Source organism: Garra rufa, chromosome 12 (genome assembly GCF_049309525.1).
Source record: "Garra rufa chromosome 12, GarRuf1.0, whole genome shotgun sequence".
NCBI lineage: Eukaryota > Metazoa > Chordata > Actinopteri > Cypriniformes > Cyprinidae > Garra > Garra rufa.
This window is the reverse complement of record NC_133372.1, coordinates 45,167,629-45,232,822: the sequence shown is the minus strand read 5'-3', so window position 1 is coordinate 45,232,822 and position 65,194 is coordinate 45,167,629. Positions and strand designations below refer to the sequence as shown.

Here is a 65,194-nt window from a genome sequence, read left to right as displayed (position 1 = left end):
TTCCATGGGAAAAAATTCTTAACTTCAGTTTTTCTTAAAAACAAACTGAGAATCATTCCTTGGCACAATTTGTATTCGAAAATGAAATAAAATAAAATAAAATGAAATAAAGTAAAGTAAAGTAAAGTAAAGTAAAAATATATTGTATTGTTTTTTTAAATAATTAGTTTTTGACTAAAAAACTACTTTTTGAGTTTTTAGATCATGAAAACATTAAATCAAGTGTGTCCAAACTTTTAACTGGTAATATATATATATATATATATATATATATATATATATATATATATATATATATATATATATATATATGAAAAATTAAAACAATATTATAAATAATTTTTATATTAAAAAATAAAAAAATATATAATATTCAAAATATAAAATATTGCAAATATATAATATTATATTATAATATTAAAACACTTTTAATTATATATATAGGAAAAATTAAAATCATATTATAAATAAATTATATTAAAAATATTATAAAAAATATAATATTCAAAATTTAAAGTATTGCAAATATTTAATATTACATTATAATATTAAATCACTTTTAATAAGATTTTTTCATGACAAAACAAATTATTTTATTAGGAAATTGCCATTTATTTATTATTCTTGGTAAATCTTTTATACATAAATGCAAAGAATTCTCTATGGTAAATTTTTGTAGAGTGTAATTCATATGTTGTGTCTTTAACAGGAATAAAATTAAACACTTAAAAAAAATTAAAATTAAATTACAATTTTTGATTTTGTTAAATAATAAATATAAATTAATAATAATCATTATTGTTATTTTTGTTGTTGTTGTTATTTAATCAACGGTATTCATACATATTTAAAACCACATAAAACCAAGCACTTTATAGCACATAATTCTTTAGAGTACCATAGATAGATTTTATGAAACATATCAAAGTACCATGATCTTTCTCTTTGATACCATAACTGTGGTATTTAACTTTTATTTATAGAACATTTCTGTAAGGGTATTATTTTTATCTACAGACCTCAAACACAGACAGCTGAAACCATTTTTCAGTCGGCTGCTAATGTAGTGAAAGACTCTCATGTTTGCACTGACGGCACAGTGTGAAGCTATTCAACCTAATTACCAAACAGAGACTCTAATTAGTCTCTTTATATGTGGAAAGGTTTGGATGGCTCCTCAGCAAACGCTGATCCAGACATCATGCTCCTCACTGACCTACATACGAAAGAGCAAAAGAGCAAACCACTGCTTCTGCAGTCCATTCACAATGAGCTAGAAACTCATTTTCTTAGATCATTAATTCCTGTGTTGCAATATTTTGAACTCTAACATAATGACCTCAACTTGAAATTCATTTTTAAACAGGACGAATGTTTGCACAAACCTCACAAAACATCACAGAATTCAATAAATTATGTAACTTCCTATATGATGATGTCGTGAAAGAACTTTTGTTAGTTAAAGGGATTTTACAAAATACCAACAAAATAGAAAGTAATGCTGAGGATGCAGGATTTATTTATCATTTGTGTTCCCATCTGATTGAATTTGTCTCCCTCTAGTGGTGCAGTCAGTTCTTCAAATGCCCTGATATAAGCGAACATATGTGACCCTGGACCACAAAACCAGTCTTAAGTCGCTGGGGTATATTTGTAGCAATAGCCAAAAATACATTGCATGGGTCAAAATTTTTGATTTTTCTTTTATGCCAAAAATCATTAGGAAATTAAGTAAAGATCATGTTCCATGAAGATTTTTTGTAAAATTCCTACTGTAAATATATCAAAATGTAATTTTTGATTTGTAAAATGCATTGTTAAGAACCTAATTTGGACAAATTTAAAGGTGATTTTCTCAGCATTTAGATTTTTTTGCACCCTCAGATTCCTTATTTTCAAATAGATGTATCTCGGTCAAATATTGCTCTATCCTAACAAACTATGCATCAATAGAAAGCTTATTTATTGAGCTTTCATATGATGTATAAATCTCAGTTTTGTAAAATTTTACCTTAAGACTGGTTTTGTGGTCCAGGGTCACATATTATCATGATTAAATAATATAACATAATAATTCATGTTTATGGAACAAATACACATAATCAACTAGGACTTAATTTGTTATTAACCTAATGTCTAGTGAGAAGCTAAAACAAATGAATGGTTTGTGCTGAATCCTGAATAGACCCTGCTATCCAGATATTTGTCAAAGTCAACAGTAATATGTCAAATATATACATATTCAACAACAGTGTTGGGAGTAACGCATTACAAGTAACGCGAGTTACGTAATCAAATTACTTTTTGTCAAGTAACGCATTACTTTTTAATTTACAAGAAAATATTGGAGTTACTTTTTCAAATACGTAACACCAGTTACGTTTTTCCCATTCATTGATGGAAAAGAAATTGTGAATAAGATGTAACTTTAGGTCTAGAAGAAATGTGAACACGCATTAATTGATCTCATTCACAAAAAACAAAACAAAAAAAAAAACAGATTCAGTATTTCTCAAAACTCAGAACATGACGAAACCTGCAATAATTAAATATGTAAAATATTACAAATATCTTTTATGTATTTAATCCCATTTTATCAACCAATGTCTTTACTACTGGCCTTCCATGATCCAATTTAACAATACTAATAAGCAAAAATGCTCAAGATAAACTAACATTTGTTGTTCTTTTTTTATTGCTGAAGAGTTGACATTTTTTGTTCTGTGGTCTACTGTACAGACATGAATTTACTTTTCTCTAAGCCTGAGGCTTTTGGTGTGACGAGGCTTTTGCATTTGACAAAAATAGAACTTTTTATAAAAACAAACAAGCCCTGCCCAGATTTTAAAAGTAACGCAAAAGTAACGTAATGCATTACTTTCCATAAAAAGTAACTAAGTAACATAATGAGTTGCTATTTTAGGGGGTAACGCAATATTGTAACGCGTTAATTTTAAAAGTAACTTTTTACAAAACTGTTCAACAATGAACTGACCTGAACTGAAAAAATGACTGTTAACTATTGTCCTTTTTTAGAGCTTATTTACAGCTGAACTGACTTTTGTTTGCATTATTGAAAGATTATTTTCCTGTTTTTTTTGGCACAATCTGTATTGTTTAAATAAAGGTGCCTTATTTGACAAGATTCAGCGATTGAATTATTAAAGATTTTAAGTGTTTTTAAGTATTTTAACTTTACTCTAAGACATTTAAAAAAGTATTTGTAGTTTATCTTTTTTTTTTTTCCTTTGGAAAACTTTACTACACTCCAAAACATTCCATTTTTTACTGCACTATATTTCATAAATAAATGTTGTTGTTTGTTTTACTTATTACTTGTGAACATTAAAAATGTAGTACTTTCTTGCACTCAAGTAAATATTTGACTTACTTGAGTAAAAGTAAGAAAGTAATAGATTTCTAATGTAATTAAGTATTAAAAGATATTAAATATGAAACGTTGTGCCGTAAAAAGAACAATATTATGCTTTGGAATGTTGAGAAGTAAAGTTTTCTGAAGAAAAAACTCTGATGAAAAGGCAAACAAATAGTATTTATATGTAACAGTACTGTGACTTTTCCTCATTTGTTTTTGTGCAGTGTTTGTTTCAGACAGATCGTCAGTCTGTACAATTAGTGGTGGGGATTTTACAGTGAGTCTTTTTAGGAGTTACATAGTTAAACCAGTAGATGGCAGCATTCACAACACTGAATCATACATATAAGGATTTTACTATTTTATTATTTTTTCTGCAGTTGCATAGTTACAGCAGTAAATTTCGATAAGGGAATGTATTATAAGTGAATATTGAATCATTCATTTAAAAATTTCTTCAACAACACTGAATTATTCACAAACGAGAAAAGTCTTGATTGAGTGAGTCAACATTTATTCAAAAACCTGATTTGTGCTGCTCAAATCTTGCTTTGATTGAAAGAAGCTATTTCAATCTTACAGGCCATGAATTATTTATTTAGCTTTTTTCATTTAGAAATGTTTCCTTTCCTTTCCTTTCCTTTCCTTTCCTTTCCTTTCCTTTAAAATTGTTTCCCTATTGCTAGTGGAATAATTTCACAAAAAAAGATCATCAGAGAAAGGAACAGACTAAACAGATAAAGTCACTTCAGCTTGTCTCTGATTTGATTCACTTGCATTACATAAAAAACAGCAGATCAGACTTGTCCTTGCCATTTTAACTAATACAGTTACCAGCCTGTGTATGAATGTTTTTCATACATATAAAAAACCCATATAGATCATATATGACCCTGGACCACAAAACTAGTTATAAGGGTCATTTAAAAAAAAAAAAAAAAAAAAAAAAACTGAGATTGTATGGTTTGTTGGCATAGCTATTTGAAAATTTGGAATCTGAGGGTGCAAAAAAAATCTAAATATTGAAAAAAATACCTTTAAAGTTGTCTAAGTGAAGTTCTTAGCATTGCATATTACTCATGGAACTAACCATGTAATATTCTATTGATTTTCAGCATAAAAGAAAAATGACGCATACAATGTATTTATGGCTACATAGAGGGTCACATATAATGTACCACAGAATTTGTATTGATGTATATATATATTTTTTAAAACAGCTACAGTAGGACTATATGCGTGTTTGTGTGGTTGGGCGTGTTTGGGGGTATTATATGAATATTTGCATATTTTGGTTTGGGTGTTTTCTGCCATTTTACCATCTGCTCTCATAATCCTTCATGTCTGTCTGGGGTCTCAGACCTGTGCGTGTCTGTCTCTGTACCTTTGCTGTGTCTTTGTGTGTGTGATTAAATGCATGAGCGAGTCTGTTTACTTTGTTTTCATAGATGTTTTCTATTTTTGCATATACATATACATTATTTTGCAGCATGTCCTCATCCTAAATTATTTCAAATGTCATTACTTTAAGCCTTTTATAATTATATGGCCTCAGGTTCATAAGTATAATTGTTCATTGTTCAGAGAATATTAACTAAAATGACTATTCACTAATAGTAATACATGCTAGAACCAAAATCAAATATTACAAAAATGATTTACAGTATAATAAATAAATATTAGATGAAAACATAATGTAACCAAAATGAGCAATGTTCCTGAAATAAAAATAAACTGAAAAACTGAAATAAAAGCTAAATCAAAGACCTAGAATAAATAAAAATAATCCAGGTAATTAAAACAAAAACAGAAAAATTACAACAACAAAAAAATAAAATGAAGTTATAGAAGAAATATTAATTAAAACTATAATAGTGTATAAATAAAGCATTAAAATTTAATTTGTGCAAATCTCAAACCAGTCTGTGTGCGTTTGCCTGATAAAAATGAAATGTAAATGTATGTATTTAATAGTAATACATTCTAGAAGCAAAATCAAATATGGAAAAAATTATTTAGAATATATAAATATTAGATGAAAACATAAAATGAGCAATGTTCCTGAAATAAAAATAAACTGGAAAAACTAAACTAAAATAAAAGCAAAAACAAAGACCTAGAATAAATACAAATAATCCAGGTAATTAAGACAAAAACAGAAAAATTACAAAAAAAATTTAAATGAAGTTCAAAATATTAATTAAAACTATAACAGTGTATAAATAACACTTTTGCATGTGCATTAAAATTTAATTTAAAACTTTAACCACAAATTTATTTTCTATTTGTGCATATCTCAAACCAGTCTGTGTGCGTTTGCCTGATAAAAATGAAATGTATATGTATGTATTTAATAGTAATACATCCTAGAAGCAAAATCAAATATGGAAAAAATGATTTATAATATATAAATATTAGATGAAAACAACATAACATAATTAAGACAAAAACAGAAAAATTACAAAAAAAATTTAAATGAAGTTCAAAATATTAATTAAAACTATAACAGTGTATAAATAACACTTTTGCATGTGCATTAAAATTTAATTTAAAACTTTAACCACAACTTTATTTTCTATTAGTGCAAATCTCAACACAAGCAGCCCACCCCAAAGTCTGTGTGTTTTTGCCTGATAAAAAATGAAATGTAAATGTATGCATTTAATAGTAATACATGCTATAAGCAAAATCAAATACTGTATGACAAAAATGATTTATAATATATGAATATTAGATGAAAAAATAATGTAAACAAAATGAGCAATGTTCCTGAAATAAATATAAGCTGAAAAACTGAAATAAAAGCTAAAACAAAAACAAATAAACCAGATAATTAAAACAAAAACAGAAAAATGACAAAAAAGTTCAAAATATTCAAAACTCTAATAGTGTATAAATAACACTTGTGCATGTGCATTAAAATTTTATTTAAAATTTTAACCCCAACTTTATTTTCTATTTGTGCAAATCTCAGCACAATTAAGCAGCCCACCACAACCAGTCTGTGTGCGTTTGCCTGATAAAAATGAAATGTAAATGTATGTATTTAATTGTAATACATCCTAGAAGCAAAATCAAGGAAAAAATGATTTATAATATATAAATATTAGATGAAAACATAGTGTAAACAAAATGAGCAATGTTCCTGAAATAAATATAAGCAGAAAAACTGAAATAAAAGCTAAAACAAAAACAAATAAACCAGATAATTAAAACAAAAACAGAAAAATGACAAAAAAAGTTCAAAATATTCAAAACTCTAATAGTGTATTTATTTAAAATTTTAACCCCAACTTTATTTTCTATTTGTGCAAATCTCAGCACAAGCAGCCCACCACAACCAGTCTGTGTGCGTTTGCCTGATAAAAATGAAATGTAAATGTATGTATTTGTGCTGTATGTGAGCAGACGATAAGCCGTCACTGGTGTCCATCTGCTCACATATAATCTTACCGTCCTCAAGTGGTGCTCGCGTGTGTCTGTGATGTCTTTACCCCGGAGGGTTAACCAAGCGTCTGCCTGCTGACCTTTCTGACCCCGGCCTTTTACGTGGACCTCAGGAGAACAGCAGGTACACAATCACAAGCACAGGAGCCGAACAGCAGGAGAACAAGAGCTGAGGGGGCAGACGGACCCTGCATGTATGTGTGTGTGTGTGTGTGTGTGTGTGTGTTGCTTGGTCATTCTCAAGCTGTTGCATTGTGAAAGACCTGCTAATGCACTAAATAGACCAGTGACAAAGACACACAGACTCAAAGACACAAGCCCAGCTGTCAAACACACACACACACACACACACACACGCCGGCACGAGTCACATCAGCAGGGTGACTTCTGCCATTCGGACTAACGCATTTTCTGTCTTTGTTGACGTAATGCACGCTGTTTCATTTGCCCGTTACAAATTATCATCACAAAGGCCTGCTGAGTGACATATATGATGTATTCATAGGCGGCACGCTTATTAGTCCGTCTGTCTGCACCAACGGCTCCGTTTGAGTCTTTTCTCTTTACTAACAGTGTTGGAGGTTACGTAATAATATTACTTACTTACTAACTAAAGTAACGCATTACTTTTTAATTGACAAGAAAATAAAAAGTTGCTTTTTCAAATAAGTAACGCCAGTTACTTTTCCCCCTCATTTATTGATTAAAAGCTCTCTTGTCCCCATGTTGAGAGAAATTATGAGAAAAATGTTACTGTAGTTTTAGAATGTGAACATGCATTAATTCATCTCACTCACTAAAAAAAACAGTATTCCTCAAAAAGAATAAAAACAGTGAAATTCAACGCAAACCTGTAATTAAATATGTTAAATAATACAAATATCCTTCATGTATTTAATCCCATTTTATTAACCGATGTCTTTGCTGCCGACCTTCGATGATCCAATTCATCCATACTAATAAGCAAAAATTACTCAAGATAATCTAACATTTGTTTTCCTTTTTTTTTTTATTGCTGCAGAGTTGACATTTTTCTTCTGCGGTCTACTGTACAGACGTTAATTCTCTAAGCCTGAGGCTTTTGGTGTGAAAAGGCTTTTTATCTTAACGTTTTATATTAAAAAACAAACAAGCAAAGCTGCCCAGATTTAAAAAGTAATGCATTATTTTCCATAAAAAGTAACTAAGTGACATAATTAGTTACTTTTTTAGGGAGTAACTCAATATTGTAATTAGGGCCGGGACTTTAACGCGTTAATTTAGATTAATTAATTACACAAAAATAACGCGTTAATTTTTTTTAACGCATTTTAATCGCACTAAGTTTTGCACCGCGGAACGTTTCTCACTGGATTGGATTCGGCGGACCGATTATACTGGAGCACAAACTAGCGTTCAGACAAGCCAAAGAACTTATACAAAAGAAGCTGCGTCCGTCCTAAATAGTATTGTATGTCCCAAATCGTAGTATGTTTAAAAAGTATTCCAAAGATTCCCGGATGGTCTACTACTTAACGATCAATGCACTCTCTTAACTGCTAATATTTCCCGCAACACACTGCGCCGTGAACGAGGATTCGATTAGAACTACAAACACGCATAAAAAGTGTTAAAAAACTACAAACATGGAGGATATACGCGACCAACGGACAGGTAGAGAAAGGGGTTTGAGTGATAAATAATCAGTGTGTGACCTGATAAATACTATTTTTTAAATGTTATCCGCGTTATATTCCATGTGCAGCAACATTTATAATGATAGGTTTGGTCATTAACGTTTAAATGCATAATTAAGCAAACACAAGAGCAGAGTTCTCGGAATGAAAGACTCCTTAAAGAACGTGCCTCTTGCTACACTTAATGGCAATATTGCACTGGTCTGTTGGACTTGGTTGAACAAAAATAAACAATATTTTGTTGCTTAAGCTTATGTATTCAGTCATTATTCAATGGTATACTAAAAATCCATGTAAAAATCTTAATTCTCACTGTTCTCAGGTCAAATATTTACATGCGATTAAAATGCGATTAATTTCGATTAATTAATTACAAAGCCTCTAATTAATTAGATTAAATTTTTTAATCGAGTCCCGGCCCTAATTGTAATGCATTACTTTTTAAAGGTAACTTTCCCCAACACTTATCAGCTTGGTGATCATTTCTCCTAAAAATTCATACACGTTCAAGTCTTCAAGTTCAGTGTCTATTCTAGCATTTACAAACCAGTGTTCTCATCAAAATATAAACACTGTAACAAATGATTAGTCAAATATGTTATTTTTAAGTATCTTGCTTTTATATACTGCATCTAATGACATTTTAAATGTGGCTTGGGCAGGTTCAAGGATGAGCATCTTTTCGGTGCGCTTCAGTCAGGAGGAGGCGCAGCATGGCTCTCTCGCTGCAGGACGGACGGTGGGTGTTAATTTGTTGTTGTTGGTCAGCAGCTGTGCCGCACGCTCAGGAGCAGGTGGCGACTCGTGAGGGGACTGGGAAAGAATGAGCGGCATGTGTTCGTGTGGGAGGCAACAGGAGGAGGGGAGAGACTCTCATCCTGTTTAGAGACACGACCAGCATATGAGGACCTGGATGGACACAGCATCAACACAGATAGGGATGAAAAGCAATTTAGACCCTATAGATTTTATTCAGATGACCAAACTCATTCCCAGCCACTTTAGGAACCCTGTACATTAATCACACTCTATAGATGCAACCAGAACAAACAACCAAAACGTTACTATGAAAATATATAGCTGAGGTCAAAAGTTTACATCCCCCTTTCGGAATCTGCTAAATGTTAATTATTTTACCAAAGTAAAAGGGATCATAAAAAAATGCATGTTATTGTTAATTAGTACTGACCTGAATAAGATACATCACATAAAAGATGTTTACATAGTCCACAGAAAGTAATAGTTGAATTTATAAAAATGACCTGGTTCAAAAGTTTACATCCCCTTGATTCTTAATACTGTGTTGTTACCTGAATGATCCACAGCTGTGTGTGTTTTTTTGTTTATTTAGTGATAGTTGTTGAGTTCCTTGTTTGTCCTGAACAGTTAAACTGCCTGCTGTTCTTCAGAAAAATCTTTCAGTTTTTGTTTTTTATCATTGTTGTGTATTTGAACCCTTTCCAACAGTGACTGTATGATTTTGAGATCCATCTTTTCACACTGAGGACAACTGAGGGACTCATATGCAACTATTACAGAAGGTTCAAATACTCACTGATGCTCCGGAGGAAAAAAACAATGCGTTAAGACCCAAGGGGTGAAAACTTTTGGTGGGAATGAGTGTACATTTTCCCTATTTTGCCCTAATATCATACTTTCATTTTGTACTGCCTTTTAGAAGCTACGAAATATAGTTACATGTTTCCCAGAAGAAAAAAAAGTTAAATGTACACTGATCTTCAAATTCAAAAAGAATTCACCCCCAGCTCTTAATGCATGTTTTTTTTTTCCTTCTGAAGCATCAGTGAGCATTTGAACCTTCTGTAATAGTTGCATATGAGTCCCTCAGCTGTCCTCAGTGCGAAAAGATGGATCTCAAAATTATACAGTTATTGTTGGAAAGGGTTCAAATACACAAAAATGCAGTAAAAAAAAAAAACAAAGAATTAGAGGAACCTGAAGGATTTTTTTCTGAAGAACAGCAAGCAGTTTAGGTGTTCAGGACAAACAAGGGATTCATGAACAACTATCACTAAACAAAAAACACAGATGTGGATCATTCATGTAACAACACAGTTTTAAGAATCAAACGCATGCAAACTTTTAAACAGGGCCATTTTTATAAATTCAACTATTATTGTCTCTTGTGGACTATATGTAAACGTCTTTTATGTGAAATATCTAATTTTGGTCAGTACTAAATAATCAACATGCATTTTGTATGATAATTAACATTTGGTAAATTCTGAAAGGGGGGTGTGAACTTTTGACCTCAAATGTATGCTATAGTATAGCCTAAATCATGATTCAATTATAAATAACTAATTAATAATAAATATTAACAATATTTACTAAAATAAAAACTATTAAAATGTCTGTAGTCTATATGGAATATTTACATTTCATTTGTCAAGTGAACTTCAAGTAAAGGTACTGTCATGGTCTTAAAAATAATCAATAAACCACAAGTACAAGGCTTTATCTTGGTACCTTTGATTTGGAAACATGCAAATGCTATTTTTTTTTTGTCAGAAATATTCCAAGGTTATATCATGTTCTCTGAAAATGATACCTTTTGAACATGTATTATGGTTTCTGGCGATGTTTACATGCATCAAAGTAACATCTAGTATCATCACTATACCATGGTATCACCAAACTGTTTTGGTTTATTGTATAGCGGAGTCTCAGTGGCTCCACCTCCAGTAATGAAAATCTTAGAGAGGTTGTCAGTGTGTTCAGACCCCCTTCAGACAAACACACACAGGCACGCTGGAATCGAGGAATCCGTGGATCTATCATTTTACTGAAGAACTACAAAGCACAATACGCACAGCGAACGGCTCGAGTCTGTCAGCGAGAGGAGGATCAGAATGGTCGGGATTCCGGGCGCTTTTCAATGTAAGTGCCCTAATTTGACGTGATTATGCGTGTTTGCAGCATTTTGTGCAGTTCATATCTTACAGTAACACATATCGCGGCTTGTTACACTAAAAAAGAGCAACAGAACAGCAAGGATAGCACGTGTTGTGGTAGGCTACACGGTGAATCTTCTATTGTAAATAGCATAATTACATTCGTTATTGATACTATATGGAATAAAATGCGTTCTTGCTTTGCATTAGTATTGTATTGACTAAATTCTTGTAAGAAGGTAAGTGTGCGCATGCGGAACAGCGCATTGATGTTTTTCAGCATCTTCGGGTCACAAACGTTCCAAACTCTCGCGATTGTTTGAATGATTTTTTCTGTTTGATAATTAAACTAAATAAATGAAACGCAATACATTCATATGGAACCACCTTCAAACTGTTTATAAAGCTTTTGTGAGGTGTTAAATTGGGTATTTTAGTGCCAACTACCCATACCAAGGTAAATTGTTGGTAAGTTGTTTACTGTATCATTAAAATGTAGTACTCCTAATGGGAGACACTGCAGAAAAAAACATTTTTTCATGCATCTGTCAAGTTTGAGATTTTGAGACTAGTGGAAAGAAAACATGCCAAAAACACTTTTTTGGCACTAGATTTCAATTACAATACATCTTTTTAAAGGCTTTTTTCGCAAAATGAGTTTTTTCTCCTACACTGAGCAATACATCTTTACACACCACCCTTTACATTTTTATTCCTGTCTATACTCTGAAGGTTTTTACAGAGGGATTTGTTTATATATGATTTGCTTGATTTTATAAAATATTTTGTAAAAAATGTATTTTTTCTGTCTGTTCTGAGTATTTTCTGAATTATGGAGTGGCAAAATGAGATATCCAAAATTCTGTAAAAACATCTGACTCTAATACAGTGGTTCTCAATCCTGGTCCTGGGGGACCCCTGCTCTGCACATTTTGCATGTCTCACTTATTTAACACACCTGATTGAGATCAGCTCATTAGGAGAGAGATCCATGAACTGAACTAACAAGCTGAAGATCTCAATCAGGTGTGTTAAATAAGTGAGACATGCAAAATGTGCAGAGCAGGGGTCCCCCAGGACCAGGATTGAGAACCACTGCTCTAATATGTCAAAAAACCAAACAAGAATTTGGAAATTGACTTCATCCAGTTTTTAGATTTTTGTGCTAGAAATGTATGCAAATTAGCTCATATTTCATTAAATAATGACTCATTTGCATATTTAAACCTACCATTTTAGAAAACGCGTAATACAAAAATGTTTACAATTATCAATGTAATCAATCAACTGGAAGTAAGGTGATAACTATTAGTTCATTTTTTTTTTACCCTATTGACCTGCAGTGTCTTGTCTTAAAGGTGCCATAGAAAGCATTGAGAGAATATTTGAAATTGTTCTCTGATATCTACATAGAAGGTATATGGCATAGGAACAGGCAAAAAACCCTCCAGAAACGGTTTTACAGGTCCATTTACAACCCTAGGATTTGTCCCTAGAATGAAATGCTCTGTTATTGCCTTGTTTGGAAGCTTCATGAATATTAATGAGCTCTGCTCTGATTGGCTGTTTCACAGAGCTGCTCATCTCTATAGCTGGCACATTGATAAAAATATATATTTAATTAGGAAACTCAGTCATCTCTCTGTTTATGTGGTAAGTGAAATATTTTGTACTGCAATGTAACAGGCTAGCGCTAGCATTAAGCTAACCATGTCCCTTCAGTGGCTTGCCTTGTTTTACTGATGTACTGACGTTACCGATGATTGGGCGATGCAAATGTTGCGTAACAGTCTGTTATATTGGAACTGACCTATTTTTCGGTGGTCTTTTGCAAACACTATATTTATATAAGAAGTAGGAAACGATGTACTGAACTGTTATTATTCAACTATGCCAAGGTAAACACAGTTTTCCATTCTATGGCACCTTTAAAGTGTACCATTTGCCAGTGTTATGTTTGTTTCTAATGATGTCCGATAGCAATAACATAATAGTGATTTTGATTACTGTATTAATTTACCATGGTATTCAGAGCTGGGTAGATTACTTACAAATTGTAATCTGTTACTGATTCCAAACTGCATGATACAAATTGTAGTTAGTAACAAAATCCATTACATTACACATTTTAGAAAATGTAATCAGACTGCTTTTAGATTACTTTTGAGCTAAATCGTTAATCACATTGATTTAAATAGAATAATATAGTCATATATTGACATAAAAATACAAAGTGTAGGTAAATATATTCCATTTCTTGTTATTAATAACACAACTTTAATTAAACATTATATTACATCAACTGGTGTTTGTGAAGGAACTACAAGGGGTTATGAGTGTAATCAAAAGCTAATAATTAGGTAAATAATAAAAAATGTTAAATTAAAATAAATAATTTTAAAATCAATCAAAATAAATACATAAAAACGTACTAAAAATTAAATATTTGTTTACCAGCATGTCGTGACCATAACCAATGTCAGAGAACCAATGAACATGCAAATGTGATAATTATTAAAGTATTTATTTTAAAATCTCAGGGGTACTTCAAGTAAATAGACGGGGTAAAAGAGGATCAGATGATGTGTTTGAAAGACAAAAGCCTTCCAAAGACAGAAATACATGGTTAAATAACCTACAAAGTGATAAAAATCAATGTGTTTATATAAAAAGTCTGATTGCGAGTAATATACTCTAATTACAACCTAATTTTTGGAACCTGATTATGTTATCTAGATTACATTATACTATTTATATACTATATATATATATATATATATATATATATATATATATATATATATATCATATGTGAGCCTGGACCACAAAACCAGTCATAAGGTTAAATTTGACAAAACTGAGATTTATACATATGAAAGCTCAATAAATAAGCTTTCTATTGATGTATGGTTTGTTAGGATAGGACAATATTTGACTGAGATACATCTATTTGAAATCAGAAATCTGAGGATGCAAAAAAATCAAAAAGACTGAGAAAATCACCTTTAAAGTTGTCCAAATTAGGTTCTTAACAATGCATATTACTAATCAAAAATTACATTTTGATATGTTTACAGTAGGAATTTTACAAAACATCTTCATGGAACATGAACTTTACTTAATTTCTTAATGATTTTTGGCATAAAAGAAAAATCTAAAATTTTGACCCATGCAATGTATTTTTGGCTATTGCTACAAATATACCCCAGCGACTTAAGACTGGTTTTGTGGTCCAGGGTCACATATTGCATTATACATGCCATGGCACATTATTGTTTGATTTTCATTTCTATATCGCTAAAAGTGTCACTAAATTAATAAAAAAAAGTTATAAGGTACTTCAAAGAATATCATGGAGTTCAATGGCATATGTTCATGAAAAAACAACAACAACAACAATATGGTATTCCCATGTTTTGTTGTTTGTTTGGATATTATAAAAATGATGATCATTGTCTCTGAAGTGCCCTGAGGCATCATGTAAAAAAGTGGCAGTGGTTCCCATACAGTATCAAAGTATATTTTCATGCTAATGCCATGGTAGTGAGGGCAAGCTGTCTGTGTAGCGTGGTAAACCAGCTCTAATCTGTTTTGAGGGTCGGAGACGGACCTCTCTCTTGTGTCTCACTGGAGGATTTGGCGTTAATCCCTTCGGCAAAGTTTCACACCATCTGGACTTGAGTGGAGCTCTGTGGACTGATCTACAGGAGGCCCCTGTGTGTGTGTGTGTGTGTGTGTGTGTGTGTGTGTGTGTGTGTGTGTGTGTGTGTGTGTGTTTACAATGCTACAGCAGTGCTGTCATGGTCACTCGTGCTCGAGGATAACGCAGGGCATTGTTTTGTCCCTGGGGTTTGTTTCCTTGGCCTGAATACCTAATGCATGAAGCTGGAAGCTGGTGATGCTGAAGATCATGTGATGATCGGTTTGACCACATGAGGGCGTGATGGGCTTTGGATGGATGAGATTTGGCGTTTGACTAGTCATGAAAGTAACTAGTGCAGTGATATGTTTAAGGGGTTTGGATGCGACATATAAATGCTTAGAGAATGTATGTGTTAGCAATATACAGAACCATCTTTTCTTATTTTTTGATATACCCTTGTTGATAGAGTCTAAACATCAGGCCAGTATCAGTCTATGCATGAGTTTTCTATGTTAAAAAAGGGAAAAAATCGTACGTTATGGATGTGATAAAAAGAACACCATTTTTGAGAGACTGCATACTTTGTAGGATTTCTGCGAATTAAAATAGACAAACCAGACGTAATTATACCCAACAAATAGAGAGGTGATGACTTTTCAAAGAACATATAATTATTACTTTAATAATTATTTTAATTCTGATAATTCTGTACTGTTATGAATGTGACAAGCCTAAAAGTGCTATCAGTATAGTAGAAACCTTTGGTCAAAATATTGTTGAATGGAAAGTTTGATATTTGAATGGGATTAAAGTACCTTATTATGTAAATACCATGGCACATCATTTTAAGTACCATAGCATTATTACTGTAGATCTCTGTTATTTTGTTATTTTATATTATAATATAGTATTTATGTATATTTTGAATTAGCTTTTATTTTTGTAATTTAATTTTAATTCATGTTTTACCTATTTTATTTTGTGTTATTTTGTCATATTTATTCATTTAAAATATTTACATTTATCTTTAATTAGTTTTTATTTAAGTTTAGTAATTTTAGCTCATTTTAAAAACTCATTTTTTTTGGTTACTTGCCAAAGCAATATTTCTAATTTTGGTTTTTAACATTTTTAATGATTAAGATTTTATTTAATCTAATATTTATATTTTAAATTATTTTGGCACTATTTCAGTCAACAAAAATTAATAAGCTTTTATTTTTCTGTATGTTTTACCAATTTTATTTTGTGTTATTTTGTGAAATGTTTTTCATTTAAAATGTTTATATTTAGCTTTTTAGTTATTTTCAACTTTAACTCCTTTAATTTCTGTTACTTGCCAAAGCAATATTTCTAAAGTTTTTAATGTTTAATTTTACATGTTTTTAATCTAAAATTTATATTTAAATATTTATTATTTCAGTCAACAAAAATGACTTTAATTGTTTTTTGTTCTAGTTAATACTAACAACATTGGTAGTTATTGGTCAGAGTATCAAATGGTAATACTGTAGTACTTTGGTACTTTGAAAACATACCATGGTACTGAAACTCAAGCAGCATGATAGCTAAATGGTTTTCTAACGGTTTACTTCTCAAAGTACCATGCTACTATTATGATAAATATCTGGAAAACATGCTGATGCTATGGTACATGTCCTAAAAAACAAACTTTTTTAAGTGTTGTTTAAAAAACACAGAATTACCATCATAATACAAACGACAATTTCCAAAACAACCCATTTATGGTTCTGTCCAGCATCCTGGAGACTGTACATCCCTCTTTAGTGAGCCTCTCGGTATCCAATTATTGGTGCAGATCCAGTTGGAAACGTGAAGCTTTAGGACTTTGGTGTAATTTTCCCCTTCAGCTTTGGCTGGAGTTCTTGAAAGACGGGAAGTTTGTGTGTGTGTGTGTGTGTTGAGGGTGGTTAGATTCCGATCCTCTGACTTGAAGAAAGGAAACACAGGACAAAAGGGCCCTTCAGGTTTGAATTAGCGCTTTAATTGCTCTTGGCTCTCGCTGCCGGGGTCTCCAGCGCTGGCATCACGGCGCTCGGGTCGCGTGGGAGAGTTTGTGCACGTCAGAAAGAGAGAGTAAGTTGAGCGGGGAATGAAGTATGGGTCTCCGCTTGGGTTTTAGCAGCTGGTAGTGTTTAAACGAGGCAATCTTGGCCCGCTTCGGCTCCACGGTTCTCCTCTCAAACTGCTGAGAGCTGCGTCCAATTAGCAATTAACCAAACCCTTTGAGTCCCAGCCGTAATAAAACGGACGCTCGATGCACCCTAGATGGAACCCAAATGCTAGTTTATCAGACCTATAACGTGCACTGCGTTTTATTCATCTGTTTGGTGCTTGCAGTGCTGTGGAGTGTTAAAACATTGTCAAACATCCTCTGATAAAGTTAAATATGGCTCTTAGTGTGTGTATGTGGATGTCATTGACCCCGTTCTTGTGTTTAGGCCGTTTGAGTGCGAGCGTGTACGCGCTTGTGTGTGTTGGATGGATTATCTCGGAAGGGAAACACAACGCAGTAATTGACATCAGCTCCACCAGATGTTTCTCGTCGCCCACCGCTGCGCGGACAGGCTGTGGAAGATTGAATCCAGATGTCGAGGCTCCACAGCGAATAGTTCTCTCACCACCAACGAACGACTGTTGCCCAGAATGTCAGTTTTTGCTGGAGATACGGATTATTGCGGGACCGGACCGCCTGGAGTCGCGCCTCTGACCCCGTTTAGAAGAATCCAGATTTCTTTATGTGATTCCATCACCAATATTATCCTGATGTGTTGACAACTGTCTTTATTTTGATACACTTCACTTTGCCTAAAGATGGAAAGTCTCATTATTCGCTCAACCACATGTTGCTCTAAAGTCCTTAGACTTGTGCTCTTCAATGGTGCCGAGTTACGATTGGTTACAAGACACGTGAGACCCAATTTGATATATTCTTTCACCATTGCTTCCTTGACAAAAACCTACACTCTTAAAAAGGTTCCAAAAGGGTGTTTTTTCCAGTGATGCCATAGAAGAACCATTTTTGGTTGCCCGAAAAACCTTTCAGCGAACAGTTTTTAAAAGAATCATTTTGAAAAACATTTTAAAAGAAGGTTCGATGGAACCATCAATGCCAATTTCCATTGGCTTTTCCATTTGATTATTGGAACTGACAAAAGTTGATTTTTAGTTGGTTTCTTTGTTTGATTCTCATACATTTTTTCCTCAAAATCAAGATTCTTGAAAACTCTTGCACACACATCAGAACTGGCGAAAATTTATGTCCGATGTGGGTTTCATAAGTGGGTCTGGCAAAATGGCATGATAGCGCCACCTATACACGTTCAGCGGAGTCTGCTTTGAGCTATGCTTCACATACATGCACGAATATCGGTACACACATGTAACACACCAATACCTACAAAAAAGTCTCTTGGAGCAAAATCCAAAACCCAACAGCAAGTCGGTTATTTTTAATTTTCTCAGCAAATTTCTTTATTTTTGCCATTTTCAGGTGTCGTACTTGAACGAACTCCTCCTAGAGATTTATTCAGATCAGCACCAAATTTGGTGAATGTAATCTAAAGGCCCATGTGACATTAAATTGCGAAGATCTAGAGTTTTCGTTGGATGGTGTGTTCGTGGCGGCCTGACAGATTTCAATGTTTCGCCATGAAACGGGAAGTTGTTATAACTCAGGCATACAATGTCCAATTTGCCCCAAACTTCACATGCGTGATAACACTCCTGACCTGAAGACATCTACATGCCCATATTCAGTTATAGTCATAGCGCCACCTGCTGGCAACAGGAAGGGGCATGTTTTACACTGTAACAAACTTCTCCTAGAGATTTAATGATATCAACATTATATTTGGTCAGTTTAATCTAAAGGCCTTTGCAATGTTAAATCGCGAAGATCTTGAGTTTTCGTTGATGTTTCGCCATGGAAAAGGAAGTTGTTATAACTCAGCCATAAAATGCCTTAAACTTCATACGTTCGATACTGAGTCCTGGCCTGAACATATCTGAAGGCCAATATTCTCTCATTATCATAGCGCCACCTGTTGGCAACAGGAAATGACTTGTTAACATAACTTAAGTGAATTTTGAAGACTGAATAAACAACACCACAGTCACATGATTTCCAACAGCTGTGTTAGTTTTGATGTAAAAACATTTTTTTCTGAAAGTTTGAGTTAGAATAGTTTGCAAGAGCGTGATTATAAACACGGTAAGGCTGTGAAAATGATTAGATGAATTTTGTGTTCAACATTTAGCCACTTGTTTGCCTCTTACAAGTAAAACTTTAGTGTTTTATGTGGTAGAATAATACGTGAAAGTATCTTGCACTTGTGTTCACCACAGATGTTTTTTCAGGCATTTGACCAAAAACCCATTCAAAATTCCCATTGAATTTGGGGACGATGGAACCTAAAATGCTAAACTCGTTTCCAGGTTTTGGCTTACAAAAAATTTCTCATCTCTTAAGCTCTCAACATCACTGAATTTAAGCCATAATGCGTCTCGAAGTGCTGTGTTTTGAGAACACAAAACTATCACATGACTTGAAATATTGCGTACAATTCATATGGATGTTTTTGGTTGTTTTTGGAGCTTGACATCTCTGCATCACCAACTAGAATGAAAAAAATGGCATTGGATTTACTTAGAAACAGTTTTCGCTCAGAGAACTGCTAGAATATATTACAAATAACTACAAAGAAACATCAAGTTTGTGACTCATGAAAGAAACCCATGGTGAACAAATGATGACAGAAAGATCATTTTTGGCTAAAAATGTCCCTTTAAAGGTCTTTTTCAGCAGTTTCAACAACAGATTTCTCAAGCAGCGATGTGTTTTGTTGTCTTTTGAATTGTTCTGCGATGGTTCGCGGGGCTGATGGTTATCAGCTGATCCGGCTGTTGTGAAAACAAAGCAATTGGAGTTTGGAGGGTTTGGAGTGGCGGGATTATTTCGGGACGGCTGATCGCGCTCTGAACTTTCAGCTTCTCTCTGCAGCGGTGGGAGTTTAAAGAGGGACAAAGACGCCAGTCATTGAGGAGTCTATCAGAGGGAGGAGTGTTTAAGAGCTTGTGAAAGGGGCTTATCATGCCATTAAAGCTTTTTAGGACCCCCACCATCCACACCGCTTGAGAACGAACCCTCCACCAGTTTCTGTGTCAGGAAGACTTTCTGTAGTTCCAGAATCTGATTCAAGAAATGCTTGAATCTCTTGATCAAGTATCCAGGTGCTATTTCACCCCCAAAATAAATTTATCTCCCACATTTTAATTACCGTAATGTAAAAAAAAACCAGTAATAATAATAATAAAAAAAACAATTCAAAATCTTGTATGTAAATGCTAATGAAAATCACATCTGGGCATAATCTTTTTAAATTAAAATTAGCATCAAGTAAATTTAATAAAACAAATAGTACAATGATGCATACACATGTTTTGTTTTGCATCACAATCATGGTTTTATAATTTACTGAAACTAAAATTAAAACCATAAAAAACATTTTCATTACTTAAAAAAATAAACTTGAATTGAAATCAAATCAAATAAAACTAAAAAAAATTTTTTGTTAAACTTGATGTACTAAAATAACTAAAACTGAAATAAAAAATATATATAAATATAAAAAATAATAAAATTACTAAAACTTTCAATTTAAAACGAAAATAAAAATAAAATATAAAAAAAATACTTGATGATAAAAAATAATATCTCAGTTAAACTAAAATAATGCTATTTTGTCAGATTTTAATTTGATATATTAATATTTTACAGTATATTTTGAAAAATGATATATAAAATGCTTATTTTAAAAATGAAACGAAGTGAAAATAAATCCAGCGGTTACATTACACTACTTGTTTTCTTTTCCTGTCTCTCTGTCCGATCCTTTATTTCTCTCTCTCTCTCAGGCTGATGGGAAATCCAGCTGTTTTGTGGCCATCAGTGGCCGATGGACTATAAAAAAGAAAGGGGATAAAAATCGCCTTCAGTCCAGACTGTGAGAACTTACCAGAGCTTTGACATTGAGACCTAATGTGTGTGTGTGTGTGTATGTGTGTATTCCCAACTGTTTCTCATGCTTCAGGCAAATACTGCCGCATTAAACAGGATGTCTGTGTCACATTTCAATGATCCATTATATTTCTCTTGTATATTTGGCAGTACTGCTTCTGAATGAATGTGACAGTGAATGAGAAGCTTTATTTTTGTCTGTTGTGTGTGAGTCCAGAGGGCTGTAATGATATCTTTCCCATGAAATACTCTGAATATGAGTGTGATGACCAGCATGTGAAGCAAGCGCAGCCTTTATGTCTCACGTGAGGGATGTCTGATGTGGAAATGAATCAGTCTCGTGAGTCAGTTATTTTAGGTGAACTGGTTTACAAACAAAGTTGAAAAATTAAATTCAGTCTGAGAATTTTTTTTTTAATCGTTTGACGCTGAAATCGAAATCAAAACTGAATTTCGATGAATTGCACAGCCCTAAATTAAAATAATTTTATTTCAGCTAGTTGCCAAGACGTTTCTCATTTCCTTTAGTTTAAGTTTTAAAACTGATATAAGTAACCGGGGAATCAGTTGATTTGAACAAGCCGCTTAAAAGAACCGATTCTCCAAAACGACCCAGGCATTCCAGCACTGGTAAACATGCCAAAGGGATTGTGGGAAACGGTGGTCTTGACAAGCCTGAACAGATCCTGCAATCCAACCTTAGGCATGCACACACACACAAACACACACATGCGAGATCCCCTTTCCCTTCTTATCTGCACAACTATAATTAAGTCCTTGGTTTACAGCGTAAAAAGCCCCATGGGTGCTCGCTCTCTGTCTCTCTGTCTATCTCTCTCTCCAGGTGTTCTCTATACATACTCCAGCTGAACCACCTGCAAACACAGGTGTGTGTGGCTCTGAGTGTGTGTGTGTGTGTGTTTGTGCCAATAACACAGCTGCTCTCTTGCCTTGAGGCCAAAAATGGACCGAGAATTCAGAATAAACACAGGTGTGGTGTAGGAGAACAAGAGATATAGAGCAGCTCCGAACGTCCACCAAAACAAGCTTTTCTCCATGTTTTTAAGCTGTTTTTCTATATATATTGCATGCATTATAAATAATTTTTAAATACATTAAAGATTGCATTTGCCATACATATTGCATGCAGCATACATATTATGAGCAATCTAATAGCACTGCATTAAATTGTGCAGTGCACTATACAGTTTTGTAAGCAGTATGTGAACACAGTCTCCTTTATTGGGTCTCTTTCTCTCATCTTGTGTCTTAGATTTCGTTCGGCATGGATCCCACACATACAGGCCCGACACAGAGCTCTTTGTGTCTTTGTCGGAAAAAAATATCCCCATTACAGCCGCGTTATCTCATCCATGCTTTCATCCCACTCGGATGAGATTCCGGATGCATTTTATTCCAATAGGACGACTTGGACCTGATATATATATATATATATATATATATACACACACCTCCAAATCAGGCTCAAGGTCACTGCCCACGTCCTTCGGTCATTATGCAACGGCCTCAGAAACATTTAGACGTGTAAATCACACTTACAAATGTGTGAATGCCACTGCACTGGAAAACAAAATATCAAGTATTTAAAATTAACTGATGAAGTCACAAAGGTCTCTAAAATGCTGATGCAATATTTTATCATTTTCAAGTCTTAATAATTTCTTTTTTGTTTTTGTGATGTTTAATGCAATGACATTCACATGTTTTTCTGTGGCGGCTGTATGTCATTTATTTGTGTCGACTATTATATCAGAAGTCTTAAATATAGTCGGGAGGTTGTTTACACCAGACCTGGTTTGGGATTTGACCTCTTCGGTATGGAGCGGTGTGTGTTTCTCTGTCTGTCCACACACACATGTACTTCACATCAGTTCTTCTCTTGTAAAACGAGGCCGTAAATTCCTCCTCATCATTTTCTTGTCACTTTGAAAAGCGATTCTGGGATAAACTTTCGCAAGGACGGTGAATGCGGTCGGCTCAGATGAAGATAACCGACCTGCTGTTCTCTGACACTTTTAGTGAAATAATAAAGCAGAAAATGCTAAATATGCATCTTTATTTCTAAGATAGTTAAACATGCAGTATTGTGAGGCCATGTGACCGTATTGCATAATGTGTTATATAAACATTATTACTATTTTAGCATCTGATTGAGCATCAACGAGCTTTCCAGGCAACAAATTTAGGTTCTAAAACCATTGAGAAATCATTGTTTTGAAATGTTTCTAAAAACATGTCCAGTTATTATATTTAACTTTATTTTTACTCAAAATAAAATATTTGAACATTTATGTATACATATCTTTCAACATTCCTAGACTGTATATCAACTATTAATAAAGTTATTAATAAAGGAACACTCCATAAACATTGCTTTCAGATAATTTTGTTCTAACTTTAAAAGTTAGGAGAATGTTGCCTGTTAGCTGCGTTTGTTAAATGATTCTGAGGGACAAACTTAATGAAGTCAAATATTTGCATATGTGATGATTTTGTGTTTTAGATTCAGGTAATGAGAAAGCATTGCTGCGTATACTGGTCATTCAATGGTCATTATATCTGTCTAAAAGTAAACTGTGTGTGTGTGTGTGTGTGTGTGTGTGTGTGGATTCTCTTCTTGGCTCTCAAAGTGGAAACTTTAGGGTGATGTGGCCAAGAGAGCGCGTGACCCAGCTCTCATAAATTGCGTTCATGCACGCGCTAGGACAGATGCTGAAGTGTTGGGGAGTAACTAACTACTAACTTAACTACACTTGTCAGTACATGACGGTTTTCAGATATTGCAGGATCTGTTTGTCTGTTTTTCTCTGTGTTTCAAAATGAAAACTAGCACTGAATACCTAAATACCACACATGCATACTACCTTGCATTTTTAAATAATAGTAATAAAAACAATACATAGTATGCTACAATATATTTTAACTAGTAGTGGTGTCACATATTTAATTAAATAGTTTTGCTATGTCTTTTTTAATATGTATTTTGTATATACAACAATAGCCATTTTTCAATACTAATATATATATGTATATATGAATATATGCATGTTTTTTTTTCATTTGACGACTTTCCTGGATGACCCCAAAGGGAGGTTTAGTCAGATTTAAGTCACTTCTGGAGACAATTTGGTCCCCAAACTATAGCTAAGTAAACACACACACACACACACACACACACACACACACACCTCTTTCACACACGTTTCCTCACTTACATACAAACACATTCAGTCTGTATGTCTTGTAAGAGGAGTCGAGTGTGTGTGTGTGTGTGTGTGTCAGGCTTTACTTAAACTAATGGCTCCCAGGCGTGCAGCGCGGCCAGACACACTGGAGCCGAGAGCCGAGCAGGAATGCCACTACAAACACAGAGAGAGAGACTGACGGACGCAGAGAAGTGCTTGGAAAGAGATTTTGCTGTGGAGGAGATTGGATGTGGATTTGGAACAGCAGCCCATGCAGTGTGTGTGTGTGTGTGTGTGTGTGTGTGTGTGTGTGTGTGTGTGTGTGTGTGTGTGTGTGTGTGTGTGTGTGTGTGTGTGTGAGTTCAGGTCGAGTGTGTTCACATCTGTCGCCCTGCTGCGTTACGTTCACAGATGGAGGAAACGTCTTGCAGATGGAAGTAAAGGATTGTAACGATTCAGAAATAGGCTCCTGTGCTCTGTATCATGTGTTTAAAGGAAGATTTTCTCCCAAAGTTAAAGGATGAAACTCATCAACCAATGCTATTTGGTGTCAAAGATCTTGACATTTGTTTTATTAGTTTAGTATGTACTCTTAATAAGCACACAAATTCAAAACACACACAAATATTGGGTAATTTAGTGCAGTTGTAATAAGAACTGTTTTGTGTAAACCTAGCCAACAAAATTTCTTCTAAGAATGTTTTCCTGAAGTTCCCATTAAACATTATTTCTTAATGTTCTCCAATGTTACAAAATGTCCAGTGTTTAAATGTTTCAAAACTCTAAATGAACATTCCATTGGATCATTTTGCAAACATTGTGCGAATGTTACTTTTTGAATTTTTGAACAAACAGTAACATTTAAAAAATGTCACATAAACATTCCAGCTAAAATGTTGCATAAATAATGTATAAATAAACTTTTTGTGCTAAATTTTGGCCAAATAACTTTAAAGGACCATTCTAATTGGTTCTAAATGAATGTTCTCCAATGTTACAAAATGTTGAGAGTTTAAATGTTTCAAAACTTGAAATGAACATTCCATTGGATCATTTTGCAAACATTGTGCGAATGTTACTTTTGAATGTTCTCTGAAACAAATCCTAACATTTAAAAAAATGTGCAGCTTAAATGTTGCAGAATAAACGTTCCATAAACAATGTATAAATTATGCTTTGAAAACATAATAAGGCCAAATAACTTTGAAGGAGAATTCAATTAACACTAATGGAAGAACGTTTGATCGTAATGCTCAGAAAATCTTGCCAGAACCTTCTGAGAACATTTCCTGTTTGCTGGGAATATATTTATAAAATGTGATTCCCTTGCTTTGTCCGCCACCCTGCATGTTTTTCACTCAGTTTGTCATAGTGCATTCTGGGATCGGCTTCTCCTTCAAGTATAATGCAATACTGCTTTAGAATTTGGTATTTTAGAAGGCAGCATTTGGTTTTGTGTTGTTTGTTGCCTTAAATACTCTCTAAACAGCACATTTATGAACAGAGCTATTCTATAGGACATTTTTGAATGTTCTCTGAAACCAATAGTAACATTTAAAAAATTAAGAACATCCAGCTAAAATATTTCAGAAAAACGCTTCAGCTTAAATGTTCTTGTGCTATAGTTTTACTATAAGACCAATTACTAGAAGAAGCATTCTGTTAACATTACTGAAAGAATGTTAGATCATAACATTGAGATAGCATTGCCAGAACATTATCTGCCATCAGTGCATGTCAGTGCATTCTGCTATTGGCTTCTCCTTGAAGTAAAACACAATACTCCTTTAGATTTTGGCTAAGATAAGGCATTTTAGAAGGCAGCATATGCTTTCATGTTTGTTGCCTTAAAATACTCTCTAGGTAGGCAGCACAATTTAAAACAGAGCTAACGTTCTGTCATACCAGGCTTTTTAATTTGAAACAGACTTTCTGTGGCGTCCTCCAGCATCTCCATATGTGGTGTAATGGCTATGCACTCCTTTCAGATGCATTTCAGAGCGGAAAGTCCTTTTTTGTTTTAGCTGAGCTTTATAGATGTGCATTTACATGCAAATGAAGGGCGCTGGTGTTAACGCTCATTAACTCGAATAGCAGGCCAAAACACACTCCCTAAAGAGCGCAGATCACCGTTTGCACACAATCAACAGGTTTTACATCATGCTTTAGATTTTTACTCCCTCCATTCATGCATTTTTAATAGATTTGGCTACTTTTGGAGTTTGCTTTCTGTGTCACCAAAAATAGCTTGATTTAGAATCTCACATTAGGCTAAATGATAACTTCTGTTATGAGGCGATAATCGCTCTTTCACTATAGATGATGAATTCTTGTTATTTCTGCTTGTATCAGGTTTCATTCTCTCTGTGATGCCAAAGGCTTGAGAAATCTCTAAGAGTGAGGTCATGCGTTTTTGACTTTCTTTTTGGACAGAAGAAGCGATTGGCCGCTAGTCAGGGCTCTGTTTATTTGTCTAGATGTAGATGGAGAGGGAGATAGAGAGCATGTGCCACATGAGACCATATTGTAGATAATGTTTCTTATTACATGTCAGATTTGGTTAAACTTCGTCTCGGTCACCCCCAGGTGAAAAGAAAATGATCTGACATGCACTAGAAGTGTTTATTAATATTTTTTTGAATTGTCTTTTGTATGCCCAAGCAAGCGAAACAAGCAAATACATAATTAAATGAAAGTTTTATATATTGTATTATTATTTTGACTATAAAAATGTAACAATTGGAAGTTATTATGGTTGTTATTATAGTATTATAACTAGCTAAAAAAAAAAAAAAAATTGAAGCAATTTTACAAGAGACATCTGGAAAAGAGTTACTTGAAACATCAATTAGCTGTCATAAGAGCAACTCTGAGCAATAAAATCGTACTTTTTTGGATGTGAACAGCACAAGAAGTTGAATAGTTCATCCTATAGTAACGGCACACACAGCGTGAGGTGTTATGGGTAGCTTCCCCTCCCTTCAATTGGCATGTACTTTGTTTAGCCTTTGAGTGCCAGAGCAGTTACTTATGTTAATGAGTCTCCTCTAGTTTAATGTATTGAATAGAGCAGCGGTTGATTGGCCAGGAGCCATGCAGTGGGCGTGACCTGGGCGGTGACATCAGCAGAGAGAGAGAGCGAGCGAGAGAGGGAGATAGAGAGGGAGGCGTGGAAGACGTTCTAAATCCCATAACCCATCTGGAGTCCATCTGTGCCTCGCTGGCGGTGGGAAGGACTCGGACTGCAGCGCTCACATATGTGAGAGAGTTTCAGACACATGCCTCACATATGAAGAGAGAGCAAGCGACTCAAGCAGAGTGATTTACATTGTTTGGAATAAGACACGAGCAGAGCGGACTATCATAGAGAGGAGGTGAGCTTCTGATCTGTGTGTTTTCATGGCTTTGGATGTTTGTTTTGGATCCAAAGGCTGTAGATATAAGGTTTTTGTGTTTGTACCATGGTAAATATTCAGATATAGTATTACCATGGTGCATTATGTGTGGATTAAAGGGTCTATGTTACACTTGTGTGTAAATACCATGGTAAATCAATTTTATTGCTGTGGTATATATCAGATATACACTTTACTATGGTACTTCCACAGTACTTTCTTCTCAGCTTTGATTTACTCATCTTTTGTATCTTGCAAAGACTTACACATTAAGTACATTATTGAGTACATCATGTCCATACAGAAATTATTAATTGCTTTAAAAAACACAAAGGCATTGCTGTTCTAGCCCATCCGCTTAGTGCATCTAAATCATATATTAATGCATATATATATATAATATTTATTTATTATATTATAGACTATAAAATAGAAAATAAATTATATAAATTTTTTATTAAATTTTTATTGTTAAAATAAAAACTCAATAAAACATTGTTCACAAAATATAATATTTATTAGAATTTATTAATTGTTTTAAAAAACACAAATGCACTGCTGTCATAGTCCAACCGCTTAGTGCATCTAAATTATATATTAATTCAATGTTTTATTTATTATATTATACTTGAATATAACTTATATAAATAATTGTACTAATTTTATATTTTTGTTTAAAATAAAAACTCAATAAAACATTGTTTACAAAAAATTATATATGCTATTATTTATATAATAATATATAATACTATAAACAGCTATAAAACAGCTAATGCAGATTTACTGAATAGCATTTGTTACAGCGTTTTTATATTCACATAATAGAGATGATTCATGCTTTTATGGTCATGGAAAACTTGAAATAATCAGGGAACCTTAAAACAGCGATTTGGGAGCCTGAAGAAGGTCAGTCATGGAAATGAATAACATCATGGAAAGTTTTTTCTACTCCGCTCTGAAATATTTCATCAGCTGGAAACTCTTTGAGAGTGTATTTTCTATAAAAATAATTTGTAAAAAATACTCGCTGATGAATAATTGGAAAACTCAAACGGGATCTCGCTGGTTGAAGCGTTTCCACGTGGCAGGAGCTTGAGGTGCGATGAACTGCGATGAGATGCCAGCTGGAGGAGAGAGATGGAGTTTTTGACTCCAGCGTCAAGCTTTGCTTCATGAAACAAACCTGCTTTACCTCTCGTTTAACTGTCATGAAGTAAGGACTGTATAGCGTTGATGGATAGGTCAGTGGATGAAAAGGTTCAAAATGAGATATGTTGTTCCTCTGGAGCCCTAATGGAGCTTGCTGTCGTAAAATGACAGAAGTTCATATCGAGCTATCTGGCTTTTCATTGCAGACTTTGGCAAATCCAAACCTAGTTTTAGCTCAATCACATTGCAGTCCAGGAGAAAGCGACTGAATCTATTTACTGAGCATTGTGTGTTACTGCAGGTCTGCTGTATGTCACCTTAACACAATCTACAGCCACGTTCTGACAGACACACAGCAGAGAAGGACTGCACACCGTCATGCTGACAGCACAGCGTGTGTGTGTTTCTTTTTCCCCTGTAGACATGCTGTCTGCTTTTCTGGTTTTCTCACAGCATTGGACTGGAATCCAGTGTCTTAGTCCTCCGTATTTAAGGATAAAGCACATTTTAGCACTGTTTCTGGTGTTTTATTTTATGTTTTTGCTTTTTCTATTGTTTAGCTTTATTATTTCTGTTTAAAATAACTGTTTTCTATGTGAATTTAATATGAAATGTAATTTATTGGTGTGATAAAAAGCTGAATTTTCAGCATTATTACTCTAGTCTTCAGTGTGAGGATTTCAAGATTATGTGATTCCTTAAAAAGGAACAGCATTTATTTGAATTAGAAACCCTTTGAAACATTATAAATGTCTTTTCTGTCACTTTTGATTAATTTTATGCATCCTTTTTGAATAGAATTAGTCTATTCATTTCCACTTACTGACCAAAAATTTGGAATGGTTGTTCAAAGGTTTGTGGTTGGTAAGATTATGTAATGCTTTTGATAGTTTTGAAAGTCTCTTCTGTTCACCAAGGGTGCAATTATTTGATCAAAAATGTGTTAAAATTGTGATATATTATTTCTATTTAAAATACTGTGTTCTATGTGAATTTAATATGAAATGTAATTCATTGGTGTGATAAAAAGCTGAATTTTCAGCATTATTACTGCAGTCTTCAGTGTGAGGATTTCAAGATTATGTGATTCCTTAAAAAGGAACAGCATTTATTTGAATTAGAAACCTTTTGAAACATTATAAATGTCTTTTCTGTCATTTTTGATCAATTTTGAAAAATTAAACTGACCAAAACTTTGGAATGGTTGTTCAGAGTTTTGTGGTTAGTAAGATTATGCGATGAAAGTTTTGACAGTCTCTTCTGCTCAAAAGGGTGTATTTATTTGATCAAAAATACATTAAAAAATGTGAAATAGTATTTCTACTTAAAACAACTCTTCTATGTGAATATAATATGAAATGTAATTTATTACTCTGATGAAACGCTGAATTTTCAGCATCATTACTTTTGAAGATTATTTGAATCCTTTAAAGAAAGAACAGCATTTATTTGAAATGGAAATCCTAATTGTATCCTTTTCCAATAATATTAGTCTATTAATTTCTACTTACTGACCCAAAACTTTGGAATGGTTGTTCAAAAGTTCGTGGTTGGTTTCGAAAGTCTCTTCTGCTCACCAAGACCACATTTATTTGATCAAAAATACATTTAAAATTGTGAAATATTATTACAATTCAAAATGACACCTTACTATTGTAACATATTTTAAAATATAATTTATTCCTTTGGTGAAATGCTGAATTTTCAGCAGTCATTACTCCAGCCTTCAGTGTCATTTTTTTCAGAAACCATGATACATTTTTGTTTTCAAGAGTTTCTTTTACATTTTTAATGTGTTTACTTTCACTGTTAATTAATTTAATGCATCCTCGCTGATTAAAAGTACTATATATGATGGTAAATATTGCTTCACCTACAAAAGCATACGAATATGTCACACACACACATCCATAGAGCAGCTGTCGAGTCACGCTGAAGGCAGGAAGTTCCACATTAGCTCTGCTAAGCAACGCTAACTGTCGTCTTGTCATCAAGACAGCGGCTGATCCGACCGATTAGCCTTAAAACAACCGTTTGACTGTTGCGTCTGATGGCGGTGTGTGCGGCTGGCTCTCAATCACACCATTGTCCTTCTTCACTCCCACTTTGACCTGCTGTGTGGTCTGAGGGTCTGCCGGACATCACAACAGTCTCTAGTAGCCCTAGTGAAGATGTAGCGTTGGGTGGCTTGTGCTCGATGACCCCGAACAGCACTCTGTGGAGGCCCTCAGGGGCCCTGGAGGAGTCTAGCTAAAGACGGTTAGTCTTTAAGGGCCTCATAATTAGAGAAGATCTAACGGAGCTTGACACAGCGCTGGCTGTGCATGTGAGAGTGATGATGGTAGCAAAAGCATGGTTCTTTTGATATTTACTATGGTACTGAATGATTAGTGCATCAAGGAATTTACCTCATACTTTACAAAGAATACCACTGTAAATTCTCATAAAAAGCATATGGAACATTTTTTGTCAGGATTTTGTCTCAAACCTTTCTCAAGAAAGTTATTTTAGTGTTATTTGTATACTATTATTATCGCATTTATTCATATTTTGAACTAGCATTTATTTTTATATCTTCAGTTTTCATTTGAATTCCTATTTTTTATATTTCAATTTTATTTTATTTTTAATTTAAGTTTTAGTCATTTTATTATGTGCCTTTTCATTATTATTTGTTTCATTAAATGTTTAAATGTAACCTTATTTTTACTTTTAGTTTCAGTTTTAGTCATTTTATTATGTGCGTTTGTCATTTTTTAAATATTTTTTTTAATATTTTTATTTATATATTTATTATTTTTTATTATTTTTTATAGTTTTATGTTCTTTTTTTATATTTCTGTATTTTTACTTTCATTTTTAGAAATGTTTTGTGCCTTTGTCATTTTTTTTACCATTTTATTAGAATTATTATATTTTATATATTTTTTTGTTTTAGTAATATTGTTGTGCTTATTTATTTTTATTAGTTTTTTCTATTGCACTTTTGTTTTATTCCAGTTTTTATGTTTAGTTTAGGTTTTAGAAATGTTGTGCTTTTGTCATTTTTATTCGTTTTTTAATATTTGTATTTAATTTTAGTTTTAGTTTTAGTAATTTTGTTATGTGCTTTGGTCAGTTTTATGACTTATTTTTTTAATATTTCTATTTTTTTGTTTAAATTTTTAATCATTTTGCTTTGTGCTTTTGTCATTTTTATTACCATTTTATTAGAATTATTATGTTTAATTTTATTTCAGTTTTTCAGCTTTAGTAATTTTGTTGTGCTTTTTTATTTTTATTAATTTTTCTGTTGCACTTTTGTTTTATTTCAGTTTTTTTAGTTTAGCTTTTTAAAAATGTTGTGCTTTTGTCATTTTTATTATACTTTTTTAAATATATTTCTGTAGAACTTTATTTTGATTTCAGTTGTTTGTGCTTTTGTCATTTGTATTAATTTATTATTTTAAATAACATTTTCTTTCAGTTTTAGTTTTAGTCATTTTAGTTCTTCAACTTCAGATTTTAAAATTAATTTTATAGTTTTAGTTAACAATACCAAAACTGACTGAGCTAGTACTTTGATATACACCTCAGTACAGTTTGATTTACCATGGTAAAGTATTAGCAAGTATTAGGGCCCATAAGTGACAAATATATTGTCACGATTTAGTCCAGATAGCCGACAGCATGTTGTACATCTGGACTGGAGTATTTTTCTCCCACACGTTGAGCATCAGGCATGAGACGTAATGCAGCTGGTCGAGGGATAGTTTTGGCTAGAAACAGTCCTGGAGACCCTGCTTCTATCAGACCAGATGTGAAACACTGACATTAACATTTCAACAGGCTCTTATCGAGACCCACCGCTTGATCTCTGTGTTTCTAAAATCAAGCGGAAGCAGCCAATCAGAGCAGCCGTTGAGTGAGTGATTGATTAGCCGGCCAATCAATTAGTCCCACAGAGGTCAGGAGGGCAGCAATTCAAAGAGCAGATGCTTCCGATGAACTGAAGGACAGCGACTTTAGTCATGACACACACAAGCAGTTTCCTATTAGTGGATTTTACTGTTATCAGTTTGTCAGTAACGTTCACAATGTGCATCTGTGTGTGTGTGTGTGTGTGTGTGTGTGTGTGTGTGTGTGTGTGTGTGTGTGTGTGTGTGTGTGAATGTGTGAAGTCCTTCTCAAACAAAAACAAGCAGTGATGTTTCAGAAGGTAATATACCATATACGGAAATTCATGTACTATGGTATTTCAGGGTTTTGCTAATGTACTTTGAAGAATACCATTGTAAATTAATATAAACTGAACATTTTTGTTAGAATTTTGTCTCAAACCTTTCTTAAGAAAGTTATTTTAATATACTATTATAGTATTTATTAATATCTAGAACTAGCATTTATTTTTATATCTTCCGTTTTCATTTGAATTATAGTTTTAGTCATATTGTTAACTTTATTTTTAAAAACAGTAATTGTTTTATTTTTTGTTTAAGTTCTAGTCATTTTGTTATTTTCATTTTTATTAGTATTTAAATACCTTATTTTTACTTTTAGTTTCAGTTTTAGTTTTGTTATGTGATTTGGTCATTTTTAAGATTTAAAAAAATATTTCTTTATATTTATTTTGTTTAAATTTGAGTAATTTAGTCATTTTGTTATGTGCTTTTGTCATTTGTCTTGTTTTTAAAAAATATATATTAAATATATAATAAATCATTTCATTTTATTTTTAGTTTAATTTCTAGTCATTTTGTTATCAGTTTTTTACAAATATTTCTATTTAACCTTATTTTTACGTTTAGTTTCAGTTTTAGCTATTTAATTGTGTGCTTTTGTCATTTTTATGATTTTATTTTTACATTTAATTTTATTTTTAGTTTAAGTTTTAGTAATTTTGTTATGTGTTTTCGTCATTTTTAAGTTTAAAAACATTATTTCTATATATTTATTTTGTTTAAATTTTAGTAATTTAGTTATGTGCTTTTGTCATTTTTATATTTTTTTCTTTATATATACATTTCTTCCAGTTTTAGTCATTTTAGTTTTTCAGCTTCAGATTTTTCATTTAGTTGCAGGTCAACATTTCTCATTTTAGTTTCTGTTAATGTGCATCAAATGCAATACTGATAAAAAAAAAGGTTTTTGTGCAAAGATCAAGATCTTTTCAGAATGTCTTGTTATTTCAGAAGGCAATATACCATGTGACTGAAATTCGTGTACTATGGTATTTCAGGGTTTTTCTAATGCATTTAGTAAATTTATTAGTAAACATTTTTAACTTATTATATTAACTTATGATCATGGTACATGATAGTATTTTGTGTTTACTATTCATAGACCATAGTATTTTTATGGTATATTGTAACATGCCTTTACAATCCAATCATCTTTGATTTTGACTTTAAGCTCATTCTGTTCATGCACAAGGAAAAAAGGTGTAGGATTTACTTTTTGGAACCGTTTTCACATTCAACAGAAATTGTTGAATTAGAAATTGCATTGAATGAAATGTGAAATTTGGATGTAGAAAGACTAGAATAGTACTTTCTTGTAAAGATACTGCAACAATCTTTGTCTTATTGGTGCTTTTAGATCTTCAATGCAACTGGATTTGTTTCCAGTTAATACACTTGAGAGATTTGAATAATCTATGGGTTTGGCAGGTCAATGAATTGAGGGTCAGACTATAGATCCAGTTGAAGTGACTGACACTGATGAGCTCTGGGTCAGAAGTGATGATTTAATTAAAGAGATGAGAGGACTGAACATGTGCAGGCGGACGTGCTGGTGTCATTTGCTCAGACGTCAGCATGCATGAGGCTTCGACCTGTTGCTGAGGCGAACGAGAGAGCAGCAGATGTGTGTGTGTGTGTGTGTGTGTGTGTGTGTGTGTGTGTGTGTGTGTGTGTGTGTGTGTGTGTGTGGACTGATAGGCACCAGGTGCAGCTTTTGTTTTGCCTTCCTTTCTTTAACTCTCCCTCCCACCTCCCTCTCCTCTCCTCCTGTCAAACTCCTATTTTCCTCTTTCCCTCCCCACTGGAACTTTTATTGCTGTTTCAGAGCTCAGGAGACTTCATGGAGTTACATTGGTTATGTTTCTACAGCTTAAATTCTATAAACGAGACAATGGTTGGATTATAGAGCTAGGAAATGAATGCAGAGAGCAGCTCAGATCATTTCTGAGGTTTGAGTGTCAGTATCTTGGCAAATCCAAGCGCAGTTTGAGACATTGTTGACAACTTTTTATATGTGACCCGGGACCACAAAACCAGTCAAAGGGTCAACTTTTTATATCTGAATTAATAAGCTTTCAATTGATGTATGGTTTGTTAGGATAGGACAATATTTGGTTGAGATACAACTATTTGAAAATTTGAGGGTGCAAAAAAATCTAAATATTGAGAAAATCACCTCAAATGTCTAAATTAAGTTCTTAGCAATGCATATTACTAATTAAAAATTAAGTTTGGTACCTTCATGGAACTTGATCTTTACTTAATATCATAATGATTTTTAGCATCAAAAGAAAAATCAATATTTTTGAAACATACAATGTATTTTTGGCTATTGCTACTTAAGACTTGGTCCAGAGTCACATAAATGCATTTTGTTGTTTGCCTTTAGCATTATTTTTGCTTTTTTCAACTCATCAGAATTTAGACTTTATATCTCATAATTCTGAACCTTTTTTTTTTCTCAAAATTGTGAGTTTATAGCTCACAATTTGGACTTCTCACAACTGAAAAAAGTTATTATTTTGCAAGATGTAAACTCTGAGAAATTCTGAGCAAAAAGGTCTCAATTGTGAGATATAAATTCACAATTTTGAGAAAAAGAGTGAATTGTGAGATATAAACGGTAACACTTTACAATAAGGTTCATTAGTTAACATTAGTTAACCACATTAGTTAACATGAACTAATAATGAACTGCACTTATACAGCATTTATTAATCTTTGTTAATGTTAATTTCAACATTTACTAATACATTATTAAAATCTTGTTAACATTAGTTAATGCAGTGTGAACTAACATGAACAAACAATGAGCAACTGCATTTCCGTTAACTAACGTTAATGAAGATTAGTAAATACAGTAACTAATGTATTGCTCATGGTTAGTTCATGTTAGTTAATACATTAACTAATGTTTAACTAATGAACCTTATTGTAAAGTGTTACCATATAAACTTACAAATTTGAGAAACAAAACATCAGAATTGTGATAAAAAGGTCCAAATTGTGAGATATAAATTTGTACATCTATGAAAAAAGTCCAAATTGTGAGATATAAACTTGCGATTCTGAGTCAAAATGTCTAAATTGTGAGATATAAACTTGCAATTTCAAGGAAAAAGTCCAAATTGTGAGCTAAGAACTTGCAATTTTGAGAAAAAAGGTCCAAATTTTGAGATATGAAATTGCAATTCTGAGCCAAAAGGTCTGAAATGTGAGATATAAACTCACAATTTTGAGAAAAAAAGGTCCAAATTGTGAGATATAAATGTGTAATTCTGAGGGAAAAAATCAGAATTGTGAGATAAACTCGAAATTTTGAGAAAACAAGTCCAAATTGTGCAATACAAACTCACAATTCAGTACAAAAAGCCTGAATTGTGAGATATTAACTTGTAATTCTATGAAAAAATGTCAGAATTGTGAGATATAAACGTGCAATTCCAAGGAAAAAGTCCAAATTGTGCAATACAAACTTGCAATTCAGGAAAAAAGTCTAAATTGTAAGATATTAACTTGTAATTCTATGAAAAAATGTCAGAGCTGTGGGATATAAACTTGCAATTTCAAGGAAAAAATTCCAAAATGTAAGCCAAGAACTTGCAATTTTGATAAAAAAGATCCAAATTGAGAGATATAAAGTTGCAATTCTGAAAAAAAAGTCCAAGTTATGCAATGCAAACTCACAATGAATTGTAAGATATTTACATGTAATTCTATGAAAAAACATCTGAATTATGAGATATAAACTAAATATTCTGACCAAAAGTCAGAACTGAGGTATAAACTCATAATTGCAAGAAAAAAGATAAAAATTCACAATTATTTGAATATGTTTATTCAGTGGCAGAAATAAGCTTCCATAGACGAGGACCCTTGAGATTAGGGTCTTTTTTCCTGAGGAGAAACATCTGAGCAGCAGAAAGTCTCCATGTGACGTCTAGGAGAAACATTTGAGGAAATGTGCTTTGTGATTTGTGTTCTGCGGTGGGATCTGGACACAGGTGACTGTTGGAGACTCCAGCTGTCCGTTCGCACCCCCATCAGCTCCATATGGTGGAAGAACAGAAGGAGACGGAGGGGGAGGGAAACAGAAACATCCGTCCCAGCTCTTTCTCTTTCTTTCTTTCTCTCTCTCTCTCTCACACACACACACATAATAATGATCTGATAGCTTAACCCTTTTGTGTCCGTGGCTGGAAGCAGCTCTGTGTGGGTTTGTTTTGCTGATGTGTGGCTGGAGGCGGTGCGGCTCTCGGCGCTTTTGTCCCGCACTCTTTAAATGATTTCTAAACACTCGCTTTGGCCGCATTGAAGCGCTTTTAATGGAAATTCATATATCATTTTAAACAAAGACAGGCCGGGCTTTTAAATCAACTCTTTGTGCCTCAATGTTTAACGTTTTGGGGGAGTAAAGCTCTTTCAGATGGGTTTGGTTATAGTCTCAGAGTCAGCACATGTATTCACAACCAAATCAACCCAGTTTATGCTTTCATATGTTTCAGGAGAAATCAATTACATATGCATATCAATCTTCTTGTCAGAAACCTAATAAAGAACCATAGTTAGTCAGACATTATAGTTATTGGGTTGCATTACTTGATGTTTCATTGTAGGCTCAGAAATGAACCCATTTTAAAAACAAAATGTCTGAATTCTGAGATTTAAACTTGCTAATTCTGAGACAAAAAGTCAAAAGTGAAAGATAAACTCGCAAATGCAAGAAAAAAGTCTGAAATCTGAGATATGAACTCACGATTTTTAGAACAAAAGTCAGAGTTGTGAGATATTAACTTGCATTTCTCAAACAAAAAGTCAGAATTGAGAGATCAACTTTCAAATGCAAGAAAAAAGTCTGAAGTCTGAGATATAAACTCACAATGTTTAATAAAGAAAGTCAGAATTGTAAGATAAACTTGCAATTCTCAGACAAAAAGTCAGAATTGAGAGATCAACTTGCAAATGCAAGACGCAAAGTCTGAATTCTGAGATATACACTAATAATGTTTACTAAAAAAAGTGAGAATTGTGAGAAATAAACAATTCTGAGGCAAAAGGTCAGAATTAAGAGATAAATTTGCAAATGCAAACAAGCCTGAATTCTGAGATATAAACTCATAAACAAACAATTTTGAGCATCTAAATGGTGAAATAAAAAACTAGAACAATCTGAGATTTCAAACAGATTTGCCTTTTAAATTTCAAATTAATTCCTGAATTTAAATTAAATTTGAATTTAAATTTTGACCTGGCAAACAGGATGCGTATAGTTTAAATGTTTATACTTTATGCTTGGTAAATATACATCATAATAAAAAAAAGTGTAATTGCATAATGATCTTTGTAACTTTTATGTATTCATACAATATTCATAAATATGCATAAAATATTCATGAACACATAAATAAAACAGTAACATGCGTTTTTAATTTCTCTGTGGTGAAGCTATAATTAAATACATGTTATATCAGGTGAGATGTGTCAGATGACCGGCTAATATTGACAGTGACGTATAATAATAGCAGTCATTAATTTTTCCTCTGTATTGGAGCTTTATGAGGTGATGTGGAACAGGTGGCAGTCAGAGGAAGCCACGCATTTGCTGTTAGCAGATCAATATTGATCCGCACAGATATCCTGGAGCTGTGCTAACAGACCTGTGTGTTCTTCCGCACTGATCCGCACCACAGCTGTGCAGGAGGAAGTGTGTTTAATGCGGTGTGTGTGTGGCGACCGTCTCAGGTGGAAGGCGAGGATGTTTCTGCCTCGTAGATCTCCAGCAGTTCAGTGACTGATAACCAAAGACTCCGCACCTGCCATGTGTCCCTGAAACCACAAAACAGGACAAATTTGAGAGCTGGAGATACCTATAGTTCGAATACACTTGATTTTTATAAGCGATCATTTATTCTTTTCAATTATGCATCCTTATGAATGCATAAAGTATGCATCGATAATCTTGACCCATACAATGTATTTTTAGCTATTGCTACAAATATACCTGTGCTACTTAAGACTGGTTTTATGCTCCAGGTTCACAATTAGGGCTGTTTTCTAGCCAACTACAACTTTGAAGTTCAATATGCATGCACAATTACTCAAATTATATTAATAATTTGTTATAATTATTTTTCACAATATTTACACCAAAAACAAATTGACAAATTAAAAAAAGTCAGATGTGAGAGATAAACTCGCAAATGCAAAAGAAAAGTCTGAATTTTGAGATATAAACTCACTATTTTTAGAAAAATAGTCAGAATTGTGAGATATAAACTTGCAATTCTAAGACAAAAAGTCAGAATTGAGAGATAAACTTGAAAATGCAAAAAACCCTCTGAATTCTGAGATATAAACTCACAATTAAAAAAAAGGCAGAATTGTGAGAAATAAACTTGCAATTCTGAGACAAAAGATCAAATTAAAGAGATGAAAGGCCTTTTCAAATGAAAGGCAGAATTGTGAGAAAAAACTCTGAATTCTGAGATATAAAACTCACAATGTTTAATAAAAAAGTCAGAAATGATGTCAACTTGAAATTCTGAGACAAAAAGTCAGAATTGAGAGATAAACTCGCAAATGCAGGAAAAAAAATTGAGAGATAAATTTGCAAATGCAAAAAAAGGTCTTAAATCTGAGATATAAAACCAAAATTTTTAATAAAAAAGCCAGAATTGTGAGATATAAACTTACAATTCTGAGAGAAAAGATCAGAATTGTGAGATAAACTCGCAAATGCAAAAGAAAAGTCTGAATTTTGAGATATAAACTCACAATTTTTAGAAATATAGTCAGAATTGTAAGATATAAACTTGGAATTATCATACAAAAAGGTCATAATTGAGAGATAAACTCACAAATGCAAGAAAAAAAGTCTAAATTCTGAGATATAAACTCACACTTTTTAGAAAAATAGTCAGAATTGTAAGATATAAACTTGGAATTATCAGACAAAAAAGTCAGAATTGAGAGATAAACTCGCAAATGCAAGAAAAATGTCTGAATTCTGAGATATAAACTCACAAATTTTAATAAAAAAGCCAGAATTGTGAGATACAAACGTGCAATTCTTAGACAAAAGATCATAATTAATGGTTGTTTTTCACAATTTTTACACCAAAAAACCAAATTGAATTTGTTAATTACATCAACAAGATTGCTTGATTTAAAAACTTCAAAATCTCAAAATAGCCAAAGTCAAGGCAATATATTTTGATATTTTATAATAAACATGTCTCCAATCTGATTTTAGAAATTTTTCTTAATCTAATGTAGCTTAACTCGTAGAACTGCGTCTTGTTTTAAGTCACTAGTGTCGGTTAAGCCGTAGTTCGCCGCAGGTGTGATGCTAATCTGTGCTAACAGACGGTGGATACGGGAGGGTTTGTGTACATCCTATGGTGTGGCACAAACCCAAATGGCTGGGCTTCCTGTTTCTCCCAGTCCTTCCTGCGTTCTACTTCCTGCCTCCTAGGAAGGAACCAGGTGTACATGGAATGGGGAAAAAAGCTGGCGTATGATTTTTTAGTCAGGCATTAAGAGGGGCAGCCTGAAGGACCCGGAGCGGGGCTCAGGTGCGCTCGCAAACCGCAAGATCTGTGTCTACGTGTCCGTGTGTGCGTGCAAAAGTGTGTCGCACCTGTGACTGCACCGCATTCGATCAGGGGGATAAGACGATGGTTTTGTTGGAGTCTCAGAATGAAAACATTGATTCATTGCAATACATGAAACCAGTGTAAATTGCAAAATGCAATATATTGGTCCTTTGAAATTTGATGTTCTTTATGCAAAATATTGATCTGAAAGAGGGATTTGAATATATGGAGGAAATTGGTCTTCCATAAAAACATGATTTGTCTTATTTTTTGTACACATTTTTAGTGATTTCTTAGATTTAATGCAGTGCACAACATTATTTTAGTACCACTGATATACTATTGTAGTTTTTATTAATATTTTATATTTTTAGTTAATATTTCATTATATTTTTGCATTTTATTTTTTAGATTTTATCACTTTAAGTATCACTTTTTTACCACTTAATTTTTTTTTAGCTTTTGTAATATTTCTATATAGTTTTTATTGAATTGAATTATTATTGAATGTTTATTTATTTATTTTAGTACTTCAAGTTAAACTAAACAAAACATGTAACTAGTAGCTGAAATGAAATAAATTTAATTTGAAAATATTTTATTTCACCCCATGTTGGTTTTTATGGTTTTTACTATTGATTGGAAACATTGATTGTAATGCATGGGAGACGAAAAAATTAAAATTAAATAAATAAATAGCCTAAATAAATAATAGGCGTATATTTATCTGTTTATGTAGGTTTGGCCTTTCACAGAAACAAAATGTCTTATTTTTAGTGAATATTTTAGTGATTTCTTTATGGACAACAATGCTGTTTTAGTATCATTGATATACTATTTTAATTTTCATTAATATTTCATGTTTTTGTTGATATTTTGCTATATTTTAAGAATTTAATTTTTAGATTTTATGTTATCACTTTAATTTTAGTTAAAGTTATAGTAATTTAGTTATATATATGTATGTATAGTTTTTATGAATTATTTTTAGTTTTGGTTTATTTATATTAGTACTTAAAATTAAACAAATCTAGTTAAAACAAGTTAAATTTTATTTTATTTATATTTTATCTCACTTTAAGTTTATTATTAAGCAATGATTTTTTATGGTTTTAGTTATAGTTAACTATCATAGCCTTTATACACAACTAAACAACTAATAAATAGAGACAGGTAAAATTGAATTATATAAACAAAGAAATAGTAGCATGTTAACTATAACTTTCAAAATGTAATTTAGATTCACTTATGTTTCTGCGACGTGACGAACTCATCGGTTTATCGCAAATGCAATGAAACGTACGAATGAAGCGTTATAACAATCCCATTAAAAGCTGCCTTACTTTTCATTGTTAAGTGGAGAGGCCCATTTAAAAACCAAACAGCGAGAACCGCATTCACTGCATTAGTTTCCCATGAATAAACATTAAACAAAACACGCTTTTCACCCAGAGAAGCCCCGTCCGCCTATGAAAAGTCGTCTGGTAAGAAGCGTTTCATGACCTTTGACAACTCGATCTGTGTGGGTCTATTAGCCGCCTTTGTAAAAGCATTTTCAGCAGCCTGATATACTCCAAATGAGGCCGATAGCTTCTCTCACGGCTCTTGTAGAACAATAGCGCCTCTGATCTACGACTTTTGGGCCTGGTGGTCCATTCACGGGCAGAAAGTATGCGTTTAGCCCTTGACGGCTTTTGTGAAGCCCAGTTAGCAAGCGTGAAATGGCCCGATTCTTCATTCTTAAGCGAGCTCAATGATCACCCTTTCTTTCCTAGGGACAAAACCTGGTTCATTTGCACTTCAGCTGTCGGGACTCCACGGTTCTTAAACAGGGGCAGAAAACATCTGGTGTGCACCAGAAAAGATGATGGGTTTAGTAAGGGTGCGAGGGTTAAGATTAGAGAATTTATGCCGCTCCGGCCTCAATTGGATTGCCGAGGTGTCTTTAAGCATGAATTGCATATCAATGCATCAATTGCATATCAATGCATGAGACACAATGACTACATTTGAGCTTGCTTCGTTTGCACCGGTGCTTCTGGGAACGTTTTAGATGGAGATGCAAGATGAATCTAGTTAAGAAATGATTGCATGGTCAGAGCGAACGAGATCAGAGACATACTGCTGCCATGATTCTGCTGGACTTTATTGGGTTTTAATGGAAATCTCTACTTGAACAAACAGAAACGTTTGTGATTCCGAAGATAAAAAGAGATCTGTCAATCTCCAACTTAATATCTGCGGTTTTTCAGACAGTACAGAGAAGAACGTTCCTGCCATGCCCGGTTCCCCAGTGGATGGAAAGACTCATTCCAGACCAACCGTCTCCATCATGCCCCCTCTACCCTCCGTTAACCCCAGCGGACCTCGACCAGCAGCTTTCTCCACCACAGCATGTGAGACTCGCACACAACACTGCATTCAAACATGCATGCTATCTGTGCTAGATAGTATGTGACATTGGCACTAGTTTGTCTTATAGGATAACATACTACAATTTCCACAGTATGCCTACTGTGCACAGGATTTGAATGTTCTGTATGCATGGAATACCCAAATAACCTATTGCATTTGTCAATATTTGCAGTATGCATTGTGCTTGACTTGACCTTCCATTTGCACTGTGATTTATAAACCAGAAGTGATTAAAGCCATATTTAACGAGGTTATGTGGCAACTTTGTTGCAACACTAGTTTGAAATGTTCATTGCGGAATCATGCAATCTTATCTGCATGCTATTTTAAAAAAATAGTCGGCAGTATATACTGAAAGTATTCAGTGATATCCACTCCAAACACATCTAATGAAAAAGGAGATGAGTTTTGGACTATTCTAATGAATTAGAGATGGATGCCATAGTATTTTATGTATTTTGAACTGGAAAAAATAAATTCAATGCAGTTTAGAGCAAATTTCTTTATGCATGGAAAACCTATATAACCTATTGGATTTGTCAAATTTGCAATTTGTAGTATGCAAACTTGAATTGACCTTAAATTTCCAGTTTAACACAAACAAAGATGTCCTAATAATGGCATATAGTCTTTCACCGGAGAAGTACATAGAGTACTTTAAATGCATAGTGGTGCATTTACATTTCATTATTTAGCATGCATTTGTATGCAAAACAACTTACAAATGAGAAAAAAAGCCATTTACCCTAAAGGAGCAACTAACTGCTGTACCAAAATACAAAGGAAAACCAGAGCAAAAGTTTAAAGTGAAGAGTGTTTTTGCTGAAAGAAAGATTTTTTTCAATAGTAAAATGGTAAAAATTGTCTTCATATATTATAGTCATAAACACAACACACATTTTTTGGAGCTTGCAGGCTTCATTTGGACAACTTTAAAAGCGATTATTTGTTAATATTGAAAAGCAATATTTACAATTCTCTGCACCCTCAGATTCAAGATATTCAAATAGTTGTATCATGTATTATTGTATTATTTATTCAGATGATGCATAAATCTCAATTTTAAAAAATTTACCCTTATGACTGGTTTTGTGGTCCACAGTCACATATGAGATGAGAAAAAAAAAAACGATTTGAAATAAGTTTAACTGGAAAGAGATAAAAAAAATAAAACTAAACTAAAACTAAAATAGTAACAGTAATGTAAAAAAAAAACTAAATTAAAGTAAAACTGTAAACATAAAATAAAAAAATCTAAATATTAATAAAAACAACATATAACAATAACAATACAGTTTGAAGGTCATGTCTAATCACATTCTCTGTTTCTGCAGTGACCAATGGGATCAATCACTCTCCACCAATGCTGAACGCTGTTCCCTCGCCGCCTCAGCGCTACAGCAACGGCCCTTCATCATCATCTTCCTCCTCTCTGGCCAATCAGCAGCTTCCAGCCACCTGCGGCGCACGGCAGCTGAGCAAACTGAAGCGCTTCCTTACGACGCTGCAGCAGTTCGGCAACGACATCTCACCCGAGATCGGAGAGAGCGTCCGGAACCTGGTGCTGGCACTAGTGGTGCGTCTCTCACATAAACATTTGCACAAGCAGAGTTTGGTCAAATATGAACCAGAGTTAACAAGCAATATGTTTCTCCAACAGAACTCCACCGTCACCATTGAAGAGTTTCACTCCAGACTACAAGAAGCTACAAACTTCCCCTTGAGGCCGTTCGTCATACCCTTCCTGAAGGTAAATGCCCTTATGATTTGGGGATATTTAGGATGCTGATGCTGGTCGTATGGAAATTTAAAAATAGAGATAAAAAGCCGAAAAAAATGTTGAAGAGAATTCAAAAGAAGAAAGAAAAGAAGAAAAAGTCAAAGAGGCAGAAGCCATAGAAGATGTCAAAGAAGCAGAAGTCGAAGAGGCAGAAGCCATATAGAAAGTCGAAGAAGTAGAAGTCGAAGAAAATGTCAGAGGCAGAAGCCATAGAAAACCATAGAAGAAAAAACTAGGCAGAAATCATAGAAGTTGAAGAAAAAAGCTGAAGAAGTAGAAGTCAAAGAGGCAAAAGCCATAAAAAAATAGAAAAAGTAGAAGTCGAAGAGGCAAAGGTCATAGAAGAAGTCAAAGAAGAAGTCGAAGAGGCAGAAGCCAAAGAAGAAGTCGAAGAGGCAGATGCCATAAAAAAGTAGAAGTAGAAGTTGAAGAGGCAAAATCCGTATTAGAAGTCGGAGAAAAAGTCGGAGAAGCAGAAGCCATTAAAGAAGTTGAAAAAGTTAAAGTCGAAAAGTCAAGAAAAAATAGAAAAAGTCAAGGAAGTAGAAGTTGAAGAAAAACATAGTCAGAAACCATAGATGAAAAAAACTAGACAGAAACCACAAAAGTCGTCAAAAACGTACAAGTCAAAAAAAAGTCGAAGAGGCAGAAGCCAAAGAAGAATTAAAATAAAAAGTCGAAAAGGTAGAAGCCATAGAAGAAGTCAAATAAGTAAAAGTTGAAGAAAAAGTCAGAGGCAGAAGCCAAAGAAGAATTCGAAGAAAATTCAAAGAAGTAGTAGTCGAAGAAAAGGTTGAAGAGGCAGAAGCCATAAAAGAAGTTGAAAATGTAGAAGTCAAAGAGGCAGAAGCCATAGAAAAAGTAAAAAAAGTAGAAGTCCAACAAAAACCTAGTCAGAAACCATAGAAGTCAAAAAAGTACAAGTAAAAAAAAGTCGAAGAGGCAGAAATCATAGAAGTTGAAGAAGTAGAAGAGAAAGTGAAAGGTATCTCTTGTTTCCTTTGGTAATTTATGGAGCAGACTGAGACTTCCGAGAATTCGGTCGGAAGTGTGAAACACGACTATAAACCGTTGAAGGTTTTTTACAGGGCTGCGCGGCATATGGAGCTCGGCAGCGGTTAACACAGTTGTGCCGAATATTTGCCTGTGCAAAATAAGAGAACGCGAATGACAGGCGGCACATGTGAGAGGAGGACCGGGTTAATCATCTACAGTAATGTTTGTCATACTAGTAATAAAAACTACAGATTCTTGTCCTGTTTTAGAGATGTTTGGAAAACATTTTGAAGCATCCCAGACCGTTTTCTTCCGGTATCATGTTAAATACGTTCTGTGAAAATGGAATTGTTTTGATTATCAGCGTAACGAACTGTTTATTGACGAAGGCTGATGAATCATGAATCAATTACAAATGAATCATTCCTTTGATGTGGTTCTTTTTAATGATTCAGTCAAAACCAATTTGTGGATCACTTGATGGTAAGAACAGTGTAAAACTGTTACTTTGATATATTAAAAGCATAAATGCAAAATGCATTCTTTTTTTTTCAATTCTTGAGACATTTGTGTGAGGAAAAACAGGGTTATTGTGGTTAACTAAAAATGGAATCTATTAAAAACATTTTTGTTTAACTGACAAAGTTGAGATGAAAAAATAAAGGTTGACCAAACTAAAAATCTGAAATGAGTCTCAGTAGAAGCACTAAAATTGCTAACTGTAAATAAATAAATAAATCTGTCATAATAAATGAAGCCTGTACAGTCATATTTAAAATAAGAACAACAAAATTACAAAAACGTATGCCAAAAATCATTAGGATATTAAGTAAAGATCATGTTCCTTCCTACTGTAAATATATCAGAACTTCATTTGAACAATTTTAAAGGTGATCACAATATTCCAGATCAGATTCCAGATTTTCCAAACAGTTGTATCTCGGCCAAATGTGATGTATAAATCTCAATTTTAAGTTCAAAAGCTATAAACAATAATAAATTAACACATATTTATATCATTTAATTTATAGCACAGTGATACCAGCAGCATTTATGCACGTTGTATTTCATGAAAACATATAAAATCCTGGACATGGTACCATATTTGAGTGACAACTCATTGAATCATTAGTGTTCAAATGAATTGGACTTCCCAAAAGTAACATTAGCATGCTTTACAGAAAGAAACGTGTAAGTTAGTTTGCATGAGGGAGTATTTTCCCCTTGTGTTTGCCAGATGCTTTGACAGAAAGCAGTCTGATATTCTTCATATGTTCACTTTAGTAATCAAACTCACATGCTCATCATGTAAGAAATGGGCCGCTGGCTCTGGTTTGTTTCATCTCGCCGATTGTTTCTCTTCTCCGTTTCCATCCTCCTGAGGCTGAAGTGTTTTCATATGAAAGATTTATTGACTATTTTGATGAGATGTTGGTGAAAATCGCAGTCTGGAGCTTTAATGGCGAGCAGAACGTGCAGTGACGCTGAACAGACGCCTCGGGCGCGGTCTGCTTTGAGTTTGCATGCGCGCCACGGCTCCGATGAGTCTGTCGAGGAACCAGTTCTTTTGACCTTTATCTTCGCTCTTATCAGGAAAAATGCCAAAAATGTGGTGGTCAGACTTTAAGAAAATCTTCCAAAGTTGGTTTGATCACTAACAGTTAGCCGTTTAGCTCAAATTTGTTATGAAGTGAGAGATTCTGTAAACTGAACATGGTGTTTCTATTGCAGGCGAATCTGCCCTTACTGCAGAGGGAGCTATTGCACTGCGCACGGGCGGCTAAACAGACTCCAGCGCAGTATCTGTCCCAACACGAACACCTCCTGCTCAGCACCACCGTCCCGTCACCCGCCGACTCCACCGAACTACTGCTGGATCCCAGCGAGAGCAGCAAACGCCACAGTCCTAACAGGTATGAATGCATATTAACATGCCTGAGCAATAAAACCTTATACCAAAACAATTGTGTTACTTGAAATAAGGTTAGGGCTCATCAAATAAATGTTTGATGAAAAACGTAAGTGAAAACTGTAAATGTTGTCTTTGCAACTAAATGAATTAAGTTGGAACACTAGAAATAATAACTAGAAATAATAAAATGTAAAATGCAACTAAAACTACAGCTGAAACAAAAATAGTATTCCTATTTAAAATAAATACTAAAAAAAATGACAAAAGCACAAGAAAGCAACAAAACTTCTAAAAGTTAAACCAAAATTGAAAGTAAATGTTAATTTAAAATATGAATAAAAGCTCTAATTATATATCAATATTAAGTGATAATATTTTAATAAAGTTGTTTTTTTGTCTTTAATTTTTTCTTTATTTATTTTTAAATGTTCAAAATCTCAAGCTTTTTGTCCAAAAACATGGCATTTCCATGATACTATGACCAAAATAACATTATGTCATGGTACATATCTAAGAAAGAATGGAATACCCACAGCACTAAAAAATAAATAAATAAACAATGCTTTACTAATGGTAAAATTTCAAAAAATCATGACCATGGTACTATTATTGTTTTTTTTTTACCATTGCACTTTGATATATATGTATATATCAAATGGTTACTAATTTTATACAGCATGATACTTAAATGTAAGGTGTTTCAAAAAAGTGACCCTGGACCACAAAACCAGTCTTAAGTAGCGCGGGTATATTAGTAGCAAAATGGGTCAAAATGATCGATTTTTCTTTTATGCCAATTATATATGTTCTATAAATATATTTTGTACACTTTCTACCATAAATATATCAAAACTTAATTTTAGAGTAGTAATTTGCATTGCTAAGAACTTCATTTGGACGATTTTAAAGGCGATTTTCTCAATATTTACAATTTTTTGCACCCTCAGATTCTCAGATTCCTAACAAACCACACATCAACTGAAAACTTGTATATTCTGCTTTCAGATGATGTATAAATTGATGGCTTATGACTGGTTTTGTGGTTCAAGGTCACATACAACAATGGTATTTACTGTGAGGTGTTTCAGAAAATTTTTATTGTCATTGTAGAGGTCCAAAAGTGTTATTAGGGATTTGTTTCTTATTTATATTTATATTTTCTGACTTACCTTAGAAGTAAAGAGAACGGTTTCCATGAGCGTCCTCCTGCCTCCCTGGAGCCTCCTGCCAAACGAATCTGCACCATTAGCCCCGCCCCTAGACACAGCCCCGCCCACCCGTTGCAGCTCCCCACCCAGATCCACCCGACTCCGCCCCCTCTGCAGCACTACGCGCTGGATGACATCAGCACACCTCACCTGTACAGAGAACCGCACCGGATCCTGGAGCTGAGGGAGCTGAAGGATCGGCCACGGCTACCAGGTACTAACATACGGCAAGGCGCATTTTAACACTAATTTTTACACACTAGTGCATTTCTGATGTGTTTTTGTTGATGATTTCAGGCACTAACGGAGGCTACCGTGAGGAACCTGTAGACCACAGACTGACAGACAGAGAGTGGGCTGAAGAATGGAGACATCTGGATCATGTAAGACTTGATTTGGAGTACTGTGCCTATGTATATGCCAATTATTTTAAATGTTCTATTGTGAATTCGTGTACTAAGGTTTTCTCTCATCTCTGGTTGTAGGTGCTGAATTGCATTGTGGACATGGTGGAGAAGACGAGGCGTTCAGTGAGCGTTCTGCGGCGCTGTCAGGAGTCAGACCGCGAGGAGCTCAATTACTGGCGGCGGCGCTCAAACCAACACGACGACGGACGCAAAAACGGAACGGCGACAGGGAACGTCCCGTTTAGCAAGACACAAAGCCCTCTGTCCACAGAGGGAGTCAACACAGGTGAGTCGTTTAGGAGTTCAGTATTATTTTACGATTGAGTCACCTTTATGTTATAGTGCTTTATACATGATTTTTTGGTGATAACCAAAGACCATTTTAATTCAGTTCAGAAAATTCATAAAAATTCATCAAGTATAGATTGTGTTGCCAAGTCCACGGTTTTCCTGCAAAATTGGGCTACTTTCATACTAATTTTACGAGAGGAACCCCACCACAAAGCATGCATTTTACCCCCTGAACGCAGGAGACCCTCCTCGAAACACGATTGGGCTACTTTTGGGCTAGTTTTGAGTTGCAATTGGGCGAGTTTAGTTGTGAAAACCTGGCAACCCTGATTATAGATGAATTTGATTAATCTATAAGCAACTCTATAGAAGACAATAGTGTAATTTTTCAGTTTAGTGCAGTGTTGATTCAGTTTATTTCATTTATTTTGAAACAAAATTAATTTAGTGATAACCAAAGACGTTCTACAACAGAAAATTCATCATAATCAGTTGTTATCATGTTGTTATTCAGCTCAAGTCAGTTTAATGTTGATTCAGTTCAGTTCTACAACAGAAAACGAATTAAAATTCATAATAGTGACCCTGGACAACAAAACCATAAGTCATAAGTAGCGCAGGTACATTTGTAGCAATATCCAAAAATGCATATTTATTTAGTTATTTTTCTTTTATGCCAAAAAGCATCATGTTCCATGAAGATATTTTGTAAACGTCCAACCGTAAATATTTCAAAACTTCATTTGGACAACATTAAAGGCGATTTTTCCAATATTTCGATTTTTTGCACCCTCCGATTACAGATTTTCAAAGAGTTGTATCTCAAGCAAATATTGTAACAAACCATACATCAATGGAAAGCTCATTTACTCAGCTTTTATTGCAATACATAAATCTCAATTTCAAAAAATTACTCTTATGACAGTTTTTTTGGTCCAGAGTCACAAATTATGAATGAATTTGATTGAGCAGTAAAGCAGCTCCATCATCAAGTCAGTTCAGTTGAAGTTTTGTTTTCATCTGATAGTTTGAGTGCAGTCGAATTGATAATATTACTGGATATTAAAGACAGTTCACCCAGTTGTGTGTTTTTTTGTTTTGTTTTGTTTTGTTGGTGACCAACTTCTTCAAAATATCTTCTTTTGTGCTCAGAAGAAGAAAGAAGCTTTCCCTTTCCCTTTTTGGGTGAACTGTCCCTTTAAATATCTTATAAACCCAACTAACAGACTAAGTTGTGTATGTGTGTGTGTGTGTGTGTGTGTGTGTGTGTGTATATGAGAGAGAGAAAGAGAGAGCCTGCTGATGGAGCAGGTGTTGTGTACTTGGGTCCAGGCTGAGAGAATATCGTCTCAAACGCTGAGGTCTGGCTGCGTTCCTCACCGCCATCTGTGACCAAACGCTGCCCAAAACTCTTGAAGCGGCTCACGTGCCTCCATAGCCCTCTCTCCTGCATGATTCTGAAGCCTTCCGATGCTAATTTGCTCCTAATATATTTGTTTTTGTCTCCCACAGACTCTCAGAGGGATCTTCCCCTGCGCGCCGGCTCTGGCTACGTGCCTGATGAGATATGGAGGAAAGCCGGTAAGGGCGACAACCCAGATGCACCCTGGGAAACCTGTTTTCTCCCCTGCCACCTGTTTATCAGTCTTGTTTCTCATTAATCACACTTGCAGACTCAAAGCTCCGTGTTGGATATTGATACTTGTTTTATCACAGTATAAAACAAAATGTTGATGCATATGTCTTTTGATTTGTGCAGAGGAAGCGGTGAACGAGGTGAAGCGGCAGGCGATGGACGAGGTGCAGAAAGCCGTGGCAGAGGCCGAGCAGAAAGCCTTCGAGATGATCACCGCCGAAAGAGCCAAGATGGAGAAAACCCTCGCTGAGGCTAAAAGGAAAGCCACTGAAGATGCCATACAAGTCATCAACGAACAGGAAGACTCGAGTGAGGTGGGCATCATGATAAACACACCTTCATTCAGTCAAAAACCACACATGCTGGATGAGCTGGTACAGAAATGCGTCACGAATATATAAATTAAGTCTTTTTTTAGGTTCCGTTTTATTTAAACAAGACTTATGATGCAAACATTAGTGCTGGTTATTTGAAAATCTAAATTGGGTGCTAAAACAGCATAGAAATGGTTGTAGATAATAAAAATACTATTAGCAGGCACTATTAAATGTAAATATACAGGTATGTGCCAAAAAATTGGAATATCGAGGGAAAGTCTTTTATTTGTTTCAATTTAAATGATTATGGATTAAAGACAAAAAAAAATCCAGTATTTCACAAAATTAGAATATTTCATGTGACCAATAAAAAAAGGATCTTAAACACGAATTATTAATATAAATATGTGACCCTGGACCACAAAACCAGTCATAAGGTTAAATTTTACAAAACTGAGATGTATATATAATATGAAAGCTCAGTAAATAAGCTTTCTATTGATGTATGGTTTGTTAGGATAGGACAATATTTGGCCGAGATACATCTATTTGAAAATCTGGAATCTGAGGGTGCAAAAAAATCAAAATACTGAGAAAATCACATTTAAAGTTGTCCAAATTAGGATCTTAACAATGCATATTACTAATCAAAAATTACATTTTGATACATTTATAGTATGAATTTTACAAAAAATCTTCATGGAACATAATCTTTACTTAATTTCCTTATGATTTTTGACATAAAAGAGAAATCAATAATTTTGACTCATGCAATGTATTTTTGGCTATTGCTATAAACATTCCCCAGCGACTCAAGACTGGTTTTGTGGTCCAGGGTCACATATAAAATATTAGTGAACTAATATAACATACAAGTTTCACTATTTGAAACAAATTATTGAAATAAATGCACTTTCTCGATATTCAATATTTTTTTGGCACATACCTGTATACATAATAAATATACACAGTGCACACCAGTGTTGGGGGTAAAGCATTACAAGTAATAATAATACATTGTAATTATTCTGACAGTGCTGCACAAGCTCCGTAGCCAGGGTTCAAAAAAGTCCAAAGTGCGAGGAATATCTGCGTGATGAGATGAAAATCGTTCATAAATCTGCTGCTGTCAGCAAAAAGTAGTACTGAGGTTTCCTTGCGGGTTTCCACCAAATAAAAGTCAACATTCATAAATGTTGGTATTGTAATTTTACTCTTGTTCTGTAAAATAAAATAAAAAAGTAAACAAAAATAATGATAACAATCATTACAACAGCTCTATTAACACATTTGTTTTTGTATTTTCCTTTGCTCAGCAAGGCTGCATTTATTCGTACATTAAAAAAACTCTTAAAATGAATCGAAAAAATGTATTTTAAGTTAATTGCTTTGTTATATACACTCCTGTTCAAAAGTTTGGGTTCGGTAAATTTTTATTCTTTCCTTTTTTTTGAAAGAAATTAATACTTTTATTCACCAAGGATGTGTTAAATTAATAAAAAGTGATAGCATAGATTTACATTGTTGGAAAAGATTTTTATTTTTAATAAATGCTGTTCTCTTTTAACTTGTTATTCATCAAAGAATCCTAAAAAAATTAATCACATGTTCCAAAAAATTATTTGGCAGCACAACTGTTTCTAACATTGATAATTCTACTAATAAATCAGCATATTAGAATAATTTCTGAAGGATCGTGTGACACTTAAGGCTGAAGTAAAAGCTGATGAAAATTCAGCTTTTCATCACAGTAATAAATTATATTTTAAAGTATATTAAAATAAAAACTATTGTTTTATATTGTAATAACATTATTTTGCAGCCTTGGTGAGAATAGAGCCAGAGACTGTATAGAACCGCATTGCATGTCCAAAGCGCAAGGAAAATCTGCACTGAAATAATGAGAATCATTCATAAATCTGCTGCTGTCAGCAAAAAGTAGTACTGGGGTAGTGCCTGATTCAAGAAGGGGGTCTTAAAAATGGACAAAGATTATTATTTTACTAACTTATTATTTGTAAGTTAAATTATGATTTGTTGGTAGGCTATAATGTTTACTAGAATGTCTAATTAAAATCTTCAGTGTTGAGTAAATATTTTTAAATTGCTGTTTTGCAGTAGATTATTATTATTATTTTTGAAAAGCAAGACTGAGAGACTGAGACTTATGAAGTCAAGTGCATGTAAGGATTTGGAAACAAGTGATTTATCGTCCCATCCCTAGCAAACACGCCATTTGTGACCCTGGACCACAAAACCAGTCTTAAGTCGCTGGGGTATATTTGTAGCAATAGCCAAAAATACATTGTATGGGTCAAAATTATTGATTTTTCTTTTATGCCAAAAATCATTAGGAAATTAAGTAAAGATTTTTTGTAAAATTCCTACTGTAAATATATCAAAATGTAAATTTTGATTAGCAATATGCATTGTTAAGAACTTAATTTGGACAACTTTAAAGGTGATTTTCTCAGTATTTTGATTTTTTTGCACCCTCAGATTCCAGATTTTCAAATATATGTATCTCAGCCAAATAGTGTCCTATCCTAACAAACAATATATCAATAGAAAGCTTATTTATTGAGCTTTCATATGATGTATACATCTCAGTTTTGTAAAATTTAACCTTATGACTGGTTTTGTGGTCCAGGGTAACATTTTAGCTTTTTTTGATCTCTCATCTTTTTCATTGTGAGTCCTGTTTTTCACGGGATTCGTACCCAAGGATTCCACATCCTAAGTCCAATTCCATGCTGACTGAGCTACCGAGCAAGCTTTTTACATCTAGTATTATATCCATTTTCGACCTCCTGCACATTTTGGCAATTTAATTTATGCAATGGTGAAACAAATTGGCAAAATACATGGGGGAAAAAATGCGAAAAAGCATTTTCGGCTTCGGTGCATCCCTAGTTGTAATGCCTGTAAGCTGTGATTTTCTGATTAGCTCACGTTCTTTCTCTCTCTCTCTCTCTGGTTGTCAGTGTTGCTGGAACTGCGGTCGTAAGGCGAGCGAGACGTGCAGCGGCTGTAATGCGGCGCGTTACTGCGGCTCCTTCTGTCAGCACAAAGACTGGGAGCGACACCATCTCATCTGCAGCCCGGGGCTCCAAACGCAGCCCAAAGCCATGTCACGCATCCTGGCCAAAGCTCCTGAGAGCGGCCCCGTCCCGAGCCCAATCCTGGAGAAAACCTCCAGCACCTCCAGAGCGTCCACACCACCCACCCCAGCGTCCTCCTCCACGCCGGACGCCAGCGGACACTGAGACACAGAGCTATGGACTCTATCGTAAAACAATGAAAGAGGATTTTAACTGACGGATGTGACAGAAACAGGACATTCAGACAGACTTTTTCAGTTTATCCCACAGGAGGATGTGTTTTGGCATTACTCGACGTGACTCAGCTTGCTTATTCGCTGCAAAATGTGATCGGTTTCACCCGCACAAACCGTTGTCAGTGTTTTGTTTGTGTGTAAGTGTGTGATCGTGTCTGTAAATACAGTATCAGAGCAATATAAAAGTGATGGATTCGCCAAAGCTGTCAATGCTGTGACACGTTCATGTTCCAGACAGTTTATCATTATTATCTGACAATATTATCAGAGTTTTGATGGAGAATGAGTGCGGTCTGAAGGGAGCGGTTTTGATCAGGGTCCAGATGTACAATCAACAGCTTCCAGTACAGATTTAGTGACTTTCCCAAACCTGTATCCACATGCAAAACTCTGCAATCTCAGGAGGATGTTATATGTATATCTTTTTATTTTTTGTTCCACGTGTAGAGTCGAGGTGAGTCTTAGGCTGTTTCTTTTCTTTGGTTTCCACGTTGACGTCTTCAGCTACCTTCGTTTCGTACGGTACACCACATGTTGATTTATTTTTTCATGATAAGAATGTGTAAAATATAATGGTGCAAGAGAATCTTTATTTTGTGAGCTACTCTGTGACATTCGTTTCTTTTCTTCGAGAATTCTTGAATATTGGTATGAAGTAGATATTAAAAAATAAAAGACATTAACGTGACCTCAGGCTTTGACGATCGTTGTTTGTTTTACTAATGGATTCGTTCATGCTAATTTAGTCGCCATAAGAAAAACTCATTCCATCTGTAATCTGATTTGAGAAAATATAGATATACGAATATATACACTGCCACTCAAAAGTTTGGGATCAGTATGATTTGTAATGGTTTTTAAAGACGCTTCTTATGCTCATCAAGGCTGCATTTATATGGTCAAAAATACAGAAAAAAAATGTAATATTGTGAAATATTATTTCAATTTAAAATAACTGTTTTCTATGTGAATATATTTTAAAATCTAATTTATTCCTGTGATACAAAGCTACATTTTCAGCATCATTACTCCAGTCTTCAGTGTCACATGATCCTTCAGAGATCATTATAACATGCTGCTTTATTATCAATGTTGAAAACAGTTGTGCTGCTTAATATATATTTTGGAACCCATGATACTTTTTTCAGGATTCTATGATCAATAAAAGGTAAAAAAAGAACATTTATTTAAAATAAAATAAAAATATACACATTCTAACAATATACACTCCTTTTCAAAAGTTTAGGGTCAGTCAATTTTATTCTTTCTTTTTTTTTTTTTTTGAAAGAAATTAATATATAGTGATAGCATAGATTTACACTGTTAGAAAAGATTTCATTTTTGAATAAACGCTGTTCTTTTTTTAACTTGTTAATCATCAAAGAATCCTGAAAAAAAGAATCCCAGGTTCCAAAAAATATTTTGCAGCACAACTGTTTCTAAAGTTGATCATTCTAATAACAAATCAGCATATTAGAATTATTTCTGAAGGATCATGTGACACTAAAGGCTGGAGTAACTAGTGAAAATTTAGTTTTGCATCACAGGAATAAATTACATTTTAAAATATATTAAAATAAAAAACACAAATTTATATTGTAATAACATTTTGCAATATGTGACCCTGGACCACAAAACCAGTCTTAAGTCGCTGGGGTATGTTTGTAGCAATAGCCAAAAATACATTGCATGGGTCAAAATTATTGATTTTTCTTTTATGCCAAAAATCATTAGGAAATTAAGTAAAGATCATGTTCCATGAAGATTTTTTGTAAAATTCCTACTGTAAATGTATCAAAATGTAATTTTTGATAAGTAATATGCATTGTTAAGAACCTAATTTGGACAACTTTAAAGGTGATTTTCTCAGGATTTTGATTTTTTTGCACCCTCAGATTCCAGATTTTCAAATAGATGTATCTCGGCCAAATATTGTCCTATCCTAACAAACCATACATCAATAGAAAGCTTATTTACTGAGCTTTTATATTATATATACATCTCAGTTTTGTAAAATTTAACCTTATGACTGGTTTTGTGGTCCAGGGTCACATATTACAGTATTTTTCTGTATTTTTGATCAAATAAATGCAGCTGTGATGAAAATAAGAGACTTAAAAAAAAGGTATTGTTATATAAAACCTATTTGTTTATTTAGAAAATGTATATATTATAAACACAAACACCTGAAACATAACACTTCAGGCCTTCTGGCACAGTTCTGGGAAGTATTTCTCTTCTAAATAAATAAATAATTCAATTAACAAATATCACATATATATTCAAATGTATTGCTGCATAAATGAAGCACTGCGTCCACAAATCATCAATTAACAAATATACAGTGTAACATAAAATAAATTCACACATCACTCTTATGGCAAAATTCAACATTAAACCTCTAAGCAGCGGTGAATAAAACACAAATGTAGATTTTCAGGTAGGAAGATTATTAATACAAGAATATCCATTCAAGAAATTTGTTGAGATGAGATTTAGTGACCTCTATGGACAAGAAATGAAAATGAAACATAGGAGCATGTTAACCCATAGTTATAATAATAATAATAATAAAACTCAAATTAATATTTCTTTTCTTATTTAGTTTTTGTTTGTATTATTATTAGCCTTGCGTCATTTTTATGTACTACTTGAATAAACTATGTTAGTCCTCATTTACATTATATGACAGAATATGAAAACGACATACATAAAGAGCAGCCACAAATTAATCTAGTATGGTTTTACAGGTATTCCGAATTTAGATTAACCATACTATTACCGAAAGTGGAAAAATACTCACTTTAAGAATCTTCCCAAGACATTTCCTTCTCGTAATAGTATTACGAGAAGGAAATGTCTTGGGAAGATTCTTAAAGTGAGTATTTTTCCACTTTCCACCACTAGATGGCAGAAACACACTGATTTGACCAACTTCAGTCTTTTGGACTCAATCTATATAATAAACATGACCAACCCACTGCAGATTTATGCTCAAGATGTAGGCGAATTTGTTTTTGAAAAAAACAACAACAATTTTGAATTAAAAACTGAACGTTTATAATAATATAATGCAGACAAACCAGCAATGCATTAATAATTTCACAAATAAATCTCTATTGTTAGTGGAGATGCATGTCACTTTCATATATATGGGGTCAGTAAATTTTTATTCTTTCTTTTTTGAAAGAAATGAATACTTTTATTCACCAATGATGTGTTAAATTAATAAAAAGTGATAGCACAGATTTACATTGTATGAAAAAAATATATTTTGAATAAATGCTTGTTTTTCATCAAAGAATCCTGAAAAAAAGAATCAATTGTTGGTTTTTAATCCTTGTTAAATGGAGACTTTTTTTATCCTATTACCATTCTTCCACTTATTCAACAGTTATCTTAAAAACTGTAATTTCTAAAAGTAATAAAACTGAAAATAAAGTATTTTGACTCAAAATGTGGTAAAATTTCAGGGATTTTTAGCATCCTCTGATATGCTACCACCATTTGCATTTTGACTCCGTGTGAGATGCAACCCACACACAGTTTTTGTTTTGGAGTTTGAGAATGATGATTTCTGAGTCTACAGACGATTCAGAGCAGATTCCCTTATATGTAGATGCTTTGGAGGGTTAAACATTAACGTTAATGAAGACAGACAGCGTGAGTTAGTCATTCATGACATACAGATGTGTGTGTGTGTGTGTGTGTGTGTGTGTGTGTGTGTGTGTGTGTGTGTGTGTGTGTGTGTGTGTGTGTGTGTGTGTGTGTGTGTGTGTGTTTGAGAACTATCATCTTCACCCACACGCTCATCTTCACAAACATCTCTGTCATCATGATACTATAATACAGCTACTTGACGTTTAAGAGTGTTTTGGAACAACGCGACATGATTAAACGTATAAATGATAGTCACGAACACAAAAACCAGTCCAGAAATAAAGTCTGAATGAAAAGCATAATATCGCTTCAGCAAACACTTCTATGGCAAGCCGTTTTAGCCTAAAATATACTAAGCGTTACTCGTCGTAAATGCATTTTTACTAGTAACAATTCAATCTGAGAGCACTTTAAATCAATTTTTACTAGTTACAATTACAGTTACAGAGCTCTCTAATTAAATTTGTACTGAATGGAAGTAAATGGAGACATATGGCTAGTAAAAATTCATTTGTAGAGCTCTGTAATTGGAATTGTTACTAGTAAGAATTGAATTAGAGAGCTCTATATTTGGCATTGTTACTAGTAAAATTTTAATTATAGAGCTCTCTAATTGAATTGTTACTAAAAAATGCAATTACGACGAGTAACGCTTATTATATTTTAGGCTAAAACGGCTTGCCATACACTTCTGACATTCTGCCTTGGATTTGTCTGTCACAGCGAATTTACACGATAGAAAATCCTGTTCAGCTTTTAATCAAACACACAATGCTAAAATCTGATTCCACACAAGACAGTTAAAAAGAAAAAATGTGCTTAATTTAATTTTAAAACCAATTTTTAAACTTATAATTTCAAACCAAAATTAACCTTTTTTTTTAATTTTTTTTTTAATTTTTAATTTTAAACCAAATAAAATATAAACGCAAAGAAAAGCTTTCTCATTTTCATTTAGTTGAACTTTAAGTACTATAGGCTAGTAACTAAAACTCCACTCAGTGCAAAAAAAAATAAAAAATAGGTGTCATTTTCTTTATGCATTTGATTTTGTGGTGCAACACGAGCTGCACAATGGTGTTTAATCTCTTGATTTCATGCAGGATCAGTTCAGGATGTTTCTGGATTCCAGGCAGACGCTGCTCTGATGTGATTTAATCTTCTCTAACAACTCATTTAATTAAATCAGGATAGAACTGAGATTGTGCTTCCCATCAGAGAGATTCTCTCCTTTAGGTTCTCCAAACACACTTTTTCAGTCAATACTTGTGGCTTTGCAAAGATAAACTTAAACAGGCCTAGACTGCAAGTCAGATTTTTGGGGGGATATCAGACTATATGAATTTAACTTTATATTGTCCTTTTTTATATTTCCTTCTTTTAAAACCATCCTCACATGCTCTCAATAATCACACACTTTTCTTCTGTCACTTTCTCTCTCACACACACATTTGCCTTTCAGTCACAAACAGAGGGCTTTTAATGTCTCAGTAACTTGAAACACCTGCAGCCACTAATGAGCACAAACACTTTCAATCAGTTTTTATATTCTCCGTTTTCATTTCAAGTTTAAAGTTGTAATTTTGTTGTGTTTTGTCATTTTATGTCTAGATAGAGCTTAAAAAGATAGAAATTACAAAATTAGATCTCTTTTTATTGAAAAAAGTTTTAATTTCTTACTGGAATAGTTTATTTAGAAATTTGAAAAATGGTCATTACAACAGAGATATTTCCTTACTAATAAAGTAAAAGAAGTATCTTTCAAATTAATTAATGCATTTTACCCTGTTAAACGTTATATAAAGAAGTACAAGGCTAATATTGATACAAAACGTTCATTTTGTCAATTTCATACTGAAACTGTTTTTCATTTATTTTGGACGTGTCATTATACTGTACAACTCTGGGAAAATATTGGTTTATTTATTAAGAATAATGCAAGATGTACCTATTACTTTTAAAGTAAAAGTAAAAGAAATTATTTTAGGACATTATGATTCTGACTCAACTATGCTTGTTTTGTTATAAACTTAATTTATTTTCTTTGTAAATGTTATATTCATAAATTTAAATGTACTAACCACATTTTCTTGTTTTTTTTTTTTTGAAAGAATGTAAAAATTATCTAAATACTATTTCGTTATCACAAAATAAGAAAGCTAGAAGAACTATTTCATTTTGTAATTTTGCATTTTTTCTTCTTTATTTTTTTTTATATCCCTGTTACTTTGTATATTATGTGCAAACAATCTGTCAACTCCTTCTTGTATTCTTTATTGCATTAATAAAAAAAAATGTCTAGATAGCACATCGTTTTTATTCATTTTTAGATCACTTTTAGTTTTAGTTACTGGCCTATAGTACAACTAAATGAAAATGAGAAAGCTTTTCTTTGCATTTATATTTTATTTGGTTTCAGTTATTACTGTCAAGTAACGAAAATTATGGTTTTAGTTTTATTTAACAACAACAGCGAGTCCCAAACACCACCAGAAGAGGGAGACAGAGAGAAAAGCACATATTCACAATAAATACTGCTATCATGCTTAGTATATACTAAGTATTGTACTGTGCAAAAGTAGAACTTTTCAGTTTTGAGAAACATAATTTTTTTGCATATACAAATTTTGCATATTATGTACACTCTTAAAAATAAAAGTTCCAAAAGGATGTTTTTGCAGTGATGCCAAGAACCATTTTTGGTTCATCGAAGAACCTTTCAATGAACAGCTCTTAAAAGGACCATTTTGAAAAACATTTTAATACAAAAATCAATACAAAGAACCTTTTCTGCATTTGAAAGGTTCCATGGATGTTCAAGGTTCTAAATGGAACGGTCGATGCCAATAAAGAACCTTTATTTTTAAGAGTGTAGTATACATACTTCTTAAGTAGGCTATTAAAAGTAGTATGTTAGTTTGCTCCAAAAAAGAAAACCGCCAACTTTACACACTTTTATTATTTTTTATACACATATTGACACACCTTGTTTTGTTAATATCATTAATAAACATTAGGCATATATGTGTCCCTGGACCACAAAACCAGTCATAAGTAGCACGGGTATATTTGTAGCAATAGCCAACAATACATTGTATGGGTTAAAATTATATATTTTTCTTTAATGCCAAAAATCATTAGGATATTAGATAAATATCATATTTCAAGAAAATATTTTTTTTACTACCATAAATACATAAAACAAATAATTTTGGATTTGTAATATGCATTGCTAAGAACTTCATTTGGACAACTTTGAATGCGATTTTCTCAATATTTGGATTTTTTTGCACCCTCAGATTACAGATTTTTTTAAATAGATGTATTTTGGCCAAATATTTACATCAATGGAAAGTATTCAGCTTTCAGATAGACCTTAATTAAAAAAAAATTACCCTTAAAACTGTTTTTGTGGTCCAGGGTCACATATATTACATTTAATATAAATATATGATAGAATGTTTTAGAACATGTGACTATTTTAATATATATTTTAAAGGCATAGTTCACCCTATAATATCCAAGAAAGTGTTATCGTGGATTTTGGACTTGTATTTTGGCCGGAAGTGAGAGTTTGAAGTTAAAAATGTGTTAATGATGGATTTGTTTCTTGTAAATACACTGCTTTTGTCTTCACATGATGTTAACTGATGGACTGGATTGGTGTGGATTACTAGATTATTGTGATGTTTTTATCAGCTGTTTGGACTCTCGTTCTGACGGCACCCATTCACTCCAGAGGATCCATGGTGAGCAAGTGATGGAATGACACATTTCTCCAAATCTGATGAAGAAACAAACTCATCTACATGTCAGATGGCCTGAGGGTGAGCACATTTATCTTCATTTCTAGGTAAACTATTTCTTTAACTACTGATCTGTTTAGCATCATCTGACATAACACTGTTGGCTGATGCCACTAATGTTAAGTTTTTATGACGTGTTAATAAATTCCTGTCATAAATAAAAAAGCAGATGTTAGTATTTATTAGAGTTCATGTTTGTTTGTGAGATTTTCTCACTTTTGTATCACTGTCCAATTACTTTTGTTGACAAGAACTTAAATTTTCCAATTACTGTCTGTCGCCGAATGTTTCTGCATCATTTCAGAAGCGCCGTGAACCGAGAAGTAAGGAAGAAAAAACACTGAAGCGTGTCATTATGAGATAGCGAAAGGATCTTTACTAATTACTTGGAAAATGTAGCTATAACATTTCTGACTTCTGAGAGTCTGGCATGCTTTCATATTCAGATTCACAAACACACTGATATGAAGAATGTTAGTAAGTTTAAAATCTAAAATGCTGTCTTGTTTCCAGCCAAAAAGGATTTTCTAGACAAGTAAGGATCTTGTTTTCAGAAAAAACAAGTCAAAATTAAGTGTGTTTTTGCTTGAAACAAGCTAAATAATCTGCCAATGGGGTAAGAAAAATAATCTTGTTTTGTGTTTGAAATAAGATTTTTTTTCTTATCCCATTAGCAGATTATTTTGCTTGTTCTAAGAAAAAAACAACTTAATTTTGGCTTGTTTTTTCTGAAAACAATAAAATAATTTTTACTTGTCAAGAAAATCCTTCTTGATTTAAGAATTTTTTAGATATTTCGGCTGGAAACAAGACAAAAAATTCAAGTAAGAAAATAATTTTTTGCAATGTGAAGAACAAAACTACACGGAATAGTCATTCAAGTTTTATTTTCATTTAATGGACAAAATCACAAGTGAAAAAACTGAAGCAAAAAGGTCAAGTTTCTGTTTTCAGTTAAGATGCATGAATAGTACAACAACTAGCAGGTTTCCATGTTGAATAAAACAGTCAAACCAGGATCTTATAGTGTCTACGCAGTAAACTAAAGGAATAGATCACCCGAAAATCATCATTTACTTGCCCACATGTTGTTCCATACAATATATATATATCCTTAAATGCTATGTGGTAAATATGTTGTAAACAGTGAAAATCTGTTAAATATGTATTTTTAAATGGAAAAATATTTGGTTTCAATTATCATACCAATGCATATTTTGATTTTTGAAATACATTTCCAATCTTACAGTAGCCTACATTTATGCTTCAAAGGTGTTTAAGACAACAAATAAATATGACACATTTGAATGCATTTTCTTGGACCGGAATATATAGAGGGCTTTTAAAAATATATTTATATTTTTTAAATATATTTTCAAAAATATAGAGATAATAAACAAAACACACTGGCAGAAAATACATTTACTTAAATCTATTTTGAAGCATATTTGAATTTGAATATATATTTTATATGTATATTGTTGACAGGTTTAAAACAACATGAGTGTGAGTTAATGATGCCAGAAGTATTAGTTTGGGTGAACTAGTCCTCTAAACACCTTCAGGAAGGTTTACAGAGAAATGACACGGCTGCACATCTCCATTAAACGTCTATTCTATTCACACTCGACTCAAATATCCAAACTTGTCTTGAGAAATAATCTGCGATCGACGTGTTTGTTGCAAATCGACTGCCACTATAAAACATCTCCTAATCGGCATGCACGTCCACGTTCCAGTATCCAGAGACGTAAAAGTGACTTTAAAGGTGTTAGACTCAAGTAGCAGATCATTTTGCTAGCCTTATCTTAATTATTTACAAGAACACATGAATTCTTGTTTTTCTTCATGTTGGTTTGCTCTGAGAATTCGCTGTATCTGCATCAAAGCTACTGGCTTCAAAAGCTTCATCACAGAATGGAGCAAAATATGCTTTGATTTTCTGACAATTTCTGTACATGCGAGGAATATTACACCCATGCCTGTTAGCTTAGAGTTGAGCATGATTTAGAGCTGAAGATTCGGATCCTTTAGTTCATGAGTGTGAATCTGAATTGAATCAGATGCTGAATTAAGTATCTACTGAAAAGCTCTAAACAATGCAAGATCTAAAACATAAATATTTACATCATTATTTTTGCCTAATTATTTTTCTCAGCTGAACAGACATATTTATCTAAACTCTAAAGTAAAAAAAAATTACCACAAAAACTGTCCACAGACAACTTAAAATAAAAAAAATAAAAATAAAAATAAATATTACCATCAAAATATGACTCTATTGATATATCTAAATTCTGTGACATTAATGGTTCACCCAATATAGTCCAATAAAAGGAAAAGTAGCTTATTAACCCATTTAATCCCACTGGACACAACTGTGACTGTAAAAAGGTTTTCATTTCAAAAGCTTTTTCTGACTGATGTTTTATTGCATTTCCTGCAAGTATGGAAAAAATAAAGGGTCTCAATTAAATATGTGCAATTTCACATGGTTGTGACCAGAGCAGTTTATTTCCTGTTTGCACCATGAGAGGATGATGGTTGCATCAAAGCTCCAAAACATAAGGTTAGTAATGTATGTTAACATAAAGATTTACGGGACACGTTATCGCTAAGGTGTCTAGTATTAATATATAAATTCACATATATTCAGTTTTGTTGAGTGTTGTCATAGCTGGGATAACAGTGAACTTAGGTTTACAATATAAATCCGATTGCAGTCGTTAGTAAAGACTGCAGTAAAATGTTCTGATGACAAAATATT

The 65,194-nt window shown here is 33.4% G+C and overlaps 1 protein-coding gene across 1 annotated transcript; it reads left to right on the top strand.

Annotated features, from left to right (window-relative positions):
- The first annotated feature begins 11,281 nt into the window (after positions 1 to 11,281).
- Positions 11,282 to 55,649, top strand: LOC141346613 (protein CBFA2T2-like). Its single transcript, XM_073851539.1, has 11 exons — positions 11,282 to 11,400; positions 42,915 to 43,058; positions 44,412 to 44,653; positions 44,738 to 44,827; positions 47,585 to 47,766; positions 48,940 to 49,187; positions 49,271 to 49,356; positions 49,459 to 49,666; positions 51,184 to 51,252; positions 51,431 to 51,621; positions 54,609 to 55,649. Exons 1-11 carry the CDS (start codon positions 11,373 to 11,375, stop codon positions 54,888 to 54,890), a joined length of 1,770 nt encoding a protein of 589 aa, XP_073707640.1. The 5' UTR covers positions 11,282 to 11,372; the 3' UTR covers positions 54,891 to 55,649.
- The last annotated feature ends 9,545 nt before the right edge of the window (positions 55,650 to 65,194 follow it).

Bases quoted from the DNA above. Each gene is read 5' to 3' on its own strand.
- LOC141346613 (XM_073851539.1), top strand. From the start codon at position 11,373: ATGGTCGGGATTCCGGGCGCTTTTCAAT. The intron at 51,253-51,430 runs GTAAGGGCGACA...TGATTTGTGCAG, and splicing joins TGAGATATGGAGGAAAGCCG to AGGAAGCGGTGAACGAGGTG. The intron at 51,622-54,608 runs GTGGGCATCATG...TCTGGTTGTCAG, and splicing joins AACAGGAAGACTCGAGTGAG to TGTTGCTGGAACTGCGGTCG.